The 57,440-nt window shown below is 44.8% G+C and overlaps 2 protein-coding genes across 5 annotated transcripts; one reads left to right on the plus strand and one right to left on the minus strand.

The window, feature by feature from the left end:
- Window positions 1-3,365: 3,365 nt before the first annotated feature.
- ASCL1 (achaete-scute family bHLH transcription factor 1) lies at window positions 3,366-5,468 on the minus strand. The gene is made up of 2 exons (XM_030453579.1): window positions 4,754-5,468; window positions 3,366-4,521 (listed from the first exon to the last, which is right to left on the minus strand). The coding sequence occupies exon 1, from the start codon at window positions 5,427-5,429 to the stop codon at window positions 4,776-4,778; it is 654 nt and encodes a 217-aa protein (XP_030309439.1). The 5' UTR covers window positions 5,430-5,468; the 3' UTR covers window positions 3,366-4,521; window positions 4,754-4,775.
- A 9,812-nt stretch (window positions 5,469-15,280) lies between these two features.
- PAH (phenylalanine hydroxylase) lies at window positions 15,281-53,689 on the plus strand. Of its 4 annotated transcripts, none has more exons than XM_030453538.1 (14): window positions 15,281-15,399; window positions 18,471-18,518; window positions 19,492-19,599; window positions 30,012-30,195; window positions 37,290-37,378; window positions 39,534-39,601; window positions 42,383-42,579; window positions 42,941-43,076; window positions 44,340-44,409; window positions 45,740-45,796; window positions 46,917-47,012; window positions 47,344-47,477; window positions 50,437-50,552; window positions 51,155-53,689. In XM_030453538.1, exons 1-14 carry the CDS (start codon window positions 15,358-15,360, stop codon window positions 51,196-51,198), a joined length of 1,389 nt encoding a protein of 462 aa, XP_030309398.1. In that variant the 5' UTR covers window positions 15,281-15,357; the 3' UTR covers window positions 51,199-53,689. The 4 variants fall into 4 exon arrangements, with proteins under 4 accessions (XP_030309398.1, XP_008503563.2, XP_030309425.1 ...); XM_030453549.1 differs by lacking the exon at window positions 15,281-15,399 and adding an exon at window positions 18,230-18,265; XM_008505341.2 differs by lacking the exon at window positions 18,471-18,518 and having other exon boundaries at window positions 15,282-15,399.
- Window positions 53,690-57,440: the final 3,751 nt, after the last annotated feature.

Here is a 57,440-nt window from a genome sequence, read left to right on the forward strand (position 1 = left end):
TTTACAGAAGGAATTAGCCCAGTATTGTGCGGGATGACACGCTAAAAGCGAGCGGGCTCGGGAGCAAGAAGTTGCTGCGCGCTGGGACGGGCCGGGGTGTCGGTCGGGAGCGGGGGGTTCGAGCCGCTGCTCGGTCGAGGTGTGGGGGGGCTAGGGGGTGGTAGGGAGACACAAAATCTCCCCCGCTACACTTCAAGGCGAGATAATCCTTGAATGCAGTGAGTAAGAGGCGCTGCATTATGGAGCTGGGCGCAAGGGAGAGCCAGGACGTCCCCCCCCCGGCCGTGGCCTCGCCCGCCTGGCCTTGGGCAGGTGCCCGCTGTCCTCGCGTGCTGCCTGTCCCCGTGTGTCCCGTCCCGCCCCCCTTTTCCTCCCTCCCCCCCCCCTCCATCCGTCGGCCACACCGCAGAGACGGGGAGCGCGGTGGCGGAGCGGGGCGGGCGGCAGCTGCAGTGGGCGCACGCCGCCCCCGGTACCGCCGGGCCCCCGCAGGGATAAAGGCTGAGGCGTGACACGCGCGGGGGCAGCGCTGCCCGCTGCCTGCCCGGCCCCCGAAACCCCCCCTCTGTGCCCCCGGGAGCCCGCCCGCACACAAAAGGCAGGACCTGCGCCGCGGGGAGAGGGGAAAAAGGGAGGGGGGTGAAGAAAAAAAAAAAAAGGGGGGGCGGGGGGGGAGAGGGGGGAAAAATGAGGAAGAGAAACAAGCAAACAAACAATAAAAAAATCGAATAATTTTTTTTTAAAAGAGTGGAAATTAATTCTTTCAAAAAAGAAGGGGAAGGCTCCCCACGCTCCCCTAGCGCAGTGGTTGCAAAGCTGGGTGCGGTAAGGTGGGTGGGGGGACAAGGAGACCCTCCCCGGGGTGCCCGCGCCCTCTCCGGGAGCAGGTGTCTCTCCTTCCGCTCTTATTTGAGCGCCCTGAGCCAGCGAGAGGGGTGAAGTGCGCGGAGGCTCCGCAGGGCCGGCGCTAGCCCCACGCGCGGAAAAAAGTTTGGGCAGCGGAGGCACTTATGGGGAAGGGGGGAAGGAGGTTGGGCAGGAGTGGGGAGCGGAGGGAAAGCCCGAGCTGCGGGCAGGCTCCTTCTGGTTCCTCCGAGCTCCCACTCCGGCTCCGCGGGCGCGGACCTCGCAGGCCACGCCGCACGTCAGGACGGGGTGGGGAGGGGGCGGTTTGCAGCGCTGCCCACCTCCGCGGCCCAGAGGTGGGGGTCTCGCCCTGTTTCTCCTTCGCTTCCCCAGGGTCTTGATTTTGGAAGGAGGAGAGGGACTCGGGTAGAGGCATTTGTTACCGGGACGTAACACCGGGACGTTATCGTTTCCAGCATTACGATCAATAGATACACAGGTAAATAAATTAATAAACCCGTGGGCCAACAACTTCCATCTGCACCCCTCCGCTTCTTAAACTTCCTCTATAGCCTCCTCCCCAGCTCTGAAGCTCTGAGTAGTTCTAAAACTTATACTGCGCCCAAAGAAGTCCCTGATTTATGGAGTTTACTAATGCTAACTGAATACTGTCTGGCAGGCAGCACTGAAAGGCTCTCCGCGCTAATACAAGAAAAGGCTTTGTGTTGCTAAGCGATTAGAGCAGATGTAATGAGATTTACCCCAATCCTGCTTTGCCCTTTCCCTATCTTCAGTAAAATTGTGTGTGTGTGTTTTCTTTCTTTCTTCCTTTTTTTTTTCTTTTTTTTTTTTTTTTTTTTTTTTTGGGTTGGGGGGAGAGGGTCTGAGGGGAAAAAAGGAAGGAGGAGGTGGTGAATTTCTGAGCCTGCCTTATACATTGTAGCGAACAACAGCGTAACTTCGCCTTTAGTTTAATGAGTCTGGATATTTACTATTCAGAAGTGAGCAAAAAAGAACACCTGTCTACACAAGGAAGAGAAATTTCGCCTTTGTAACAGAATGAAACATTATCCTAATGTTATATTCATAGCTATAAATTACTGGCTACACTTTCTTTGCATACCTTATCTACGCGCTTGCAAAAGTGGGTAAATAAAAAAGGAGATGCTGTAAAGGGAGAGCGGATGGAGGCATATAACGGTTATTATTTTCATAACTAAACATTAGTTCCACGAGCAGTTAAAACAATGGGTGTTTGTGCTGAAGTAATGAGGGATTTCGTGACCCCGGCGTGTCCCGTCCCCGTCCCTCCCCTCCCCCGATTAAATCACGTATTGATCATTTCAGTGCGTGGGGGGAGGAGGTGAAGGGGCAAATGAGTGTGTTCTTTTAAAGCAGCGCAGAGAGGACTCTGCATTGATATGCACACGTATATATATCCACCTATGGATATGCGTGTGTGCTAATATTCAGTTACTCTCACACATACACACACAGAGAACATTCCGGGGGCCTCCACCACCGAAGTTTTCCCTCCTCTTTTTTAAAAATAGCGCATCCTTCGTAACTCGACGGCACGCTTATAACGGAGGGAGCCTTTTTCTTTTTTCATTTTTTTTTTTTTTAACTCCGTAGAGCACACTGGCTCTCCCCAGGCTGTTGATTTTTTTTTTTTTTTTTTTTTTTTTGTGAGATGTGCATAGCGCTTTGCTTTCCGCTTGGCTTGGTGCACGCAAATTGAATTTGCAAGTGATGCAGGAGCCAGGCGAAAAGGAGAAGGCGAATTCTAGTCACGTCCTTGCTAACTGACAACAAGCAGGCTAGCCAAAAAAAAAAAAAAAAAAAGAGGGCTGGGAGGGGGGAAAAGAGTCCATTTTCTTTTTGAGTCTTAGTAATTGGGTACTTTTACAGGCAGATCACGCTATTTGGGTAGAATAACAAGCTTAGAAAGACCAGTGTCTCTAAGCTGCCACCCATTTCTACTACTTTATTTATTTATTTATTTATTTGTACCACCCTTCGCTGGTCGCTTCTCGTCTTCTTCCGACGGTTTTATTTATCAGCCGCTGTCTTTGCAGAGGCAACACTGTAGCCGGTGTTTTCGGTGGAGGTGCCCTCCTTCCCCTGTGTTTCTCGGCCCCGATGGGTCAGAGCCTCGGCGGCCAGGGTCACCCTGCCGAAACGCGGGATGGAGCGCCCTCTTTTTTATGACTTGGGCTTTGGGGGGAATTCTTTAATGTGCAGTGATTTCAGGAAGGACAATGCAATCATTAATCATCCCCTCGCCTTTTGATTTGCGTACACATTTGCAACCCAGAAGGGCAAGAAAACAATGGTGATACCGCTAGGTATTTGCGTATTTATATAGAGATAGATAAAGATATATATGTTACATCCATCAGATACAAACACTTAATCTGAAGCTTAGCTCAGGCATAACATCATTTAACATTTTGTCCTTACATTCATCGTTGTCAATGGCAGAAAGAAAAAAAAATGCATGCAGCAGGCAGCCGATCATTTTCATTAAAAAAAGTTTTATTACGAAACTAATTTGTATAAAACAGGGTTATACAGGACCTTTGTGAGTTTGTAATAAAACAGTAAGAAAAGGCAGTGGCAATAGGGATTTTTTTGTTTGTTTGCTTGTGGGTTCGTTTTTTTGTTTTGTTTTGCTTTTTTTCCAAAAGGCAGCATATAAAAACAAATGGCTACCATTTTGCGTTTGGACAATAGCTGCATAAACTTTTGTTCACTTTGAACATTGTTTAATAACATTATTAATACATTAACAAAGTTTCTATAAAGTAAGACACGTTGGTGCTAAAGTACATCTGGAGGAAATCCAAGTCCTTTACAAAACCACATACAAAAATGGCAGTTGTAAGGTAACGTCGACTACAAGTCTAAACATGAAGAGGTAATAGGCATTACATATTAAAAAAAGTATCAAGATATACACATTTTAAACCATTTGTACAAAACCTCTATAAATCTCTCTCTCTTATGTACAAAAATAGCTTAATATATCCCCAAAGGGGTTAGGATAGATACAAATAGATTTTCTTATAATAAAAAAATTCACAAAAGAAAAAAAAAAAAGGAAAAAAAATGGGTTGGAAGCATTCTATGACGAAAACGAGAGGGAAAGCTCGGCGCGAAGGGAGGCAGAGGCTCGGGGGGAAAACGAGCTCCAGGGGCTTCTTTGAGCACAGCATAGCTTAATTTCAACACCTCCACAAACATCGAGGAACTAACTTTGTCCACAGAATGATGAACGCCGAGTCTCTGACTCTTCGGTGGGGTGCGGAGAGGGGGCTGCCTTTCAGCCGAGAAGGGGGAAGAGCTCCTCCGCAGGCCGCAGAGCGCAGCTCCCTTCCCTGCGGCTTCCCCGCGGGATGTCCGCTCCGCCGGTGCGCAGTCCGTGGCGGCACGACGGAGTGCAACGACCGGACAAGGGCCAGGGCTTGGGGCGGCCGCCCCGACCGCCCCCGCGGCGCGCATCGCAGCGCTGTGCCCGCCCGCCGAGAGACGTGCCCGCACCGCCCTCCGACGGCGGGGGAGAGGGACATGCAACAGGTTCTTTCTCCTGGGTGTATTTTTGTCAGTCTTCCTGTGTGTGATTTATTTTGGGGGATGGGTGTCACTTTTCTTTTTTTCCCTTTTGCAACTGTCCTGTAATAATAAAAGAAAGAGGAGATCAGAGTCGCTCCGGGATCAGCGCAGCGCCGGAGCCGCTCGTAAGTACCGCGGGACGGCCGGAGCCTGGGGGGGGCACCGCACCCGGATGCGGACCCTCCCCCGGCGCCTGCACCCCTCGCCACCTTTCGTCCCCCGGCCCAGTAGTCCCGACAACAGGGCCTCCCCCATCCCGCGGCACCCCTACCCTCCGCGGGCGCATACCCACCTGCCGCGGAGGCGGCCGGCGTTCAGAACCAGCTGGTGAAGTCGAGCAGCTCCTGCTCCTCGGGGCTGAGCGGGTCGTAGGAACCCTCGTCGGAGGAGTAGGAAGAGACGGGAGATCCCGCCATGGAGTTCATGTCGTGGGAGTAGCTGGGCGAGATGGTGGGCGAGAGGACGCCGGCCTGGAAGGCGGCGCTGACGGCGTCGTGCTCGTCGAGCAGCTGCTGCAGGGCGCGGATGTACTCGACGGCGGAGCGGAGCGTTTCCACTTTGCTCATCTTCTTGTTGGCGGCGCCGTTGGGGACGTGTTCCCGCAAGGTGGCGAAGCCCAGGTTCACCAGCTTCACCCGGTTGCGCTCCCGCTCGTTGCGCCGCGCCACGGCCGCCGGCTGCTGCTGCGGCAGGCTGTACCCGAACCCGCTGAAGTTCAGCCGCCGCTTGCAGCGCATCAGCTCCGGCGAGGCCGAGCGCTGCCGCTTGGCCGCCCGCGTGGCCGAGGGCTTGCCGCCCGGAGAGGGCTGCCCGCCCGCCGGGCTCAGCTGCGGCGCCGGCGCCCCTGGTGGCGGCCCCGGAGGGGGGACAGCGGCGGCGGCGACTGCGGCGGCGAAGAAGCAGGCCGGCTGCAGGAAGGGCGGCTGCCCGGCGGCGCTGGCCATCCTGGCGGGGCTGCCGCTGGCCATAGGCGCGTCCTACAAGCGGCGGACGGTCCCCGTTCTCCCACCGCCAAATAATGAAAAAAAAAAAAAAGAAAGATCTGAATAAAAAAAAAAAAAAAAAAAAAGAAGAAGACGAAGCGACGTTCGCTTTAAAGAAAAAAAAGGTGAGCTAGGTGACGGAAGGCAGGGGGAAAGGGGCAGCGGCTACCAAGGGGAGCGGGCGGAGGAGCCGGGCGGGCGGGCGAGGATGGCGGGCGGCTCTGCCCGCCCCCCTCCTCCCTCTCGCCCTCCGTGCGGCGGCCGCGGGGAGGCTCGTGGCGCTCGCGTGTGCGCGGGCTGCTTTGCAAAGCCCCTTTTGCAAAAAAGTGGCTGGGGATTGTGTCTCTTATAAGGGGCGGACGGGGCTAGCCCCCCCCCTCCCCTACACACACACACACACACACACACACACACACGGGCGGTCTCCCCCCGGCCGCCCCCTCCCCTTTCTCTATGTCCCCCCCCCCCGCTCACACATACACACACGCACACCCTGCACCTTGCGCCTTCCACGCTCCCCGGCTTTGCGGGCTGCGGAGCACTGCCGCCTTTTTGGCACGGGGGTGGTGGTGGTGTGTGCGGGGGGGGCGGCACGCATACACACACCCACACCCACGCACACCCATACACACACACCCATACACGCACACACACACGCACCCCCCCGCGGCCCCCGGCGCACACGCGCTGGACGCTGCGCAGCTCCGCCTCCCCCCGCCCCTCTCTGTGTCCCCCCCTCCCTCCCCACTGCCCCCTCCCCGCCCCCTCCCCGCTGTCCCCCTCCTCCTCCTCCCCCCCCCTTCCTCCTCCTCCTCCTCCTCCTCTCTCTCCCTCCCCCCCTCCTTTCCCCCCCTCCCTCGCGGGTTTGTTGTTGCAAGTGCGTGCGCCCGGCGCGTGCCGCGCTCCCGGCCCTGAGCAAACACCCGCGCCGGGGCGCCGCGCGGGGCGGCGGCGGGCGCGCGAGCCGGCGGGGCGCGTGGGGCGGCGCGGGGAAGGGGCTGCGGGTGGGTGTGCGGGTGTGCGGGTGGGTGTGTGGGGTAGGACGGATGAATTTAGGGTGGTGGTGGGGTGGGTGGTGGGGGATATACGCGGGAGAAAGGGAAATTTGGTAGGGGGCTGCCCGGGGAGGGGGTGCCCGGGTGCCGTTTGCTGCCGCGTCCTTACCGCTCCCAGCGGAGGTGGGTGCGCGGCGGCGGCGGGGAGAGGATGGGGTGACCGAGGGACGGAGAGGTGCGGGGCAGCCTCTGCTGCGGGGCGCTGGAGGGCTGGGGGACACCACAGCGGCACCTGCTTCTGGTTCGGAAGGGGGGAACGCCGTGCCCGCAGCGCCGGCACGGGGGAGTCCGTACCTCTGCGGGGAAGCGCCCGCACTAGCAGCCGGGATGGGAGAATTCTCCGTGTGCGGGAAGCCGAAAAAGCGGTTTTTTCCTTGCCCCTGGGAAGCACCGGGGGGGCCGGTAATGCTCCCTTCGCTCACCAGTTGCTGCGAGCCTGAGTTCCGTGCGTGTGGGCGTCCCGCCGCCCCGGGGGTGCGCCCCTCACCGGGGCCGGAGGCGCCTGTGCCGGGCGGTGCGGGCGGCCTGACGGCTCTATTAGCTTGAGACAGCGGCGGGTGAACCGGTGAGGGTGTGAGGAGGAGTGCTTCCCAGAGAAGCAGCCTGCGTAGCCTAGGGAGAAGTCACCCTGAGTTACCCCTCTCTGAGTGCCAAGGGGTGAGCCTGTCTGGAGAGAAAGAATAAACCCCCCCTTTGGATGCGTCCAGAACGGATGGTACCCGTGCCACGGTGCTGTCACCGCCACCGGGGAAGGAGGTTTGTCCCGGAGGGCGACATGAAGTCTGAGTGTGCTAAACAGATGTGGAGTCAGCTGTCCCTTCAGTGCCAGAGCCCCTTTCCCAGGCCATGCTGTCCGCTTGCTGGTCCCGGGGAACTCGCTTAGCCCCTGATGCCTTCCATGGTGCCCTGCAAAGCGGGAGCAAGTCACCACCTTTCCAAGTGGCCGATGGCATTTCCTTGTAACTGAGAAATCAGGATGGACCTTCACAAGAGAAATAACTGCTGCTGCCAGGTGAAGTCTCCCTTGTGCCTCAGGGCCAGGTGTGGAAAAGCATCTTGAGTGGTCGTACCAACCCTTGGGGTTAGGGGTGTGTGGGCAGCACTGGGGCATGCTGGTCATCCCGCTCTTGGGATGAGGAGCAGTGAGGACCCTGCTTTCTTCCCCAGCCCTCCTGACTTTCACATACCCACGGATCTCTGCGAGCTTTTAACACATTTTCTGCCTTCAGCTCTGTCTCATCACTTCCTTCTACGTATCTTCACTCTGAAAACTCTGGGGGTGCTCTCTAGCCTCCTAAAAAAGAGCCATGATATGACAGTCTTGCCACAGGTGAGATTATGGCTGTAGGAAGTCCCAGATAAGTGGCTTTTATTCCTGGTGCTCACAGCATCCCCGAGGCATGGAAGGAAGGGACCTGCACAGTCCCAGTTCAGGTTGTAGTGGAAGTGCATGCAAAAATAAGCCCTTCTCTGCTGCTGGCCTCAATTATGGCAGACTGCATCTGTAGAGATCACTTCTCGTCTGTTATTTTATCCCTGACCCTGACTGGGAACGTGAGTTTTAGCAGAGATAAGCAGCAACACTGTGCAGCTGAACCTTAATGTGCACCTGCTAGCAAGTCTTTTAGCAATTTTGAACATGGCAGCTTGTAATGCACATGTATGATGAAAAATGCGATATGGTTCTGGCTGGTCTAATATCTGTCATATTTATTTTGGGGCCCTCTTCAATGGTCACCTAGTTTCTTTCTGATTTTTAACCTACTGTCTCATCACTTGTGAAACATGTTACAAGATTTTCATCCTTCTTAGGTGGGAGAGCCAGACCTGAGCTGGATACAACATTGGCTTTTATGTTCTCTGAAGAAAGCTCTCCCTCTTCAGTTTCAAGTCTTCTGGATGGTTTGTCAAACACCCCTCGTCTGACACCAGAATTCTCTACACCAGAAATTGTTGTTGCATCATCATCTCTGCATTGTGACCTTACAGGAGCAATGAACAAAAATGAACCAACAATGCAATTCTCATCCCAGTGCTTTGAGAAGTGGTAAGCGAAGTAGCAAAATGTTTGCAGCCCTGTAAACTATACACATATTTACACCGAGTAACTCTTCTGGAGAAGCCCACTACCAGAACTAGTATGAAACACGACGAAGGGAAAAGGGAAATTCCTGCCTCCTAAATGGCAGAATGAGACCGGAGCTTCTTGGTTCTTCCTTCTCAAGTCTCAGAGGGCTTTGAAAAATGCAAAAGATGTGAGACCCAGAGGTCACCGAGTGTAACTCGCATGTAATTTCGCCTCCGTGACTCTGTCCCTGCTGGGTTCCTCTGGCTCCGGGACCCAGGGGGGGGGGGAAGGGTGAGGGGGAGGCCAGAGCCTTTGCCTCCCTTTGCCATCCACTGCTACAGGGGAACAAACTCACCCCTCGCCTTCTCTGAGGTGATGGCAATCTTGCCAGCTCTCCTCTCCTCTCATTGTGCAGCACAAGGGCTCTGGGGCTGCCAGATTTAAAGATAATAAATATTGTTTCAAGTTCCCTTGCCTCCACCCACACGTATGCACAGTCCTGCACCTGCACTTCGAAATTCTTCATTCTAACATAATGATAAATGGCCCTTGCCCTTTTCATTGGTGGTTTTTTTTTTTCTCCTTTTTCCCTTTAAAAAAGAAATCTTGAGTTGTCATCATTATTTTATAGTGGCTTTTCTTTTTTGTATGCCTAAGTTGTAGCCACACTCATAAGGTCTTTTGAAGCCCTTGTATTTTTTTTTTTTTAACTTGAGTATGCCTTTTTTTCCCTTTTATTTTTATTTTTTTTTTAAGGCCATTTACGTTATGATTAAATGCCGTCTTGAAAAAGCAGAACGAAAGTCGTTAATCTATATAGATCTTCAAAGAATCGATACATTCGGGACTTCTGTAGGATTTGTTACACTCCATTTTGTTACAGTAGGCAGCTCGTCTGGATTTGGGCACATGTGTTTCTCTCCCTCCCCTCGCCCTCCCCCTCCCGTTTCCAGCTTCCCCCCCAAGAGTGAAAATAAAGTAAAAGGTCTTTCATGGTAAACAAAACCAGCTTATTCTCCACATAGAACACATGAATAGCTGGAAAAAAACTTACAATAAATGGTGCATTTTTTTCTCTGCTGGGTATAGCATTCAAGATCAGTCCAGTATTCAAGAAGCAGTCCATTTTTTGCTCAGCAAGAGAGTTTAGAAAAGAAGCGTGGGGTCTATTCAAGGATCTTTTCCCCCTTCACAATTGCTGGGCTTTATGAAACCTATCTTCCATGCCTTGTCAGAGTATTTCTGGGGACCAATTAGTGCTTTGTTGCAAGGCTTCTTTGCTGAATCTTTGAGCAGCAAGAAAAAGCTCTCTTGAGTCTCCCCTTATTTTGACTATTTCAGTCATTACTCAGTGTAATAATTAATATGACAACTGGACGCTCAAGTTTGTATAGAAACACCTCGGCTGCAGGAGAGAGCGTGCAGTGGGTGGTAACAAGCTACAGATCAGACCGAGAAGCCACACACACAAGGAAGGGGGAAAAAAAAAAAAAAAAAAAAAAAAAAGGAGAGAGAATAATGAATGAAAAGAAAAAGAGAAAGAATAAAGATAAATAAATAGTTGGCGCAACTTCAAGCAACATAATACAGACTTGGAAAGAAAAGGGGGAAAAAAAAAAAAAGGCAATTAGGAGGGAGGGGAGGCGACTCCAGGAGAGGTAAACTTATTTTGAAACAGTTTCTATGTGAATATGATTTTCAAAACTTTGCTACTTTCAGAACGCAGGAAAGCGATTGGTCCCTGACGGCTGTTCTTCGGGTAAGCAATTTTCAAGGAGCATCTGCCTGCACTTTCTCATACTTGATGAACTTCAACATCTCTTCCTAAGTGTCCCTTCGCAGGAAGAAGGACTTGGAGCATTAAACCTCTTTCGTGAGTAGTTGTTGCCCATCCTGCCCCGGGTAGAGGGAGGGCAGATCCCGGGACACCCAGTTGTACGGGTTTTCTTAGCTCTGTATCGTCTACAAGAGGAATAAAGCTAGTGCCCCGAATGAAGAATTAAAAATGACGTTTGACCAGGGACACTGCTGAATTCTTCTCGAAAGGCGTCTTGGGATAAACACTCATCACTTTGCAGACATTTCTTGGGCTGCCAATTAGGGCATAATAAATAATTAGAGGTTTTAAGCATATTAGATACAGCTCATGCTAATGAACTGAATCAGGTCTTGTGCTAACCTGAAGTGACAGTTTGCATATAGGGCTGGAAAAAAACCCCAAAACCACCAAAACCCCAACAACGACAACAACAACAACAACAAAAGAAGCAGCAGCTGCCTCCTCCCCGGTCCCGATCCCAGCCCCAGCCCCGTCCCACTCGCTCCTCCAACTCTCCCGGAGCCGGGCTGCGCGGTGTCCCCCGTCATTCCGCGCCCGCGGAACGGGGCCCTTCGCCTGCCTGCCCCGCCGGGTGGCCCCATTGTGCGGCCACGCGTCCCGCGTCCATCACAGCTCCGGGGGATAAATCACACCGGGCCCTCCTTCTTTCCCCCCCGCCCCCCGCCTCGTCTCCACTTTTTTTGAGAGCTGAATTTTGGAGGCTTGGGGGTGTTTTTCCCTGCGCCTTCGCGGTGGCAGGCCCCTGGAAGGAGGAGGGGGGGGAAGGAGGGTTGGGTGATGCCGCAGCTTGGGAGGTGGACCACCCCCCAGCCCCTCGGGCAGGCGGTGGAGACTGCGGGGTGTCCCTCCAGTCTCCCCTCCCCGTCTCCCGTCCTCGGCAGCCGCTGCCGTGAGGGCACAGTGCCACCTCCTGGCCAGGAAGGAGAAGAACCTGTCTAGGGAGGGGATCAGGCACAGCCAAAAAGCATTTAGCAGCGGACTGGGAGAGATGTCGGGGACCCTCGCTTTGGAAGGATGGCGATTTTGCAAGCAAGATGTAGGCTGAGGGGTGAAGAAATGCATCCCAGATGGCATGCCATAGTGAGCTGCAGCACCTGGAGATCTTTGGTAAATGCATACACAATATTGACAAGGGGGGGCATTTCCTGCTTTCTGTCCTGAGATACTGAATCCTCATTTGTGAATTTTTCAGGAGCTTCTGGTTAGACTAGAAAAACTTCTCTTCATTAGTCTCAGCTCCCTCAAATCGACTGGGACATCTTGAAGGGGTCAGGGAGTTGAAGGCCAGGGATGGTCCAAGTGTCTGTGCATGGGGAGAGACATCCCTGAAAAACAGAAAACACACAGCTCTGTGAAAGCCAGCACTCTGCAAGCACGGGCTGAGGACAGAGGCAGGAAAGAGCAGTCTGAAAAGCCAAAGTTTGTAGCCCTTTGAACCTGCATCATGCTGGCCAGGGGAACCACCCCACTCTCAGTGCAAAGAGCCCTCCTAATTGTGTCTGAGCATCACAGCCAAGAATGGATGTGTGGGGCATGTGGTGTGCATTTCTGAGGGTGAAAAAGGCTTTAGAGGGAGGAGATGTAGGACATCAATGCATAAATATGGGTGAAATAAGTGGGGTCGCCCAATGGTGCAAGACCCCTGACCAGGGCTATTAGATCCTAAGCTCCCATGGTGACCCAGGGGCTGGGGAGCCAGGCACCTGGAGCAACATGAAATCCAAGTGGGAAATCCCCATTAGCTATGTCACTGCAGGGGGATGAACCCGTGTTTGTTGTGCTGATCGGGTACTTCAAAGAGGACAGGAAATTTGGACTCTGAAATAGTCCAAGGTAACCAGTATTGATACAACTGTGTGTTCATACACACAGCATTGTAATAGCATTGGAAACACACAGACATGCACAACTTTGCCCCAGAACATGAGAGTATGGGAATTCCTCCTGGCAAGAAGGAGCTTTGCTTCCCCCAGCCAGTACAGTACCTTTGCCAGACCAGGCTGATTAAAGAGTGGACTGGTGGCAATACACTGGGGACATGATTATGGTTTTTTAGTAATAAGATTAAAGAGATAAGCTTTCAATATAAACAGAAAAAGCAGGGGGAGGAAGGACTCAAAATAGATGATGATGAAGATTTGGCATGAGCAATATTTTGCATTTTCGATATCTTGCTGCACCTTATCATTACTTTCAGGGTAGAGTGAACAGAGAGTTCTATAAAAAATATGTTAAAAAACCCCAAGCAAAACAACAAACAAACAAACCAACAACAGCAACAAAACCCCAAAACTCAGAAAAAACCCTGAGAGAGAGATAGGAAGGCATGGGAGAAAGGAAAAAAATCCTAAATTCATTTGAAAGCCACAGAGAAGGAAAAGACATAGATCAAAGATTATTGAAAAGAGAAGGGGAGAAGAAAGAAAGAAAGAAAGAAAAAGAAAGAAAGAAAGAAAGAAAGAAAGAAAGAAAGAAAGAAAGAAAGAAAGAAAGAAAAGAAAGAAAGAAAGAAAGAAAGAAAGAAAGAAAGAAAGAAAGAAAGAAAGAAGGAAAGAAGGAAAGAAGGAAAGAAAGAAAGAAGAAAAGAAAGAAAGAAAGAAAGAAAGAAAGAAAGAAAGAAAGAAAGAAAGAAAGAAAGAAAGAAAGAAAAAGAAAGAAAGAAAGAAAGAAAGAAAGAAAGAAAGAAAGAAAGAAAGAAAGAAAGAAAGAAAGAAAGAAGAAAGAAAGAAGAAAGAAGGAAAGAAGGAAAGAAGGAAAGAAGGAAAGAAGGAAAGAAGGAAAGAAAGAAAGAAGAAAAAGAAAGAAAGAAAGAAAGAAAGAAAGAAAGAAAGAAAGAAAGAAAGAAAGAAAGAAAGAAAGAAAGAAAGAAAGAAAGAAAGAAAAGAAAGAAAGAAAGAAAGAAAGAAAGAAAGAAAGAAAGAAAGAAAAAGAAAGAAAGAGGAAAGCCCAAGTGACAGAAAAAGTAGTTTATAAACTTTGGATGCCACAGTTATTTTGGCCAACTGTAGGACATGCATTTAAGGGTTTTAAAACCCAGTTGAAAAATATACCAGATTGTGAGATGTAGTGTGTGGGGAAAGTACACAAGACCTATTGCTGGAGGCTGTATTGTCTTGCCCAGGGACTACTATAACCAGTGTTGTCCTCATCCTCATCTCTCTGTACTTTTTTTGCAAGGTGGCCTTCAGTGTCTCTGTCGTTCATAGGACTGTGCCTGATGCTTCACAAGCACAGGACACAGATTACAACCTCTGGTAGTGAACTTGGATTATATAGTGAATTGGCTGAGCAGTTGAAAACCAGTAGTTTTTATACTGCTGACAATTACCAAGAGTAGACTCCCTTTCCTCTACTGCCCCATCACTCCTTACCTCATCCTGATGCCATGGTGACAGCAGAATTCAGTGTGCTATGTGTGTGTTGCATTTGTACGACCACCTTGGCATTCCAGCCCATACCATGCATTTGCTGGTCACTTCAGAAAGTAGCTTTCTACTCCTTTGTGTAGCCACAAGATGCCCAACCAAGCATCTCTTCTGAAAAAAGCTATGTATTTATGTCCAAAACACTGAGTTTTTTCAGACACACAATACAGTTGATAATTTAATTGGACTGGATTCTGGGTTCATGGTCATGGGATTCAACATGGGTTTGTACTGAGATCTCTGAAAGTGGTTCCACTCAGTTTCCCTGCTGCAAGGCTGATTAGATTTATCAGCTATTGGATTTTCTAAGTACAACTAACTCACAATAAGTCTTTGCTAGTATTCACCAATCTGAGCTGGTCTCAAGACTAAAAAAAAAACAAAACCAAAACTGTAAAGAGATGATTCCTTTGTTCCAGAGAATTTATCACTTAAATATAGCAAGATCACCTGCTTTGACATTGTTTGTCTCAGTACAGACTTCAGCCTTCCATATAACAAAACAGATACTTGACCAACTGATCACCTGCCCTACTGTATTGGCCTACAGTATTCCCTCAGCCCCTTCGGTGATTCTTACTAAATACCAAACCTGTCCTCTTTTATACTATTTCTTTGCCAATCTTTTCCAAAATCATTCATTCATCCCACCCCGTTCCCCTTGTAGCCCTCCATGGTTGACACAATATAAATCACACAATCATCTTCTGCAGGTTTGGGTTTTTTTGCATCCTCCAGCCCTGCCCTCTAGCTCTGACCTACCCTTCCTTGCTCCCTTTCTTCTTTTACCTTCTTCCCTTTCTCCATGTCCATACTGATCCTAGAGTGAGATTCACACAGCCAGCTTGTGTCTCATGCTTCCTTTGCACCAGGTATCTCTTTCCAATGTCTGGTCTGTGGAGTGATGTCCCCTGTTCTCTGACCTCTTGGATGCAGCCCAAGAGGCTCTACTAAAAGACAAATACCCCATCTGCTCTGCAATGCCATAGCACTCACTGGCCCCATGTCTGGCACCCAAAGAGCAGATCCTGAAAAACATCTGACCTCTGGTCATGTGCAGTGAGCCCCTATGGAAAACCCACCTGAGGCTGCACACACATGCAGTGGTGGGAGGGTCTGGAGGGGGAGATGATTCTCTGAACATGCAAAAATGAGAAGGGTGACTGATGTTGATCAGGAGGAGGAAGACTGTTAATTCAAAGCATGCCACTTGTCCACGTTGGGAGCAGATAGAAACAATATGCTGGAGAGCTGCTCTGTGCTGGGGTGGGACTCCCAGGGGCCGGCCAGTGTTTAGTGGAATGTCTGTGCCAGAGGTGGGTGGGTGTGCAGGGAGAACGCCCCCTTGGCAGGGTGTCCGGGGGAGGGAGCTGGGAAAGGCGGGGGGGGGCAAGGGCATGGCTTTGCCTCACTTGCTTTGCTTTAAATACCTTTGGACAGAGCTCTGGCTGCTGTAGTAAGGTCAGAAAGCTTCACTTGTAGCAGTTAAGGGGCCTCTCTGGGTGGGCATCACCATTTCTGCAACATGGATGCACAGCACAGCAGAATGAATGGTGACTCTTCCCAGGTAAGTGATGGGCTCTGAGTGCCTGCTTCCTGCAGGAGAGCCTGTGGCTGTCTCCCTTCTTTCCCCTCTTCATGCTTGCAAATCTTGTGCCCTGCTCTCTGAGAGGCAGTGTGACCCAAGAAACAACACCCCTGTCTCTATGCTTTGCAGTGCCTGATTGCCACCGTTCTCTCTTTTGGCAGCCAGCATGCCTGTCTGTTGTCAATTGTGATCACAAAAATGCAGTGAGAACAAAAATTAATATTGCAACAGTATCATTGCAAAGAGAGGAAAAGGCAGAAAAGACCATCAGCTAACTGAAGGTCTTAGACCTCTGTGATGAAAGAAATTTGAATTCTTCAGTTAAAGGGAAGGGTCTTCAGGTGGACCTGTTTGTTAAATTATGGGACCCTGACATCCCCTTTTTAATGTTTACTGACTTACATGGAACCCTTTGCCTTGGGAAGTATAGGAAAGCCCTGAATCCCATACCTTTTGATTACAGGCTTTGTAGTTCCTGCAGGGGTAAAAGACATAAACAGAGGCCAGTATGGTTAATTATTAGGACCAGATTATGCATGTGTGTGTTCTATGCAATGCTGCTAAGGGCAGAGGCAAGTGGCAGAAGATGTGCAAAAACAGGCTTTAGTTTCTAAAAGCATGTTTAAGAATAGAGCAGCCAAGAAAATCAAGTTTCCTATTGCTTTGTGTGCTGAGGAAGCGCTCCCACAAAAATTCTCTGTTCTCACCTTGCTGCTTTTCAAAGTTATATAGTATCTTGGTGACATCTATGGAAGCTGAGCATCTAAATGCCTTAAGAAATCTGACTTAGAAAAGAGTTCCATTTTCAGATGTAACTTAGGAATCTTATTTCCTTAGAAATTCACACCTCTTTTTTTCTTTTTCTTTTTTTTTTTTTTTTTTTTTTTCTCGCCTTTTAATCTTATTCCTTACTATTTTGTATATCTAATAAGCCTGCAATTTATGACACAGAGGTGAAATTTTTCTCTACCTGAAACTGCAAGCAAAACTTAATCTGGTTTGAACAGTGTTGGAAGTAATTCTGAAAGGCTTTATCTAACCAACTCAGAAATTATTAGAAAGCTGATAGGTCTGTTCTATTCACCTCCAATACTGCCATATATGCCAGAAAGGCATATTAATCCAGGTGCAAAGTGGTTAACTAAACATGCAGCTTTGCACTTCACATAGGTAAAACCATCCTTGCATTTACACATCACCTATCTTTGAGATTGTGCTAGGTCCAGGAATGCATGTTCATGTTCATCAACTGGTTCTACTTTACTTTCTGGGTAAAAAAATAAAGGATTTGGAAGAAAGATCTTAATTTATTCCACACTACATTTATAAATCACGTACACATGTCATATAGGCAATATTTTGATGACAATAAGACAATTCAATCAATTCTTAATCTCAGTAGCTACAGAAGAGTAGAACTAACTCAAAGTTGCAATATCTCTTGATATGTTGAAAAACATGAAACTAGAATTATAACTGAGAATGGATAAACTGTGGTCAACAGCTGAAACTAGGCATAGGCACTACAAAAAACTCAGCAGAGTGCCTGTGTGTATGTTGATGTATATTACTTACTGTGTCTATGTTGATGTATATTATCTCCAAATCTCCAATGTATACTGATGTATATTGTCTCCATATATATGGATAAGAACTGGGAAAAAAGAAAACAATCATATTACTCTTCTCTTGCAATGAAAGCTCTCACATCTGTGGACAGAATGATGCTTTAGCTACTGTTTGTGCAATGATCTTCCAGGGAACAGAGTGCATATGCAGATGTTCAACAAGTTATGCAAGTATCTCGCTGTTATTGCATACTCCCTGCTGCAATCTGCCTTTTGTTTTAAGCACCAACATAAATCAGAGGGGAAAATGAATGAGGACAGGTTGCAAGTGGCTGGTCTCAACACAGCAGGGCTAGTGACCAAGGAGAATCTGTCTGGATTGGGAAGAGGTTTTTAAGGTTTTTTTGGGTAATCTCATGGTATAAAGAGATCAACTAACAGCAGAATCACCTTGCAGGACTTGAACCTTACATTATATCTCCCTCAGGTATCCAAACTACAAATTCTTTCTTTGTCACACAAAATCAAGCCAACTTGCCACAGAAATTGATTCTTAGGCTGTGCTTTGGCAAGAGTATTTTGAATACATAGCTGCATGGATTTTAACACAGTTCCAGTGCAGGTCATAAAAACCAAACTCTCGGATCACTGGCAGTCACTGGTATAAGCACAATTCTGTTTGTAAGATCATTTTTGGTTGTGGTGGAGGAAAACAGAAGGGCAAAGCAATGTACAAACAATATTTCAGAAGACAGTTTTGGTTACACTATCACAGCATTTTTGGACTACTGATGTTTGGTTTGCCCTTTCCCAGACTCCTGTTGTTGTTTCCCCATGTGGATGCTGAGGTGAAAATGGGTTTCATTAGCCAGCTGCTACTTTCCTACCCACTGCTTTTCCTCTTGGTCCCCACTGCATAAAAGCTGGGCTGGCTCCCTGGCTGGGTGAGGAGCCAAGGGACACAGAAATGTTGCTGGAAGTGTCACAACTGAACAGGTGACTATCTTCCCTCTAGTGCATAAAATACAATTCCAACCAGAGGTTCCCATTAGAGGTGGAAAACATTTGGATAACCTTTGGAATCTCTGGAAATAAAGCTAGGTAGAAAAAATCTGTTGCCAGTCCTTAGCAGTGAGTTCTCAGGTTAGCAGCAGCCTCAGAGACAGCCTGAAGAATCAGCAGTTATTTACTTTATGAAGGGAGGCTTCTCCTTCTAACATTGCCTCAGAAAATGTAGTCCCACCAAGAACTTCATGGTTTCAGCACAGCTGGATTTGGTTACTAATTTGCCACAAAGACTGTCTTTTCTAAGGGCAATATTTGGGAGACTCTGTATTATGATTTATATTTTAAATTAAACAACAGTTATAATGAAGACAGCCTCTAACTGAAAATACAGAACTTTGTAAAGAAAAATTGAATGGGTACCTTAAGTTGTTTTTTGCCCAGGACTTTTTACATCAGTACCCATCTGTGTTGCAGATGTCCAGTGTGATCTTTGAATTACCAACCAGAGGCAATTTGCCCAAGGTCAGTAGATGTTAACAAAAACCAACAAATAAATCATTGTGACTTCAAAATGTTTGTGGACTTCAGAAAAATGAAGTGGTTCTGGAAAACTCAGTAGGCATTTATATGCCATGTCAGGTACCCAGATAATCTGGGAAATCTGGCCTGATTCCAGTACTCAGTTTCCTGTTTCTGAGGTGGTGAAATATCTCTTTCCTGCTTAACAGGAGGTTTGTGAAAAGAAACACATGTACTTAGTAAGCTATCTTGATAATGAGAAACATGAAAATAATTAAACCAAATTTTTTTCTTGCTTGGGAATACGGGAAATTAACTTTTGGAATTTGCAGAGCAACAAATCCGTAAGCCTAGGGGAGCAAACATAAATGAAAACACATCTTGCAACAGCTGAACCTTTATTCACTGTGAGATTTAGGAGCAAACCTAAATTCTTGCTCTCACATTTCCCTCCACTCCCCCCCCCCCTTTTTTTTTGTTTTTTAAATCACCTTTCATATCCCCCTTGTGAATACCATATCTCCTGGGGCTAACTGGAAGGCAAAAGCAGGGGAACAGATCATGACCTGCATCTCTGCACAGAGTACATATACATCGCTCAGTTTAATCCTGAGTGTTAATGAAGAGAAAGCCTGAGGGAAGATCTGTGTGCTGCAGCTGAAACCAAAGTACAGTAATGCTTCCAATCACGCCTCAGCTTGATATAGTTGAAGCAAGGCAGAGGTGGTATTAGGTATTTTCATGTCCTTTTTGAATAGCTTGAGCTATAATAGTTTGGGAGAAGGGATTTTTTCTCTGCCATCATAAATCAGAGCAACCTCAGAGCTGCTCTACTTCTGGCAGCAGCAATTTCCACTTAAAGCAACTTTATACACTCTTTACACTGCTGATGTAGTGCTAAAGGGAAATGGACCAAAGCAAAACTTACTTCTAGGGTGAGACTATATAATTTTTTTTTTTATTTCTTTTCTTTCAGGAATCTATGTACATTGAAGAATCCTCAAATAAAAATGGTGTGATTTCTTTGATTTTCTCTCTGAAAGAAGAAGTTGGGGCATTGGCTAAAGTTCTGCGCACATTTGAGGTAAATTTTTTCTTTTAGGAGCTCTGACTGTGTCTCTACATTTTTGCAATGCAGCAACATTTTCTCAGGATATTTGTGTCATATTGCCATAATGGGCAAATCCAGAATGTGTTTCTTTCCTGCTGTTAAGAACACCTGGAGCAGAATTCAGCTTTTAAAGTTGAAATTTTACTTCAAACTTTTCAATTAAAACCCCTACTCTAAAGTCATATGAGTCATATTGCTTGAGTAAGGAGTAGAAGTGAATTTGGCCATAAACTGAGATTGCTGTATACATATACATATACATAGACATTTATGAATAGGTCTAGGTCTGGGTCTAGGTATATTTATACCTACAGAAAGATAAATATAATCTGAATGTGAGCCATGTGACTCATAGTGTACATGTTGCATGAAGTTCTTCTGGGGGCAGCTATCACCCTCTTAGGCCCTTTTTACCTCCAAAAATATGGTATAAAAAATCCCACCAACTCCCATTGTTGTTACTTCTATATAGAGGGTAGAGGGTACCTACAAAACATCAGAAAAATGATAGTATTTTGCCCTTTGTTCACTCCAGAGTAACTCAGCAGCTTGTACTCACTGATTTGGAAAGCTTTTGGGGAAACAGGGCACCGTTTACCTTTCGGGACATTGTGTTCCTATTTATTCTTGTAGAAATACCTCCCAGATGTCATGGATGCTGTTCAAAAAGCACGAAATCCTTGCAATTCAGGATGGCAGTGTTGCAACACACACAACTGTGTACTCTGTGATCCCAAGCAAATACAGTGCTATTGGTTTTGTGATTTCCATTTTTTTTGTGTGTGGGTTTTGTTTTTTTTTTTTTTTTTCTGGACTTCATCATGTAATAGTTATGCCTGAAATCAACTCTTTCTATAGAACACTGGAAAAAGTTCTGGCCTGCATACTTTCCATTCATAAACTGAATAGAAAACAAAAGGTTTGTGTTGTATTATTAGAAATGAAGCATAATGATGAGTTAAAGGATGTATTTGATTCATTAAGGATTCATTAAGGATTCATTTGATTCATTTCCCCTGTACTCAGCACTGGTTAGGCCACACCTCGAGTACTGTGTCCAGTTCTGGGCCCCTCAGTTTAAGAAGGATGTAGAGGTCCTGGAACAGGTCCAAAGGAGGGCAACCAGGCTGGTGAAGGGACTCGAGCCCAGGCCCTATGAGGAGAGGCTGAGGGAGCTGGGGCTGTTCAGCCTGAAGAAGAGGAGGCTCAGGGGAGACCTCATCACTCTCTACAACTACCTGAAAGGAGGTTGTAGTGAGGTGGGAACTGGACTCTTTTCACAGACGACCTTCAACAAGACAAGAGGACACAGTCTTAAGTTGTGCCAGGGGAGGTTTAGGTTAGATATTAGAAAGAATTTCTTCACGGAGCGGGTGATCAGGCTATGGAATGGGGTGCCCAGGGAAGTAGTGAATTCTGCATCCCTGGAGATATTTAAAAAGAGACTGGATGTGGCACTCAGTGCCATGGTCTAGCAACTGCTCCGGTGGGTCAAGGGTTGGACTAGATGATCTCTGAGGTCCCTTCTAACCCGGCTAATTCTATGATTCTAAGAGGAATGGAAAATCATACCAGTGACAGCAGAGCTACTCTAAATGGTTAAATGAATTACTGCCTACTTACAAAACTGCTGTCAGGTCTAAAGGAAAATCTGCAGGAGACCTAGCATAGGAATGAGAGAAGTAGTCACTTCTTGGATGTGACTCTTCTTGCCCCAAAGCAGGTATCTGAGCTGTGTCATGGTTTTCCCCAGTGACCCTGGTGACAGCTGAGAGGATGGGGCTCAGCTGAAGATGTCTGCACTGCTGGCTGGGTGGTTTCCCATACCAGTGAACCCAGTTCTTTCAGTGCAAACTGGCACTCTGCTCTCTCACAGCACCAAGACTTGACAAGAGACCTGAACTAGTAGCACTTATACTGGTTTTGCATATTGTTGGCAACATAGCAGGGAGAGAGGTGGGTGGCTGGAGGAAGGGAATTTAATGATACAGGTCTGACATGCAGCTCCAGAGCTATCCTTAGGGAATTTGTGAGCACTGGGGTGTGTAAACCAGAGCACCCCTTGGGCTGTTCTAACTCAGAGCAAGTGACCTCACCTTGTGTAAGACTCATGCATATGCATGACTGAGATAATTGATAATCCCCACCCTTTCTCACCTGGGCCATAAGAATGGTGCCTCAGAGACACAGACTTTATTCTCAGTGACATCCACAGAAGAGATGGGGAAGGTGGTGATGTGCAGGTAAAGGATGGGGATGGGGAGGAAGATCTTCAGAGAATTTTTTCTTCTTGCATCTCTTTCCTGCTTAATAAAATCAACTGTGAGATGCAGGCTAGCTACAAGAGTTAGTTCAGACTCTCCCCTGTGCAGGGAGACTTCTTGCCTTGTCCCCAGGGTTTCTGTGTCTGACTTAGTGCTGACCCAGGGAAATGCAATGGGTTTGTCCCAGAGGGGTGGCACAGGGAGATGTGGGGATGGCTGCTCTGGGTGTCATTGCCTCACAAAGCTGCATGAAGTAGAAAAAAGGAAAACATCAAAGCCACAAAATATGATGAGAGTCTTCCCTGAAGTGGATGTGGCACTGAAGCTGTCGACCCCCACAGAGGGCCAAGACCCTGCATGGGCAATAGTGCTGATGGCCATGTGTGGTGCTTTTGGAGCTCTTGTGGCTGGGGACTGCCCAGGCTGCTGAGGCCTCTTTGGGCCCTCAAGTGTGGGAATGAATGCAGAGAGCACATCTCAGCCCCCTCCTCCTCCTGGTTTGCACTTGGAAGTGGTTAAGGGACAGTGCCTCCAGTGCTGGCTTTGAGGATTTTGCCTCTTCTCTAGCCAACCTACAAAATTATTCTGGGACAAAAAGAGGGGAGGAGGAGGTTAAGAGAGCTGTAAATATGAAAGTCTTGAAAATAAGTCCTCTCTCAAGACGGGGAATAAAATGTGGAGGCAAGACCTAGACTAAGGCACAAGGAATTAAGGGCGAATAAAGGAGAGATCTTTGGGGTACCATAAGCAGCCAAGTTATATTTCAGTAAAGGGACAGAAGAGGTTCATCCTCTGCTTGGTTTAAGAGCTGGAGAAAAAACTTCTGGGGAAGCTGTTCAGTCACTGTTGTGTCTCTGCCCAGATGCAGGAATAGCTCTTCACTCCTATGTTCACATCCTGCCCACATCTCTCTGTGCTGTGGTGAAACTTGGCCAGGCATTATCCCCTATGGCAGCTTGATCTTCATGGGGAGAAAGACCCCAAAGGGAGCTGCACTACACTGTGTCTGGGTAACAGGAGGTGCAGGACTGCTGCTTCATCCAGCACCCCAGCTGCTCCCCTGTCCGGGTATAATCTGTACTCATCCAGGAGACAGATCTTCTAGGGAAGGAATTAGTGTCCAAACACAGCATAGAATAGCTGGGTAACCTCTTGTTGTGGGCCAGGGTGGGCTGAAGGTAGGGGAGTTTCACAAGGTTCAGTGGCTACAGAGTGCTCATGGCATTTCAGTGTCTTTTGGGGAAATATTAATGTTTGGCCTACTCAGACATCCCTCAGGGTTGGTCATGAAGTTGGCAGAGTGCTGTATGATTTCTGTTCAGGTCCCCCTTGCACAAAAGTATGTGGTTACAGTCATAACTGCTGTTTTGCCTATGTAGCTTTAAGGCTTTTTTTCTTAGGAATCTCTTCTGCATACTCAGCTCCATATGTTTGCTGACTTTATGTCCAATGTGTACTTGATTGTATCCACTTTTTTTTTCTTGTGTTTACCCTTGATCTCTCTAATGCATTTCAGTTTTGGGCTAATGCACAAGTTCCAAAAAGAACAAGGAGTCTGCATGGAAGAAGAATGGAACTCTCAGAAGGGCAGGCACATATTTAAGCAAAGACCAAATGGCTCTTTAGAGATGGAAACATTTATGTCTCTAAAAGCAAACCTATGTGATGTGTATGGTAGGGTTCAATATTCACTTTGGAAGTAAGGAGAGTCTCTTTCCAGTCTTACATACCAAAATAAGCAGCACTCCAAAAGACCCCCCAGCCCCACAGACACCATACCTTAGTAGGCTCCTATGCTGTTCTGATGCTTGGCCTCCCCCACCCTGCCCTGTTTTGCATATCCTCGCCTGGGTGCATGAATCTGCTTGTCCTGGACTGCTCTGTCCCCAGGGTACCCTATGCCACCAGTGGCTACCAGCAAAGCCCCTGCAGTCCTTTCTCCACCTTCCCTATGGAGAGGCAGTGTCTGTAGGGCCAGAATCACACTCTGACCTGTGCCCCAGGGCAGTAACAGTTTTATTGTGCTCAGAAATAAGCAGATTGTTAAAACTGATTCCACTTTGCTGCCACACTAGCTGCCATGTGTGTATACTGGGATGTGGTAAAAATTCACGTTCTGCTTATCAAACCAAATTATTTTGCACTTGAAAAGACCTACTTGTCCTTAACCTTTAACTGTCCTAGCATGCATACAGCCTCGTATGGGTTCTACTTGGGCAGCACCTGTGTCCTTACTGCAGGCTTGAGGGTGGCCATAGAGACAACATAAACCCACCAGCAGACTCTTTGCACAAGCTTCATTTTAATAAAACCTGCTGTACTTCAAGGCACTGCTTGTGGCAGCCATGTGCTGCTTGTCTCATGTCTTTACAGAAGATGATAGCTAGGAAGCCAAAACTGGTCAATACCTTAGTGGGAAACAGAACATCACTTGTAAGTAAAGTATCAGGCTTAAAATCAGGAAGACAGAATAGTAATTGTGGAATTTTTTTTCTTTTTTTAATTCCCTGGAACATCAAAAAGTTACAGAGAATAAGTCCAGGTCAGAAAAATCAGAAATCTTCCAGGCTTTTTCTCAAAACTGAAAAAGCAAGGTGGAGCATTTTGGTTTAACCCAAGTGTTACACTTGATAGGAACATGTCTTGTTTTCTGTAGTGATAAAAGCCTATTGAAATAGAGATCACTTTTTAAAACAACAAAAAAGTCCATTCCAAAAGAAAAAGAAATGGGGAAAAAAACTTATTCTCCATCAAAGGTTGGCATTTCCTAAATTAAATTCATCATACAAAATGTCACAAATAAACATTTTAATATGTAAAACGAATATATGTCAATTTTAATTGATATTTTTCTGCACAGACCTGTGAGTACATTAATTTCCTCCAGAGGTCTTTTCCTGATGGATTTATAAGTATTAGAAGATATGTCAGCTGTACTACGTGGCAAGTGTTGAGCTGGAATATATTACAAGTTTAGTCCACCAGTTCTCACAGATAAATCTTACATCTTTTCTTCACTGACAGAGCCTTCCAAAATACAGCAGAGGACTTCACTACAAAGTCCAGCTGTCCGTGGTGTTACTCACAGTGGGTACAGCTCTAGCTCAAAAGCAGCCCTACCAATTTGCACTGAGTAGTACTCCTTCTCCCAGACTCAGTTACTGCTTTGTGGGAGGAAGTTGCTGCTCCATGAGAGGACTGGATGGGAGCAATGGGCTGCATTAAATGAGTCCCTGCACTTTCACAACCAGGAAAAAGATAACTCAGCTCTTTTTCTGTTTAGAATCTTACTTTATTCAACAGAAAGTCCAAAGTGACTGTTACCAGTTTGTCCCTCAGGAAGGCATTGGCTCTGCAGTGTTTTGGGCTGTTTCCAAATCAGAGCAGTCACTTTGGCCAGGGGGTGTGTTGGAGGTGTCTGCAGTGATAGGTGAACAGGCCAGGCATGCCTCTATCAAGAGACTTGTTTTTAATCATAGTAAGCATATATACAGCTACAAGAATTTCATTACATCTGAACTCATTGTTTCAAATCCGTGGCTTCAGACTGAGCTCTCTTCTTTCTAGGACCAGGGGAGCACAACTCCTTGATACCCTATATGAACAGGAATTTAAAGAGAGGAGTGCCCTCTTGCTAGGTATTCGTACAGTGCAACATACTTTTTTACCTGCGTTTTGGAGGTGTTTGCTGGTACCGGCCAGTCCCTTAGTCTCTGTGATCTTGTCATGTGGGAAAGACCCCAGCAAATGTGAAGGAGAAGATGGGGAATCACTGCATTCAGCTGAGAAGCAGGCTGTTGGACAGCTGAAGACATCACTGTCACATTCTAACTCCCCTTTTCCCCTCTGAAAGTTAGGCTCTGAGTTTCTACTTGTGCTTCTGAAAGTGTCTTCCTTCAGGAAGCCTTGAATTAACCCATGTCAAGGGTTAAAAGAATGTTACCTTTTTTTCTTTTTTTTTTTTCTTTGAGACATGAAAGTGCAAATTAGTTCTTAGTTTCAGATATCTCACCAGTTCTCACTAAATCACTGAATGTTTGTTACTGGCACCATAGCTGTGTCGATGGTTCTTCATCTGGTAACAATGTGAGGTCTCCTGATGAAGCTAAAATTATTTAACTACAATAGTCATGAAAACAAGCTCCAGGTAGATTTCACATCTGTATGTGTCTTTAGCAACTGTATGCAGGAGCATTTAATAATCTGTGAACAGCAGAAATCCACGAGAAGCAGTAGCCCATAATAGTCCCAGGGAGTATCCATCCCCACTGAAAGATTCTGCATGTAGCTATGAAAACACAACTTTTTTTTTTTTTTCCCCAATAATCATACCATTAAACTATCTGAGTGTGGGACTAAACCCTCATGGTAGTGACCTTTAGAAGGCTGCTAACATAGTGTATCAAACAACACTGGTTTGATCCTGCTAGTGTGAGGAATCTGCAGTGTGGAAGATGCTTAACTGGGATGGTGTGACTGGAATTAACTGCAGACGGGGCTGGAGCTGCTTCACAGCCTCTGAGAGGGAACAAAGTGTGAGTTAAAGCAGGAAGGGAGATGGGCAATTTTCCCCTCTGTCCATCACTGTCCCTGTTATAAATTGATACCTGTATCCTTAATCCCCTCATTCAAAAATCATGACTTACACAGGATGGATTTAGTTCCAACTTGATTTTGAGCTCTGAGAACATGCCTCGAGACTTCCTTCTCTAATGAGGAGTGACAGAAATTAACTTTGACATTCAAATAATGAGAGCTAGGACTTTTCTCCCCCAGAAGTAGAGATTTTAGGAAAAAAAAACCAAGAAATTTGAAGTCACTTCTGCTAACTTCAAGGCTCCATCAACAGAAACTAGCTCAGAAATAATGAAATCCCATAAAATAAATAGAGCATTCTTATTAGCTGTCTTTTGAGGGCATACATTGTCAAGATTTAAAGCTCTACTAAAAACACAGAGATTGGAAACTGCTCAAAATTAACCACTAAACCAAAAAATGCCCCAATTCTCCTTTCTCAGGTAATGTTTGTCTACAGGAACTGGAGTTTTAAATAAAGCATTGATTACTGTGAGAAACCTGATGCAATTGCAAAGGTTGTCAATCCTGATGATACAAAACAATTCTGAGAAATATGGAACTATGAAGATAAAACACTAGATGGAGTAGTTGGACTAGAAAAAACTGAGATTTCTAAAGCAGCTCCAGTAAAAAGGCCACTGTAAATATTTTGAAATCAGGGACTTCATAGAAAAGCACTGCATGTGAGAGAAGCACCACTTCAGGGAGCTGCAAGTATGCTACTGAATTCTTGCTTTGAAAACAGTCACCAGAAGGGTTCTCCCTTCAGCTTCTCTGCTGTGAGGTCCTGAAGCCTGGGAACAAAGAGGTAATGGGTTGCTCTGAACATTGGTGAGCTGCAGGCACTGCTCAAATGAACAGCAAACCAGCCTCACACTCTGTTGAGAAGTTGTTCTGCTTATCTTAGTTAGGTGTAAGAAAAGGGCTGATGCTGTCCTTGAGCTTATTCTTTATTTTTTTTTTATTTTCCTTTTGCCCCCTCTCTTAGGTTGTTGTGATACTTCGGTAGGCACTGATGCTCCAGCTGCCTTAAGTCTGTCTTGTGCCCTGCATCTTGTCTCTTCATTCCCAACCAACCTACATCATTCCCTCTATTTTTTGTGCTTCTGCAGCTACTCCCTGAGCCAGGCTGGAGAGCTGGTACAGCAGAAAAAACTCACCTGCTCAAAAACAAGCAAACAAAAAAGATGTAGTTGAGGTAACTGTGTGATCTCCCAAAAGAGCTTTCCTATCAGGTGATAAGGGCCACTGAAGAGATGTCCATATTATCACAGCTTCTGAAAGCCCAGTCAGGGCCTGGGCCTTATTCCTCTATGGCTCTGCCATAGACAGACAGAACAGACAGAACGCGGTCACCCGATGCATCAGTGAAAGGGGAAAGTCCCACAACACCCCCAGAGTCCCTGAGCCCACCCCCTTTGACAAGGGGAGATTTTTACACCCACTCTCCAGCTTTCAGTGGCTCTGCAGAGCAACAAAACAGCTCCAGGCTCCAGGTGACAGCCCCACGCCGTGGCCACAGAAAAGGGGCCAGCAACTCCTCCCCACAACTGCTCTCTGTCAAAAACCCTTCCCAGTCCTGAGGCATCTGAATATACAGCTTGGGGCTGCCTCACCAAGCAGAGGGTACAATGTGCCCTCTGTTTGTGCAACGGGGCTTTGGAGGCCTAAAACAAATTGTCCTCAGGGCCCAGGACAGCGGTGGCCATTCTCTCCCCCCGACGGCCCCACAAGGGCAGCGGCTCTCGAGAGCAACAGTTGGCGAATGAGCTTTTGACCTTTTCAACTTATTGTATTGGTATCTAGCCAAACAATTTAAGTTCATCTGTAGCGTGTGACACTCAGGAAACAGAGGAATGACATGCACGCTGTTTCCTACCAAGTCATAAACTGCCTTTTGTGGTGGAGTGAATGAGGACTTTTTCACTGATGGGCAGATAACCCCCTGCACTGTGCGAGCACTGAGAAGAGCAAAGAAAAACTTTGAGGGCTCAAGAAGCTCAGATTAGAGGAAGGCACAGAAAAAAAGCTTCCCCCTTTTTTCCTTGTAGGTCAGAAGTAGATCCTCAGAGTCTTTCTCCATGGATGAAATCCTGGTCCCACTGCAGCAGGGGGTTTGACACTGACACTAGTGGGGCCATCATTTCACCCCAAATGATTTGGGGTCTTCTGAAGCTTGAAAGCTGCAAACAAGCTGCTTCTTCAGGGCTGCTGAGCAATATGTGTCAGCTTTTCTGATTCTTCTGTGAATCATCTTCAGATCTAACTTTCCTCCAGGGTTTTTTTTGGCTATTCCTGCTAGGGATAGAAGCCCAGACCTGGTCCTGTTGTGCCATGGCCACAGCTCCAGTGTGAGCTTGAGAAAGGTCAGGTCATAAATCATTGTGAACTGAAATCTGTTTAAAAGGCTTCTCTCAAAGCAAAAGAAAGTAGTAATATTTTCATTTTCAAATAACAGTACTCAGGAAAACATTTGAGTCCAGGTAAACTGAGGCAGATTTTCCTGGACATGTGTTTAAGTGACTGGAAAAAAATTTAGCTACTTGTTGCTTTAGACATTGACATGGTGTCATGTCTGAGGTCAGGTACTTGCTGGCCATGGTCATCAAGAGTATATTTCCAGTGATCCCTTTCTTCAGAGCTAGGAGGCACTAGTGTTGGTCAGTGAAGATTTTTGGTGATATTGCATTAGAATTTCTGTGCCAAAGGATAGACTTTGCTGTGAGAGTGATCAGACTCCATAGCAGTTGACCAGAGAGCTCATGGAGCCTTCATCCGTGGAGAAATTAAAAACTCAACTGGACACAGTCCTGAGCATTCTGCTCTAGGGGACCCTGCCTCAGCAGATTGTTGGACTAGATAATCTCCCAAATCACTCTCCAACTTCAGGAACAAAGTGATTCTGTGATTTAAAATACTCATGATTGTATTTGTATAAATCAGGACTGTCTGTAATGTGCAGATCCATGTTTCCCATTGGATCTCTGCCCAGCACCTGCTCATAGCCCTGGAAACTGTGCAGGTGGCTTTGCAGGTGACTGCTTGGAAGAAGCTTATCTCACAGGGTGCCCAGATGCTTGCTTTTCCAACCTTCTTTCAAGATGTTCATAAGTACAGCATTCACTTTTTCATGAGAGGATTCTCCACAGGTGAAACACCTGCTCCTCATCTTGATCCTGGGGAAATGTTCTTGTCCACACAGACCATCTCCCATCATGTATTTCCAATACAGGACTCACAGTTTAGAATGCTCAGCCAGTTTACAAGTTGTATCCTGATTCCACGTTTTTCAAATGTTTATGTAGTCCATGGTCTTTCTGTTGGTGTTCTGCACAAGGGTGAGTCCTGCATCCTTCTCATTTTTCCTTTTTATGCCTCTCCCTGTTGTGAAAGTCTTCAGTCCAATGGCCATCAGATGCAATTCTCTGGTTCTAAGTTATTTGGATTGTATTCTATGGTTTGCTGGCTGATGTGAATTTTAGCTACTCTCTATGTCATATTTTTCCCCAAACCCTGTAGAATCAACATCTCTGTTTCTTATAGGAAAAAGGTATAAACCTGACCCATATTGAGTCCCGACCCTCCCTTCTCAACAAAGATGAGTATGAATTCTTCATTAACTTGGAAGGCAATAATGTCCTGGTGCTGGACAATATCATCAAGTCCTTGAGAACTGATATTGGAGCAACAGTTCATGAGCTTTCACGGAAGAAGAAGAAGGACACTGGTAAGACAAAACTGACAAGGATGTGACAGTTTACATCACATACTTAAATGACTTCTTTTTCCTGTAGCAAAGGAGTATGTATTGGATTTGTATGGCTGCATTTCCCTTTCTCTGCCCATTTTGCCTCTGTTGCAAGCTTTTTCATTTGCAGATTTTATCTCAGTGTAAATTGCCATCCTCCATCCTTTGCCATGCTTCTGAGCAGTTCTCCTGGGAAATGGTGCAATGGTGTTATGTTGTCATCTGCCTGGCTGGTTGGAAGCACTCACAGTCTTAAAGACAGCCTCATCATAGTTGCTCTTTACAATACATGCAGCATCTAATAATTAACTAATAAGCCAGCCATTGCAATTTGTTTATTTGATAGATCCTTTGCACAAAATCCAGCTGCTTTCCAGATTAAACTTTCAGGCAGGAACTGATGGTAAAGGGTAGCATAACAAAACAAAAACAGGCAGAGAAATGCTGTCACGATGCTTTCCCCATTGCCAGGGGACCTCTGGGACTTCACAGAACAAACACTCTAGCACAGACCTTGTGGTGCAGCAGCTGACAAGAGCTCAGTCCTGTGCAAGGCCTGGAATGGTGTAATGCCATCTTCATGAGATAGAAGGAGGTATTGCCCTCCTGCACTCTCCAGGGCTGGCGTGTCCCTTTGAAAACCAGAATTTACTTTCTGATTTTGGTCTTGTGAACCCTGGCTGCTGGTTGCTGCAGCCTCGTTCTTGTGGGACCCTTGCACCTCTGGGCTGAGATGAGTCGAGGGGAGGAAAATTCCCATGGAATGACTGTCTCCTCCCACTCCCTGTTCTCCATCACACAGGTACATGTACGTCCAACATCATCCATCTGCCTCTCCACTTTTTGGGCTTGAGGATGCCCCATACTACTGCTATTGATACTAGAGAGGCTCTGCCACCCACTTCGGTGGGAGCAGGAGTAGCCCTGCATTCCTGTCACATATCCCAGGGAGATCATTTGTAAGTTAATCTTTGGAGGGAAATGAGGAAAAATCATGTGAGTTGTCCATCCTCTAATTCTCAAGAGATTTGCTGGAGCTGAGGCTGCTCGGTACAGTGGTGGCTGCCCTGCATCCAGTCTGAGTCATACTTAAATGCCTCTTCAGATAACAGATGTGATTTTAATAGGATTTCAGACTTTAAATACTTTAGGTCTGGATCCTCTTCCTTCCTAAGAACAACATGAAAGGACATTAATACCTTCTTGAGATCACTGCTGGTAATCCTTTTACTGTTTCTTTTGTGTCCTACCCATGACATTACATTTGAAGTTGAAAAAGAAGAAAGCAGATATTCTTTGGAGTCAGCTCTCTCCATTGATGAACTGAAGGGACAAAAGGTTGATTAGGTGATTTATGATTATGTCAAATCAAAGAGGTTCTCTTCAGGGGCTTTTTTATTTCCAGAAGAGAGCTATAGGGCCCAACAGTACATGCTATTACTTCAGTTTTTCTAATTATTATGAAGAAGTTAATAACAACATTTATTAAATAATAAAGTAGTGTAGGACAGAGTTGGAAAGACATTCAGCTCTAAATATCAGCCAAGAAAGGCTTGTGTGTGAGATTCTGACCTCACAGAAGTCAAAACTCTTGTGGTCAGCTGTAGGATTAGGATTTCACTGCATGTTACTGTGTTGATCAAAGGTTTTTTGGGATAGATTATCCTGTCAGTGCTGCAAAAAGGGACTTGATCTCCTTCTGTCTGAGAGGATAACTTGTGTTTATTTGTTAGTTTCAGTAGTTCAGAAATAGTATAAAGTGGGAACAATTTGTTGCCAATGAAAAAGAGGAAGATTGATATTTCTTTTTGCCCTTTCCCCTTTTTTATTTTTTTTCAATTCCAACTTCTCTCATGAGTAGTAAGGGTCCAGTCAAACTGAATTCCCTGAAGAACCCTATTTTTAAAGGTCAAAGAAGCCCTGCTTAGGGGATGGACTGTGGGTGGCAGATTCTGGGCTGAGGCAGTTACAAGGGCTGAGTGAGACTGGAGCAGTCTGAGCTCTAGGAAGTGTAGCAAGATGCTGTCCTTTATCAGTAATGGCATTAACAAATAACAGGACTTGTGCCTTTTAGGTTGGCTTGCCTTTCAAATGTATCTTCCTGTCAAAAATGGCCATAATTCACATAATTTTTTTTTCCTAAAACACAGACCAAGAGCAATATGACTCCATGGAGCATTGTCTCAGAAAAAATGGTTTATGGGGTTGCTGTAAAACTCTTCTCAGTCAGCAGGTAAAGGCTGAGAAGGTTTTCTTCTGGAGCTGGTCCAGGCTTCCATGGTACTGATTCTTTCACTCTTTCCTAAAGATGCTCTCAGCCCTTCCTTGATAGGGATTAATTTTGGTCATGATTTAAGAAAAAAACCACTATTTTGCTAAGTTTCCTGTAGGAAGCACACAGTGCCATTCTTGGGGCACTGCTTTGCTGGAAATCAGGGGAATTTTCTGTATTCTGTCCATTCTGTAAAATTATACATGTTTGTATATGCTTTATTGGGGAAGGTCTGATCACTTTAACTCATTTTAGGGTCTTTTCTCAAGTAAATACAAAATGCAATTATAGTTTCCCCCTGACTCACCCAAATAGTTACAGATACCAGATTTGGATTAACAATGTAATTTTAGCTGAGGGCAGGTCAGCAAAATGTTCTAAATCCAAAAGTAGTTTTAGAGCTTTGGATGAGATAGGCTTGCAGTCCCTGGGCCAAAATCCCTTTGTAGAGAGGGAAGGGTTTGTTGTGAAAACACAGTACATCTCTTCATAGCTCTTTTTGGAAATAATTTGGGTATCTGCAGTTCACTTGGAGCCCATGAATAAAAATAATTAAATAATATTCTGTTGCTGCATTAAGGCTATGCAGACAATTTATTGCATTTCTGAGACAGCTTGGGAGCTGAGATTCTGTAGGGGCCTTGTTTGCTAAACCCTGAGGCTGGCCAAAGCATTTGGGACTGTTTAAAAAAGGGCTAAACCTGGGCCTCGAACTGCTATAAATTGCATAGACCTGTCTTTGACCCTCCTCACAATGGTCCAAATGGAGGAGTTCTGCACAAGTCCTGGCTGCCCCTGCTTGGCTGTCTCTCATATAAATGTCTGATTAGCATTCTGCTAAGCGTTTGACCCCATGGTAATTTGGTCACCACTTGGGTGTCCAGCACGATCCCGTAAATGCTGCTGTTTCACTTAGAGACAAATCAATATTTATTACTGATCAGCCCACGTTTGCTCCTCAGACCTTCACAGAGGCCCAGTGTTGCAACAGCTTGCCCTGGCAATTCATTAGTGGCCACGAAGACAGACAGCAAGTCTGGCGAACCGGCTGGAGGAGGATGTTGCAAACAAACTATGGGATAGATTCAGCCAAGGGGTAATTTGATTTGAGCTTTTCAGTAGTTGCTGTGAGGGCTGGGGATAGCCTCCTGGCACACCACAGCTAAGCAGGAGACCCAGTAGCACCAAGTAGTAGACTTGGGACAGTGCTCATCCTGGGGCTGTGCTCAAGGCCTTCAATTTTTGTTTCCATGAGATCTGAGAAGGCTGAGGACTTTTCCAGGGCCTGACTTAACATCAGCTCTACTGATACAAATAGCATTAAGCATCCTCAGGATTTCCCTTTCACAGCCTGCAGCTTTCATTCAGCTCAGTGAGCTCAGAGCCTCTCTTAGCTTCTGCTGGTGTCTGAGGGGACCTGGGAGGGAGGCAGAGATCTGCTGAAAATAGGTTAGGTACCTATAGGAGCTGCATGCCTAGAAGATAAGGTGCTGCTTCTGTGTAGGGGAAAACAAGCCATCCCATCTCCTTGTCCAGGACTGACACTGCATCATCCCAGGATGTCCCAGAGTTTATCATGAACTCTGAACCAAGCACATTGGGTATTTTGAGAATAAAATGTATTTAATGACAGTAAGTTAAACATTATATATGTTTTATCCCTTCTTGAAGTTGTAATGATTCAAACCCTGCCCACCTAGAGCTTTCTGATTCAGGGCAGCCAAATGCTACAGATTTGACCCTTCAGGTCATGGTGTGCCCCTAAGAACAGTGGTTATTCACTAACAAATCCTTTGCTGTGGGGGCTGCCAGACAGCTTTTTTCCCAGTGCCTAATCACAAAATATTTATCAGTGTGCATCACCCCAACCCAATAGCGGGGAGTCTGAAGCACACAATTGGGAAGAGCCAGGAGACAAACCCACTGTCTTTAAAGCTGCCCTTGTAGAAAACAGGGGCAGAATAGCTGGGTGTGCTCACCCTTCTCATACGGTGAGTTGTGAATCTTCTCTAGGACTCAAAACACACCTTTTTCTGCTCCTAACTGATTTAACTCAGGGTGGCTGCAGGTGCAGTAAGGGGAGAGATTATTTCTGGACAAACTGGGGAGCTAGTGGTACACCCAGCAATTGAAGTAATTTCGGGAAGGTCTTCCTGAGACTGCTGCTGCCATCTAGTGACCTGTTTCAGTCTGGGTTTTAGGGCAAAAGTGGTGTGCAGCTTGGAAAGCCAGGGAACCAAAAGCTCCTTCTCTCAGATACGCTGGAGAAGGGGAAGTCCAGCTGGGAGCACTGCTGAGCCATCAGTTCAGGTCTCTGGATCCCGGCCAGCCCGTCACCCCCCCAGCTCCCAGCTGCCTGCCTTCCCTGGCCTGCCTGAAACAAATCCGAGGGCTTCCATCTGGAGCATTGGAAGGAGCCAGTCTGGTGGAGGGACCACAGGTGAGGGGGAGCAAGCGCTCTGCATAGGGCTGAGTCAAGGTTGCCCAAAGTGTGCCCTATAAGCCCACTGTTGTTGCTCTGGCCCCCCTGTGCAGCCACCTCTCAGAAATCCAGCACCACCAGTGCACTTCGTGTGGTTAGGCTCAGCATAAAGCACCTGCTGAATAGTCCTGGGAACAGAGTGATCCTTTTATCCCAGAGGTTGTCCATGCAGGCCCGGGATGAACCCTATCAGCAAGGCGCTGCAGGGAGCCCATGCAGCAGCTGCTGTGTGGGGATCAGGCTCACCTGGCACAAAATCCAAAATCAAGTGGGGAGGTATGGCTGAGAGGCAGTGCCACCAGGCAAGAAGAGACCCCCACAGCAGAATAAGCTATTGTTTTCCAAGAACTAGCTGAGCAAGTGACATTCATCCATGCAAGTCACAAAATGAACTGCAACATTTTATTAATAAGGCATCAGTCCTATGCAGAGTGTTCACTTCCCCTGACCTGCTGTTCCACCACCAGCCTGGCTCCAACCAGCCTAGATCAGCAGACCTTTGGGTGATGTTAGCCTTGGAGTCCATGGAGCTGACTTGTACTCAGTGTGTGGAGAATACAGGACATGACTGGTGGGCCTGAGCATGGGATACCTCCTTTGATGGAGTTCTTGTGTCCATTCCTCAGAAAAAATATGCTAGAACTGAAAGTGGTGTAGAGATAAGTGGTTAGAGTGCTCAGTAGTCCACAGTTTTTGTGCCTGAAACACAAAAGGTCTCAGCCAGGGTGATAGATGGTAAATGAAGAATCTGACAGGGAGTTATAAAACCCTAAATGGCCTGGAGAAGGTGAATAATGACAAATGATGTTTGTATGCAGGAACAAGTTAACATGATATGAAACAATTCAGTTTAAAAACAAAGTGAGTTATTTTTCATATCACATGTAAAGACATGATAAAGTTCAGTGCTGCAGAGTGCCTTAGATTCAAAGAGTAAATACTGTATTTGAGAGAAGTCCATCAGAGGCTGTTATCTTAAGGTATGGCTTCAACCTTTGACTTAGGCAGAAGGGAGATGAAAGGAAAATGAGTCAGGCAGCTAGGGTCAAAGTGCTAAAAATTATAAGAAAGGGGCAGCAGAACAGAAAGCCAAGGAAGCTGAACCCAACCACACTGGAAACTCCTAAGATGTACCCACCTGCCAGTGGTACCTTGTGGTGGTACCTGCAGATCTGCTTCCCAAAACAATGGTAGGACAAGAGAAGGGAAAGGGTCCGTGTTCCCTGTGCTCTCTCCACCAGGCTTCCCTGTCCCAGTGTTGCAAAAGGCTGGTGGGGTCAGGTCCAGTGATAGCTGACAAGGGGTTTCCTAGTTTGCTATGCAGCCAGATCCTCCTGGAGGAGATGGAAGAGGAGGAAGGAGGCTGGTACAGCCACTGCACTTGTGCACCAGGCCTCTCACTGGTGAGGGGACACATGCCAGGGGACTGCCTGGGCCATTGGATGAACACACTTGTGCCCACTGCTCCAGGAGGGAGGTCTGACCTTCAGTGATTGCTTCACATACCTCGTGAGTTGCAAAGTGCCTCCCTCTCCTTGTAATGCGATTGCCACGAAAAAAAATTGCTTTCCTCTTTCTCCTATCTGAGTACATCACATCTGGAAAACTCTGTCATTCTTCTTTGCCTTCCACCTCATGTACTCCTGCAAAGGGTGGGCCCCATGGTCTTTGCATGCTGCGTAGTCAGTGTGGTCCCATTTCATCTTCTGGCTGCACTGTAGGAAGTGTCCATAGTATGAGTTACAAGGCAATAGAGAACGAGGCCCAGAATGTTAGTTAAATGAATGTATTATTGTATCATGACTGCAGTAACACAATGCTAGTCTGGGGCATTAGGATGCCATTTATCATCTTATTTCAGCATTTTAGCTTAAGTGAGGCCACCAAGTAAGTCTTAGAGATTTTCAGAGGGTCAAACGATCTTGTATCCCTCTTGCTGTAGGGGTTTCTTGCTGTTCCTTTGAAATGGCTGATCTAGCTACTGTGAGAGGAAGGATACTCTGGAAAAAATCCTACGTTTTGGTAAGCCAAGAAACCAGAATAATAAACGGAAAATTATAAACATTACAAGCCAGCTCTGTTCCAAGAGCGAGACATTCCTGATGCTCTGTATTCTTTCAACAGTGCCAATCAGCCTCAAATTCAAGACAACTTGTGGGGTTCACTCTTGTCTTCTACTATAGGAAAAGGCCACTGCTGCCCAAAAGATTTAGTTTCTTGTTTATGTTTCTTTATATTTGTGATGAAAAAATGGAAAGACCAGAAGAAGGCCCCGAAGTAATGAAATATACCATCCACTATTTCTTTTGTGTTTTGCAGTGCCGTGGTTCCCAAGAAGTATTGAGGAGCTGGACAGGTTTGCCAATCAGATCCTAAGTTATGGAGCGGAATTGGATGCTGACCATCCTGTAAGAAACTGAGTGTTGTTTTTTTAACATGTTTCTAATTATTGGGACAGATGTTTCTCTCATCTATATTTGCTTTAAGACAAATCTAGCTGACTAGATCTCAAATTCTTTAGGGAAAGAAAGGTACCACATTTCTAGCATTAGAATCAGACCAATCCCTAGTATGAAGTAAATCAGAACAAAAGTTGCTTTGATTTGAGCAAGTATCAGGAGATCTTTTAAGCCATAGTGGTCATCTGAGCACTGAGTCGTCGCAGGGATGCCTTTGAATCCCTAGCAAGAAAAACTTCAGAAGCAGCATATCATAGCCCAGAGATGGGAAGACTGGTTTTTTTCATTCTTGATCACCTACACAAGCTTGAGCTCAGTGCCTTATTATGTGGTTGTTAAATAGGGCATAATTCTTGTACAGTGAGACAGAACAAAATAAAAGGTGTCTGTTTCAAAAAGTTTGTGGTTTAAATGGTAGAGTCAGGAAGGTTTGTTCATTGGCTTAGCTAATAAAAAAATATTTATTCAGCGTTTTTTCAGCTCTCCAAGATACAAGAATACTGTCTTGTAGGATTTCTGTCTCTATTCCCTCTCCAAGCAAACAACAACTTATTTTCATTTGTCAAAACACACTGAGTTCCACGCAGTGCAACAGAAATTGCTGCTATTAGTTTAATTGAAATAGGCTGATTATAAATAAATTACATGCAGTGCAACAAAAATTGCTGCTATTAGTTTAATTGAGATGGGGTGATTAGTCATTCACTACCTATTGCTTAATTCAAGATGTGTTATGTATCATGTACAATGATTCATGATGTTCAGTGTGGTCATGTGAAAGGCAGAATGAAAGGAGATACACTTAGTCAATGGCCCCTTTGCGTGTCATGTGGGAATAGACCAAGATTGTATTTGAAAAAGGAAACAAACAAACAAAAAGATATTAAAAGGAATGAAATAGCTCTGCTCCAGTCCCTAGAATTAGTTAGTGAGCAGTTTATGCCTCAAAAAGGAAACACAGCTGCTGAGTTAAATAGGTATGGCAGTCCATATAGTGCAGAAAGAGAGTAATTAAAGGAACCCATGAAGTGATATGGGATGATTTAATCACAAATGCCTCTGTGCCAGGCTAATCTTGGACAGTGCATTGTTTTAGGCTGTTGTCTGCCTGTTTTAAACTCACACTCTTAGATCTGCACTTCACTTCATCTGTCTCCTGTACTTGGCTGCTTCATGGCACCTCAGCCCAGCTGTGCCATGCACAACTAAGTGACACATTCATGAACTGCTGTGCTGCTCAGTGAGTTGCTGCTATTTGCCCTGAAGAAGTATGTCCTATCTTGGAAGAATATTTCTCTACTTGTGGTGGTGAAGACACCTACCCCTAAGGAAATTTTATTCTGAATATCAGGCACAATGGAATAGGAGAATGAATATCCTAGATGAAAATTTAGAGATTATATTTCTTACTCCTGATTTTATTGGTAATTAGATGCAAAGATTAAGGTCCAAGCCACAAGGTCTATTAGACATTCTTTGTCGTAACTAAATCCCTTCAAATGGTTGAATCTGTAGTAGAAACAGAGCTTTTTGGCCTGCTAAGTGCTAGTGTTCTTCTAACATTTTGAAAATGAGCACCTTTAAGCGTGGTTCATGCAGAAAGCCTGCCTAAAAATTCTGACTGAGTTGATGAGTGTGTTTGGAATATGCTTTAATTCTGCTCCTCTAGACCAGTGCAGCTCTGCAAGGAGCTGCAACAAGCTTCCTGAGAACCCAGAAGGACTTGGTTATCTGAGTGCTGTTAACAAGGTCTATTTCTCTTACGGCAGCACTTTGCTGGTGCTGCAAAGAAGCATGTGTTTTCCCTTTCTTTTTTTTTTTTATCAAGTAGAAATGAGAAAATGAAAAGATCTGGGGGCTGAGAGGTGCTGGGATGATGTGGCTGAATGCTTGCTCTGTTGGCCCTGTGGATAGGGGAGGAGCAGGTTTGTGGAGCCCTACATTTAGGTCTCCACAGGGTGCAGCAGGGCCAGGCAGGATGAAGGCTTGCTCACTCTCCTCTGCTTCTTGGAGTGCACCAGTGGTGTCCAGAGGTGGTTGTTGAGACAAAGGCTCTCCACCACCTGCACTTAGACAGGAACTGACTATCACTCTTTCTCTTTAGGGGTTCAAAGATCCTGTGTACCGGGCCCGAAGGAAAGAGTTTGCCGATATTGCCTACAACTACAGACAGTGAGTGCTCAGTGCATGGTAGAGAGCCAGCCTACATCTGCCCTCTCCTAGGGCTTTCACCCTGCTGGAAATCCCTATCTTTCCACAAGCATCTACCTGCTGTTGTTTTGCCCTGCCATGTGTTTAAATTTTCCTGTTACATGCATTTATCCCCAAATTGCAGTAAAACAAAAGAAAATTGTTCCAGGCACACGTTCAGAAGAGAGCATTGCCTCTATTCTTTCCCTCCAACACCTCTCTTCCCTGGCTTTGTTGTCTAATTGAGCAGCAGACTCTGTTTCTACTACAAAGACCTGGGCATTGAACAAAACTGTTTCTGGTATTCTCCCCATTAAATCAGGTCTGGGGGAGGAGTGCCTATCATTTACATTAAAGCAGAAGCTGCATACACTATTAAAATAATGAATAACTTATGGTTCTGATGTTAATCCAACTCCTGATACTCTACTTCTATCATGTCTGACCCAGCTGCAATCAGCAATTTGGGCTCTCATTTCCCAAGAAAAATAAATTAATAGAGATGATAAACTCAGTCACAAGAGGCTTGCTTGATTGCTTTCAGTGATCTAATCTGGAGGAGATAAAATTCTGTTCTCAGAGCCACTCACACATTTACACTAGTACTACTGGACCTCGTTCTTGCTGAGACTGGTAAAAATGGTGATTGCAAAGGATAAAGTAACATATGTTGTACATTTAGGTCTCCACTTTGCACAGAACTGCAATGAAAAGATAGTCCCTGAGCCAAAGAGCTAATGAACTAATCACAAAATGAGAGACAAAATTGGACTGATTGATGGAAAGCAAAAAAAGTCAGAACCCTAGTTTATATTTGGAAGATTTGGATAAGAATTTGTGGCCAGATGCAGATGGATCTAATGCCCATTTGTAGGTATCTGACAGAATATTTACCTTTTCTGCATAATGGATAGCAAATTCTTGTCTTTGGTTTGCAGGCTTTCATCAAATCCTACATAGAAATAAATCAAAAAAACATGTTAACACCCCACCCTCAAAATACAAACTGAAACCATTTTAGGAAGTTGAAAACATTATATTCCAAGGTGTAACTAGTTCATACTTAGTCTTTTATGCAGATCATCAGACACAGTAGAAACAGGGCCTATAAAGGTCTGAATCTATGTCCCCAAAACACCTTCTATGTGAAGTTCTTGGACTTTCCAACAAGGTCTCTTGGTAACAGAGCAATAAGCATGTGAAAACCCATGTCTGGGCTTGTGGGTCTTGTGGAAAGAAGGGGTGTGTGTTTTGTGACTTTGAGCATTGTTTCAGGAAGACCCAAATGAATCTTGTGATGTCCTCGCCCTGGATGTTACATGTGGCCTTTCAGGGTCTACACTGGGGAGGACAGATCAAAGGGGTATCTTTAGCACAGGGGGACAGAAAAGCAGAGAACTGGGCAGCAGGCAAAGGACAGCTTCATGGGAAGCATCTGAAAAGGCAAACGTGCATAGCTATGAAATCAGCTGTAAAGGTGAGGTTGGTCTGTGGTTGTTTGTCTTGTGCTCTTCCTCCTGCCATCAGTTCATCATGTTCTACGTCTCTTCTTTTATACCTATTTTGTTCTCCTGTCTGCTGTTGTTTTTGCCTTTCTTCTCTGCTCATTTGCCTACTCTCCAGATACATTTACTGTTTGTTTTTGTTGAAAGCTTAATTTCCCTGACTTCTCTTTTCTTTGCTTTTAGCTTGCTTCTTCTCTCTTTCCTCCTTTGCTTCTGGCCCTGTTGATCTCTGAAGTTTCTGAATTGACATTTCAAAGATTTTTAAGCCATAGCTTCCCCCTGTAGCCCTGGAAGGTGACTGGGGATTAGTCAGGAGTGCTAAAGGAACAACAACTCCCCAGCAATCCTCATAATTCAACATAATGTTTAAAGCTCCACAGATCAAGGAGAGCTGATACGTAGAGAAAGAAAATGATGGTGCTCCAGAGGAGCTGCCCTGAGGCTCAAGGAAAAAAAAATGAGGGAGTGGGAGGTGGTGGGGTGTCATCAAGATTTTAACAATGTGTCTCTGGGGCTTGGAAAGCTCCAGCAGTATTCCAGCAGTGATGTTAACCCTATTAAATTACTTAAAACCCTTTGATTTTTCAAAGCTGCTGAATTCACCTATGGCCCTACCATTATTGCCAAGAAACTGGCTGTTCACAGGAAGCCAAACTGCATTGCTTGTGATTGTCTAATTCCTGCTAGCTTCAACATGAGTTAAGTATATGGAGGCCTGAGGGTGGGATTTGACTCAAAATTACTCATCATGATAATAGAAAGTCAAACTGGCTGGAGTCTGCATCTGTTACAACATAAAGCACACATCAGAATTTCTCTGTCCCTCTAAGAAATGGAGTTTTCCGGAGCTATTGGTTTTCCTGTTGTAACCAAAAAATTGCAACCAAAACAATAATGTGTGCTAGAGCAAGAAATAAAAGATCTTCTCTGTATGTAGAAATGCAAATAAATTACAGCCAACAGCCAGCAAATATTTTTAGAACATCTTGGTGAGACAAACGGGCAATTATTTATTTTTGCCACAATAGTGCAAGGAGTTGTCTAAAGGGCAGTATCTCAGCTGAGGTCAGTCAAATCTTTCCCAGCCTGTGCCTTGGAGCAAGTGAGGCTTCCTTTGCACTTGTGTGTCAGAACAAAGGCACTGACCCTCCTGCAGCAGCAGCTCCTGCCCAGCCCATCTAAAGCTCCTGACTATGGTGCTAATGGCATAAGACATTTTTTCTGTCGCTCTTATGAAGGGCATCTATTTTCTTTCCAGTGGCCAAGTTATTCCTCGAGTCACCTACACGGAAGAAGAAAAGAAAACATGGGGCACTGTCTTCAGGGAGCTGAAGAGTCTCTATCCAACTCATGCTTGTTATGAACACAACCACGTGTTCCCATTGCTGGAGAAATACTGCGGCTACCGGGAGGACAACATTCCCCAGCTTGAAGATGTTTCAAAATTCCTGCAAAGTAAGTTTGAAGCATGAAAAAAAACAAATGAAAAGTCTTAGCTTTCAGTGGGGGTGGTGGTTCCAGGGATGGAAAAGCAGTCTCTGCTTTATCATGGGTTTTTTGTGGTGTTTGGACACATCACTTGGCCTGTGATCTGGGTCTCTCTCTAAGATTTCTGGGGGTATGATGCTACAGATGCTCAGACACCGTGATGGTGGAACACATGGGTAGAGAATTCCCATATCTTTCACAGCTAAACTCCATTTAATGTAAGGAGAGCAAAGAAAACAAGTAACAAGCTTTGTAATTGTGAGGAGTCCAGATAAGGATAAATGAAGCACACTAGCTGTTTTTATGATGTCATTTTTTGTCCCTTCAGGCTGCACTGGATTTCGCCTGCGTCCTGTGGCAGGTTTGCTCTCCTCTCGGGATTTCTTGGCTGGCTTGGCTTTCCGAGTATTTCACTCTACGCAGTATATCCGCCATGCATCCAAACCCATGTACACTCCAGAGCCGTAAGTGTTTTGGCACTGAAATTCTGTAAAGTTGCAGCAGATTAACAGCAGGGTCATCCCAGCTGATAACAACTGTGTGGGACTCTGGGACACTCCTGGGAACAGAGCTGGTGGAGGGTGGCCAAGCAACTACTCTCTTCTTAAAATATTCCCAGGAGATTTCTAGTCTTTTTAACAAGCTGCATCCTCTTCTGAAAGTTATGGGACTAATCACACAGTTTTGCTACTGAAAGCATTCTTGCCTGGGAGGCGAGGGAGCAGTGTAAAAAGGCATTTAGCTTAGCTATTAGCACCCAAACAGTGGTGCAAAATCTACTGCAGAAATGACTCAACATTTTGTAAACAAACTTCTGGCAGCAAGATAGAGGAAGCCCAGATCATTGATCCCTTATCTTTTTTTCAGTTTTATACTGTAATATTTATCCCTATCCCTGTCTATTGTCCTTGTCCACTTGTTTTTAAGACATGCTTCATATTGTTGCAGTTCTTTCTTTTCTCCTACTTCTTTCTTTGCCTCCTACTTCACACAACCTTCCTTCCCCCTCCATTTTTCTATTCTTCATTCTTCTGATTTTTCTCCCTGGTTCTCCTCACCTTATTTTCATTGTGCACAAAGACAGGCTGAAGCATCTTCCATAGATCTTGCTCTCCTGGGAGCATTTTATTCCTGTCCCCTTTCCATCTCACTAAATGAGTCCTGTCTGAAAAATCTCATAGTCCTTATATGAGTTCTTTCACAAACATGTCTGTCCATCTGCCAGCTTCAACTTGTGATGTAAATAGTCCTACCTGAGGAAGGGCAGACTTACACTTCCCAGTGGGAGGCTGTGGGCCTGAACATGGACTAGAGTTGAATTCTTGAGTTGCTTATTCACACCATAGTGTGATTTAGTAGCCTGAGCTTCATATAAAGAGGTTTCTTGTCCTTGAGACTGAAAAGTCCACGTTCCCAGATTTCTTTCCAGGTTTTTCTTAGCTGAGTGGGCAGTTAAATGGACGGTTTTCTTCCATAAGGAAAAAGAAATATGGTATCATGCTTCCTCTGAGGGCTGAATGATGATAAAAGCACTGAAGACCCCAGTGTGTGCAAGACTTTCCATCACAAGGATCATTTTTAGGGCAGAATGTTTTCCCACAAACCTTTAGCATTATTTGCCAGTAGGAGCAAATGCATGGCACCCCTGACTATATGCTGACTATAGGGCATTCATCCAGCATTGATGAACTAAATTGAAGTTATTCAGATGTCATATTTTTCTGCAGTGATATTTGCCATGAGCTGCTAGGACATGTGCCTCTTTTTGCTGATCCCAGTTTTGCTCAGTTTTCCCAGGTAAGTTGCTGAGTAATTTCACTGTTTTGATAATTGAACACAGCAGAGCTATGAGGCATGAATCAAGAGCTATGAGGGCTGGCATGTTTATTAGCATACTGCTTAAGAATGGTTGAGGCTAATTTATTTGTTGCTCAAAATCTTGACACAAATCACTTAGGTGAGCTCAGATACTCAAACTCCGAACATCAGTCTTGTGTGAGCTGTTTCTTTACAGACAAGGCCTTTGCAAAGCCATCATCTAAAACCTTTTTGTACATGTTGATCTTTCTGAGCAAAGTCAAATGGTTCGTGAGTCAGATGAATTATTACCCCACCCTGCAGTTCAAATGTTAGGGAAAGTGAAGGTTTTGTTTTGTTTGGTTTTCTATTGAAGCCACAGGGCAGGCTGAGTAAAGAGGGGAAGTGTCCCAGTTGCAAGCACGGGTGAAGGCTGGAGAGAAGCTTGCTCTTTGGTAGTGTTAATGTCTCTGGAAAAGAAGCCAAACCTATGTGAAGGAGTAAACTTTTGGCTGCATCTTACTGGAAAACATAAAAAGAGAGGAAGGGAGAGAGGGAGGGAGGGAGATGAGGAACGGAGGTGAGGAAGGAAAGGAGAGGAAAAGGGAAAGAAGGGAACAGCTCAGTATTTCCCTCAGGTTCTGTCCCTTCCCAGAACTGGGGTTTCCTTCAAGATGGCACTGTGGCTTAGTAGGATTTGACACAGTGATGGCTGCTCCCATGTTCTTGGTGTGGTTGTGTGTGAGGTTCTGACTTTGTACTGCACAGCCCCCACTGGATCAACCCAGTACCTGGTTATATACAGTCTTGTGTGGCTGTCTTCTGAATCCAGCTATTCATACCTCCTGGAAAAGTCTCCATTAGTTCCTACGGTACAAATACAATCTTTTAAATCATTCTTTGTCATTCAGAAAAAAACTTATTCAAAGCCTCAGCAAAACTGCAGTCAGGGCCCATCAAAACAAAGAAATATTTGAGGTGTATAGATGTGAATGATTTACCTTATCTTGACTGTATCATTCTCTGGAGTGTGCATTTTAGGCTTGATCAAAAGCCTGTTAAAACAAGAAAAAATCTTCTTTGGCCTCAGTAAGCTTTGTATCAGACACAAAGGATCATGCCTTGTAAATGACATTTGAACAGGACCCTTTGTTCATTTCTGGAGAGATTTCTGGATTAAAATTGATCTTGCATGATAAGAACATGTCCTGTAAACATTTGTGTGTGGTAGTAAGTGATGGTAACATTTAAAATGTGAGAAATTACATAAGACAAGACAGGAAGAATGTTTGCAATAAACAGCTTGAAGAATAATGGTTTATTGTTACAGGAAATTGGATTGGCATCTCTGGGAGCTCCGGATGATTTCATCGAGAAACTTGCTACGGTAATTTAATAAATGAGAGCTCAGTTTTCCAAAGCACCCTGTATTGACTTAATTCTGCTGCCCCTGAAATCACTGATAGAACTCCCATAGAGCTGAATGGGAACAGAGTGAAGTCCATGATTGGAGAACCCCACCCTGAAACAGTTGCATTAAAGGAAAATAACTTTGGCACCTCTTATTCAAAGTGACAGTTGTGATTAAAGACAGAAGCCCAGACAAGATTTCCTCCAGCACAAACATATTGAGCAAGAAGAGATTACATATTACTACATCCCCACAGGAAATTTAAGGAGGCAGCTTCATTAGTTCTACCTGTGAGTGTCCCTTCTATTCCACTCTGCCAGGCAGGTACTGTCCTTTGCAGTCAGTGGGGTACATCTGAGTCCTGCTCCGAGACTAATGAGACACAGAATTGCACACTTCAACTAAAAACAAGGATATGATTATGAGATTAGTGTCTGCAGTCCCAACTCACCTGGAAAAAGCATTGCACAATATGTGCTGCTTCTGATAGATGAGATAGTTCTTCTAAGCCAGACTATGCATCCCTTCAAAATGACAGACCAAGAAGTCAAGGTCAGTCATATACCATCTTCCAACAATATTCCACCAAAAGCCTATTCCTTCTCTTGCTGCTGCAGCTAGATGCACTCTGTGTGAAATAGAACAAACTTCAATCAAATAAGGTTCAAACTTCAATGGAGTTAGCCAGCCAAAATGAAATTTTATTGCTATAGTTTCATTGTTTCTGCTCTACTGACAAATATAAGCACAGCAAAACACAACTGTGTTTGTCAGGGAGCCAGACTGATTTGCAGGCACATTGAGTCTAGCACCGTGCCCCTTCCAGGGTAAGGATTTTGGTCTGTGAGGACATTTATGTAACTTATACCATTAATATTTAACACATAGTAGCATTTGGGTTGCAAGGGAGCAAGGGTTGGACTTAATGATCTCAGAGGTCACTTCCAACCCAGCTGATTCTATAATTCTATGATTCTGATTCTATGATTCTATGATTTTGAATAGAAATGTAAACTCCAAATGTATTAAAATCAGTGAGGTGCACCTGCTGTTTTTCATAAAGGAATCACATGTTTCTGTCTCATTTTCTTGCTAGGTTTATTGGTTTACGGTGGAATTTGGACTATGTAAGGAAGGTGATTCACTGAAGGCCTATGGTGCAGGGCTGCTGTCTTCATTTGGGGAGCTGCAGGTGTGTTCTGTAAAAACAGCTTTTCAAATGTGTTTGCAATAGCTGAAATTTCTCTTCAGAAGTCTTCAGATCCTTATTTTGCCTCATACATCATGGGTTTGGATAGCATGAAATGTTGCACTACACTGAAAAGCTCTAATGTTTATTAATGCCAGTGTATGCATACACAAGGAACTCATAGGGCTTCTTTCCTAGTGTGTGACATTGCCATTGTTTTCCACAGGAAACTTTCCTGCCTGAAACTAGGTGGTATTCAGTAGCTCCATCTTTCTTTCTCAGCAAATGCAAACACTTTTTAACTGCAATAAATCTATTATCCCTTTGCTCGCAGTATTGTTTATCAAGTAAGCCTGAGATTCAGCCTCTTGTCCTGGAGAAGACTTCTGTGCAAAAGTACCCTGTTACTGAGTTCCAGCCTGTCTACTACGTTGCTGAAAGTTTTAAAGATGCAAAAGACAAGCTAAGGTAATCCAGCCATTCCTTATAAGATGCAATTTCTTGTGTGCTTCCAATACAATGGATCCAATTACCATATCAAGACTTGCGTTGACAGTAATGTTTTGAGATGCATTAAAAAAAGTTGTGCAGTGCCTGAAGACCATAAGCATTTGTCACATACATAAGGGGAACACACATTATACATGAATTTTGTGATGAGTCTAGTTAAGAGTTTCATCTCTAAAAGCAAAATACAACAAAAAAATATTGTTCTTCCAATGCAGTGCCACTAGCACTTATGGTCAAAGTAAGGTAATTAATGCAAAACAAGTCTATTTACCAAAATCACATTTATAAGTTCTCACAAACCAGAAAAAAAGGAAAAAAAAGAAAAGAAAAGTATCTCCTAGTATCTACTCTTTTTCTTTGGAAGGTATCCCTTACACATTTTTTTTGTCTTAAATCAACAGCTTCTTTTTGGTGGTGGAGGGTAGAGTTGTTGAGTAATCAGCATCTTCAGATTTTTGGAGCAGGGCTGTGAAGTTAATGAATGGGCCTTCTTCCTCTTTTTTGTGAGGAGGTGGATATAGTTGATGCTTCCTTTCTTCTTCATCTCAAGGCCATTTATATGTTTTCTAATATCTTGCTCTTTCTACATTGGTCTGCAAATCTACATTACTTCTGACTACAATTTAAGTTATATATTTTTTCTTTGTCCCTTTTCTTTCCTCTAAACCTGTTTGGTGTTTGGTTTTTTGCTAAAACTCTTAAATTTGCTTTAACATCAATAGCTGGCCAGTGGGGAGCTGTTGATAGCACAGGGACAATCTACATCATCCTAAACTTGCACTTTTAGGGCCTCTGTTATTAGCCCATGCTTCTACTCCTTTAAGCTCCATCATTACTTTAGGCTTCGTTCACTCTGTACAGCACAACTATTTACTATTCCTCCCTATATAAAAGTTACTAATGATAGGCATTGCAGAACACAGTTATTCAGAACTGAGAAAAACTAGAACAAATTAGGTAATAGCTGCATGGTCATTAGACAATTATTGTTACAGCTAAACAAAGCTGCAAGCAAGCCTAATAAATCCAGTCCTGAGGCCTGTGTGGTTAGCCTAATACAGAGCCTCCAGCTTGCTACCAGCAGTGTGTTTACAAGACTACAGGGTTACACAGTAAATCTTTCAGTCATCTGTGACTGAAATACAGATTCAGTTCCAGTCCAACAAGGCTTTGAAATAATGGTTCAGGTTCAGTTCTGGTTCTTGAAAAAGGAATGGCTCAGACTTTGTTTGAGGTTCAGCTTGGGTTCCACCTCACAGCAATACTTCTATTTCTGTTTAAAAAAACCACCAGACTATTTCTGGATGTCAGCCAAGCCACTAGGGGTTAGCCTTGGTTTACACTCAACAAAGTTTTCAGTTGGAGATGCCACACAGTGACTTGTCCCAGACCTACAGTCTCTTTTTGATTTCATTTACAGATAAACACATACCAAAACCCAAGATATTCTGCTACCTTATACTCCCCAGCTCCAAAGTCTTCCCAGTTACCTCCCCTGCTGGTTCCTCAGTCACCATAAACCTGCAGCCTGTCCTTCTGGCCTTTTTCTGGAGTAATAACTGAGAAAGTTGGCCTAATATTCTGGTTTGGGCTACTAATATCCTACACACAATTTCTATCTTCTCTGTTTACTTCTTTAACTGAGTAGCAAGTTCCTTGAGAAAATGGAAGATTCTGCCTTACTCTGTAAAAATGATCTTTTTGATTGTTTCAACAAGCAAATTGGAAAACCAGCTGAATTAAAATAGGGGTCTGGAGGTTGGTCCAGTGCTCATATTCATGATTCGCACCTGGATATATGTGTTTGCATGTAGTGGAAAACTTGCCTGGAAAATTATTCTCAGGCTCATATTTGAGCTTAAGGCATTCAACTTCTAACAACAGTCTTAACCTTCAGCTGAGATGAAGAATCTAATCTTCTAATACGTATCTTTCCCCTTAGAAAAATGACTGATGCCACTAAAGACTTTCATCCTAGCCAATTTAATTTTTTTCCACTGTCACACCTTGTGGTCTTCTCACACTGAACACTGTTTGAGATAATGGCACTAGCTGATAATAATTAGGACTAAGCTGAAGGACCAACGTGGAGGTGGCATCCAGCATATTGCAGTATTCTGGGTATGTGGGATTTATCATGCTGAGTCACAGCCTGTGTAGTGGGACTCCACGATCAACTCCTGCGTGCTTTCCTTCCTCTTTCAGTAATAATTTCAGTAATCTGAAGCAGATATGTAAGCCAGTATCCTGCTGGGATCTACAAGGAGCCTGGAACAATAGCTCTGACCATTTAATCCCATTCAGAGTCCTTCTTTTCACAGTTCTGTGGTTATGCAAATAATGTTTTCCCAAGATACCAGAATCTTTGTGTTTCTGCAATAGAATTAACTATTTTCCAGAAGGGAAGGCTGCAAATAGGGGGTAGCAAGAATGCTGTTTCAGTCCACTATCTTGCAATGACCTGGAAGCTGCTACCAGCCATGCCAGAAGTAAGAATTATGCTTGATCCTGGTATGCCAGAATGACATAGGTACTTGATGTTACTTTCCTATAACTTGGATCAGGATTCCTATATTTTGCATTACTGCAAGGAAAAGATGTTTTCAAGTTTGGCAAGTCCCAATAGCTACATTGTTGCCCTATACCAGGAGCAGTGTTGCCATGCCAATAGCATAATTAGTCCTTTTTGAAAAAAAATAAAGACAGTAAGGACAAATGCAGATTCAAGTGTGTTGCAGAATGCTGTAGGTCTCAGATCACTCAGAATTATTTCAGTTATTTCCTTTCACAGGTTTTGTTATTTCCCTCATCAGATGCACGCATCAAAAAAATAGTGAGTTTATAGAGAATATAGTATATAGTGAGTTTCATAGAGAAGCTTTTCAAGTTTGTGTGTTTTTTTGTATTTTTGCCACAGTAAATTTGCTCAAACGATCCCTCGTCCTTTCTCTGTTCGGTACAATCCCTACACCCAGAGGATTGAAGTCTTGGACAATGCAAAGCAGCTGAAGAACTTAGCTGACACCATCAACAGTAAGAAACTACAGATTTGTTTCCTTGAATTCCTCAGAACTTGGATAAGAAATAGCAACTGCAAAGCACATTTCATCTGGTTGCATGCAATGCTCTGAGCTTGACTGAGTTCAAGTAGCATACATCTCATTTCTGGTACAAATCTTCCTAATTTTAGTCAGGCTTCAAAATAGCATCTCCACATGACTGTAGTTTGTTACCTCTGAAATATCCAGTTTTAGTCACTAGGAAAGGCCAGAGGGCTGTGAGATGAATTCTGGCATGTTACTCTCCCTGTTCTCAGTAAGGCAGAAAAGGAAAACTTGCTTTTAATCACGTTTCCTTTTGCCATTCTATTATTTCTCCTGATAAAGTTTTCCCCAACATTGGCTGTGCTGCTAAAAGTCAGCAACCTTGATTCTGTGAGCCATCCTTGTATGGCTGATGAAGGCAAAGGGCTGACTGCAAACCTTATTCCAGTAAGACCCCAAAAAGTGTGTCCAGTCCAGCACTTCTTTGTTCACATTATTCTTTCAGAGAATGCATCTAAAGGGTAAACATATACTGGAGAGTTAGAAATGGACAAGCTGTAGGATTAACTGCTCCGATTCTTTCCTTTGCAGGTGAGATGGGGATCCTTTGCAATGCCCTCCAGAAGATAAAATGAAGATTAATTGTAACCTGCTCATTGCTGGGTACTGACTAGAAGATGTCATGTGCAAATACCAGTTTTCATCTAGTCTCAGTTTATTATCGTTCAGTGTATTGCATGAATGCTTATGTTATAGATCTTAATTACTATATATTAACAGAGAGACATCCACAGGTGACCCTTGACTCTTTCGGCCTTCAGACACTAATCCATTTTTTCTCCATTGCTGCAAAAAAATCACCTTATTTCTGGGACTCTATGGAAAACCATCATATCTCTTATCCCAAAGGTTAACAGAAGGAGATCTTCACCATGTAGAGCTATAGTCTGCTGCAGCTGTGAGGTGGAATTACCACCCCAGGCCCAGAGACAGGATGGTAATGACTAACAGACAAAGCCTCCTTGTTTGGTCTCACAGTCATTCTCCTCTCAAACCCTCACATTTGTGCAAGGTTCCCATGGTGTCTCAAACTCTACACCTTTCAGGGTGTATACATATACTGCTTGGCCCTCTGTACCTCTACTTTTATACATAAGCACCTCCATCAGGAAATGTGTTGGGTTTTTTTCATAAAAATGTGATATTGTCATTGATCCAAAGCAGAGATGCTGGAGGAAAAGACAGAAAGTATGCTGCAGTCCTTTCAGAGGAGAGTTGCCTAAAGGAAAGTCTATGTGGCTTTTAGCAGCTGGATGTGTGGTCAGTTTGTTGATAATTTGTGCAAGCTAGAAACAATACAGATCTTTTAACAGGGCATCAAGGCCTTATTAGTCTTGTCTCAGAGTTGTGCTGGCTGTAATGTTGTATAGTATCATCAATTCAGAGCTGATTGAGGACCAACCAACTTACAGAATGGCAAGACAGCTCTTAGCGGACATAATCAGGTAGTCACTGTGGAAGGTTGATGTGTGAAGGCTACCTTCTGATGTGTGTGTCCTTCTCTGACAATGCTACATTCAGCACTGTTACAAGGTGTCCCCTACCTTTCTGGACTTGCAATCCAGGAGGTGGATACCAGCACCTTGGGAACAGAGAACCAAGTGGTTCTTACAATCCATCTGAAGAAAGCAGAGCTGTCCAACTCATAACTCACTGTATCTGTGACTAGAGTCCCCAGCAGAGCTACTGAAGACCTGAGTTAAGCTTTGTCCTAGTCTGAGGGCATTTAAACCCAGAAATGATATTTTTCAAAACAGCTCCTAAGTTATGATACTTTTAGGTGTCTACTTCCTTCTCTCACATGAGCTTTAATCTCCCTTTTTAGTTAAAGCATTTATTTTCCTCCTGGAGTACAGCTTGGCTACGGTAGTAAATAGAAGCAAGGGTAAAAGCAGCTTAATGCAATAGCTGAGCCATGGAGAGAGAAGATCTTGGGTGTCCAGAAAGCTATTTCTGTATTTTATCCAATATCTTTCACATAAACTAGCTAAATGTCCTTCTGGACTGGTTCACATTGTACAATGTCTACTTGTAGCTCCCTAGATTAAAGAGAGAGGAGATCAGCACTTGTCCATTGGAGTGGAATGGAGCAAAAGCAAAGCAGAATGGTACTGCCAGCTTGAAAGACTTCTGCATCATGATCCTAATGTAGTTCAGGAGTCACATTTCTGTTAGAAGACCCAAAGATGGAGAAGCATTTGAAAGTCTACAAGTTTCATACCTACTATTGTACTACTCTTGTATTTGTAGTTTGAAAATCAATGGAGCTTTAATGTTAGCATCATCCTTTAGGAAGATAGCAAGTACAGCTGTTTCCATTGTATTTATGGTGGGTAATAACATTAATCTAAGCATACCAGCTGGAACCCTTTTCAATAGACATATACTTATGCAAAATGGTATCATTTTAGTGCTTTGAAGTAAGCTTTTTTATCTCTGAATCCTTTTTCTTCCGCCCCCTTTTTTTTTTTACCCCTCTCTCTCTCTCATTTAATCGTCTGTGTAGATCTTTCAGACCTGCTTAACATGTATTTTTCAGTGTGAAAGTAGCCTGTATTTCCCCCCCTCAATATAACAGGTAACTGTACTACAAAGAGACAGTTTCATCTCATGGGTGAAGTCTTTCAAACTAATCTTCAGGCAGCTTTCCAAGCTCCTCTGTGTCTGGCTGTTGTTGTGAGTGACAGCAGCAGTAAATCAACATTGATACTGAGAACACAGGATTCATGGTTGGTTTTTATGTTCAAGGAGAATGGTTAAAGATTATTGATGCCACATGCCTGATTCTGTGTCCCTTAATGCATGCTGTCTTACATGAACAATAACTCCAGCCAAAGCAGTATAACAGAGCTGTTCAGCAGGACTGAGAAATGGGAAAAAGTTATATGGTCAGGATTTTGAAAGCAGAGGAATTTTGAATGTAGATTTCCTTGCAGAACAAACTAGCTTGTGCATATATCTTTTAAATAGTACAAATAAGTTGCATTTTAAACAGTACTTCCTGGTGGGTGACTTCTTATTTCCATGCTAAAGAAAATTAATATTGTGTAATGAACTGACTAGTTATCTGGTCAGTGTAATGTCTCTTTGTAAGGTAGCCACACAGAATTGATGAGAATTAAATACCTGGGGAGGAGGCATATGGAGGATAGAGGGTAATGGCTTTTTGAGGTGGGTTGAAACTCAAAAAAAGCTCTTTTCCTGAGTCGATACTCTTTGAGTATCATTCATAACAAGATCATGAAACTGATATTAAAAGCAATAATCTCTTGGTGTAATTACCTAGAAATGTATAGCAAAACCTTGGTTGCTCTAATTTTGCATACTCTGTACATCTTTATGTACTACTCTTATTAACCTATACCAAGCTACTCTTTTAAGTAACCTTCCTTTTTTTTATCCCACTTCAATCACATTTTTTGGTGTCCCCATCTCCAGCTCTGCTTCAAGTGCCTGAAGAAGCCCTCTCATGAGGCCCCTTCCTTTGCAATGGCTTTCTAGTGATGGAGAGGGGAGTTGTCAGCTCTGGTTATATGTGGGAAAACAGTCTGCGGAGGCTTAAGGATTCCATGTGCACATCAATATGATTGTATGAAATCCTTTATTAACAACTTGCACTCACTTATATAGAGAAGCCTTGTTTACACAATCATATCATGCAGGTGGCTTTGTATTCCAATTACACATTCCATTCTCATTGAACCAGTGTTCTCACATAATTATTTTCCTCTTCTGTTGCCAATAAAGTTATCTCTTTCCCATCAGCTCATTTTTAGAAAACCTCTAACTAGGCCTCAATAACCATTAACCCAATGTGGCCTGAAGTAAGTCAGGATTGCTCACAACCTGTATATTTCTGAACCGTTGCCCCAACAGTTATACAGGGAGTTAGTCCCTTCTGAGTGTCCTAAGATGCCCAGATACGACAGCACCCTTGGATTAGGGACTTTTTATTCCCCACAGGATGCAGAACTTGAAAGAGGGATAAAATGGAAGAGAACCCCACAGGAGTATATTATTTTAAAGGCTGTTTCTTTGCTTCTTCAAACCGCTCTGGCATTTAGCAGAGAAGAAGGTGTTTTCATGTTCAAATGTAACCATTTAAACTAACCTAAATAAACAGAAATATTAATGCTGAATCTATTTTTAATAACACCATGCTCATATAAGGTGGAGATATTCGCAAGGGGAATAGATAAAAAAATGTCCATTTTTTTTGTGGTGGTCATCCTTGGCACACCCCCAGGATGTGCATCAGAGGGGGTGAGCTCTTGGGGTGGGAGATAATCACCTTGTGCAGGGAGAAGCCTGTCAGCCTTGGAAAGGATGACAACTTGTGCTCCAGGCACAGCTGGAGTACCTAGCCCAAGACCTCTCACCCTGTGCTCCTACAGGTTCCCAAAAGTGCTTAAAGAAGAACTCTGGATATCTCAGAAGAGCTTTCTTATACTATTACACTATGGGTGAGGCCTTCCTGGGACTGCCACAAACATGGATTCAAGGTGGTATTGAAATGTCCACTGGATGGGCAAGGACATTCACATTAGGAGAGCCAGGGCTTTCTGTGATGGTTTTGGGTTGCAAAGCTGTGTTGCAGACTCTGCCTGTGCTTCTTCAGCTATCACACTGGCTGATGAGTCCAGTCTGGCTCTGTAGAAAAACCTCAGTTCATATGTAGAAACATGATTATCGATGTACAAAGATATAGAGATTGGACTCTGACACTAGAGCATTGGAGGATAGAGTCAAGCTTTTCTCAGAAGTGCCTAACAATATGACAAGGGGCAATGGTTATAAAGCTCTGTATAAATTTTAGGAAGAATTCTTTTTCACTTTGAGGGTGACAGAGAACTGGAACAGGCTGCCCAGGGAGGTTGTGGAGTCTCCTTCCCTGGAGACATTAAAAAACCCACCTGGATGTGTTCCTATGTGACCTGCTGGAGTTGACCCTGCTCTGGCCAGGGGGGGTGGGGGTTTGGATTAGATGAGCTTTCAAGGTCTCTTCCAAGCCCTAAATTTCTGTTACTCTATGATTCTATGTGTCTATAAATACAGGCATATGAGCATGATGTCTCTGCACTGCCATTATCTGTGACCCGTGCAGTAAATATGTATCTTGAACCCTAGGGCCTTCACCTACATGTCCATGGGTAACTCCAGTAGGACACCTTGTGTTGCACCTCAAATACTGCGTTCAGTTTTCGGCACCTCACTCCAAGAAGGACATTGAGGTGCTGGAGTTTGTTTAAAGAAGAATAATAATGAATCTGGTGAAGGGTCTAGAGTGCAAGTCTTAAGAAGAGTAGCTCAGGGAACTGGAGATGTTTAGTCCAGAGAAAAGGAAGTTGAGGAGAAACCTTATTGCTCTCCACAACTACCTGAAAGGAGGTTGTAGCAAGGCAGGGGTCAGTCTCTTCTGCCAAGTATCAAGCAATAGAACAAGATGGAATGCCCTCAAATAGTGCCAGGGGAGGTTTATACTGGATTTTAGGGGAAATATTTTTACTGAAAGGGTTTTCAGGCAGTGGAACAGGCTGCCCAGGGAACTGGTGGAATCATCAGCACTGGAAATATTTAAAAGTCATGTACTTGTGGTACTTAGGGACATGGTTTAGCAGTGGCCTTGTCAGTGTGCTAGGTTAACGGTTGGACTTGACGATCTTAAAGGTCTTTTCCAACCAAAACGTTTGTATGACACTGTGATTTGTTGTTTGTGCCTTGCCTATGGCCTGGATGTGTGGATGCATGCACTCACTCTTCATGGTAAAGGCCTGATTTGGACTCAGATTGTCATATTCGGCACAGCCTTGACACCACTGCTGAAGGAATGTCAGAAAGGGAAGAGCCTTTTTCCCCTTTATTGCTCACCTTGTCTCTCTCAGCTCCATTCATTTTGCAGCTGCAATTCAGCCTCCCCTGAAGTGCTCCCTTGTCCTCCCGGACATCCCTGGGACATGAACCGGGGCCGAGGGTGGAGGACCTGGTGGAGGCGGCGGAGAGGAGCTCAGGATGCGGCAGCTCCGGGGCGGGACGGGTTCAGCACCGCGGACAGCGGCCACCTCTGCCCTGCCCGTGGGCCCTGCCGCACCCTGGCCCTTTCCCTCCCTGTCCCTCTCCCTGTCCCTCTCCTGTCCCCCGCCAAGGGTGGGCCAGGAGGAGGGATACCGTTTCCAGGGATGGGAGGGGTCTGGGGACACACCCTATCCCGGGGTGGCACTTAACCACAGTCTACAAATCCTGCAGTGCCCGAAGTCTGGATGTGCCTGTGTTCCTCAGGACACCAAATATTGCCTCTTGGGCAAGGTTCTCCAAAATTCACTTTGGGTCTTCTGTCTTAGCCAGGCAATAGAAAGGGAAATCAAAACCTTCCCAATGCTCTACCATGGGACAAGGGGAAGCACAGTGCTGTTGTTGGCGCTGAGAAATGAGATTTGGTTGTATTGTCTTTCTCTTTCTTGGCCAGGAAGGAGGCAAGACCAGTAGAGCATTGCAGTGTGTGACCAAGTCAGGATTAGCTAAGGGGTTCACAAGGCATGGCTCCATCTGCAAGGCAGGACAGAGAGGCGGTCTTCTTTGTGGGCCTGAAAGATTGCTTTCACAAAGATTCCAGCATTCTGTAACTTGAGATATGAAGATATACGGGTGGCCAGCATCAGAAAATGTTTTTAAGATGTCAAGGGATGCCATGCCCTGGCAGGAGCAGAGCAGAACCCCTCTTGACCTTGTCATGCCAGCCGTGAGAATGGTATGACCCTGGGCTTTTTTGGGAGTCAATGTCACTGGAGACAGAGTCATGACAGAAACAGAAGAACCTAGC

Source organism: Calypte anna, chromosome 1, assembly GCF_003957555.1.
Source record: "Calypte anna isolate BGI_N300 chromosome 1, bCalAnn1_v1.p, whole genome shotgun sequence".
NCBI lineage: Eukaryota > Metazoa > Chordata > Aves > Apodiformes > Trochilidae > Calypte > Calypte anna.

Coding starts and splice junctions, on each gene's coding strand:
- ASCL1 (XM_030453579.1), bottom strand. CDS start 5,429: ATGGCCAGCGGCAGCCCCGCCAGGATGGCCAGCGCCGCCGGGCAGCCG.
- PAH (XM_030453538.1), top strand. CDS start 15,358: ATGGATGCACAGCACAGCAGAATGAATGGTGACTCTTCCCAG. Junction 19,600..30,011: donor AAGTTCTGCGCACATTTGAG/GTAAATTTTTTC, acceptor TGTTTCTTATAG/GAAAAAGGTATAAACCTGAC. Junction 43,077..44,339: donor CCCATGTACACTCCAGAGCC/GTAAGTGTTTTG, acceptor ATTTTTCTGCAG/TGATATTTGCCATGAGCTGC.